General features: G+C 44.3%; 2 protein-coding genes across 3 annotated transcripts; both read left to right on the top strand.

The window, feature by feature from the left end:
- The first annotated feature begins 9,341 nt into the window (after positions 1-9,341).
- Positions 9,342-14,846, top strand: LOC120049868 (apoptosis facilitator Bcl-2-like protein 14). 2 transcript variants are annotated; one of them, XM_038996337.1, is made up of 7 exons: positions 9,342-9,541; positions 11,995-12,407; positions 12,548-12,643; positions 12,858-12,919; positions 13,173-13,319; positions 13,624-13,737; positions 13,879-14,846. In XM_038996337.1, exons 2-7 carry the CDS (start codon positions 11,999-12,001, stop codon positions 13,915-13,917), a joined length of 867 nt encoding a protein of 288 aa, XP_038852265.1. In that variant the 5' UTR covers positions 9,342-9,541; positions 11,995-11,998; the 3' UTR covers positions 13,918-14,846. The 2 variants fall into 2 exon arrangements, with proteins under 2 accessions (XP_038852265.1, XP_038852266.1); XM_038996338.1 differs by having other exon boundaries at positions 9,345-9,541; positions 11,995-12,386.
- Positions 14,847-37,300: 22,454 nt separating this feature from the next.
- On the top strand, positions 37,301-65,849 carry LOC120049867 (ras association domain-containing protein 3-like). The gene is made up of 6 exons (XM_038996336.1): positions 37,301-37,613; positions 58,752-58,859; positions 60,430-60,585; positions 60,746-60,833; positions 62,433-62,548; positions 62,636-65,849. The coding sequence occupies exons 1-6, from the start codon at positions 37,491-37,493 to the stop codon at positions 62,783-62,785; spliced, it is 741 nt and encodes a 246-aa protein (XP_038852264.1). The 5' UTR covers positions 37,301-37,490; the 3' UTR covers positions 62,786-65,849.
- The last annotated feature ends 6,240 nt before the right edge of the window (positions 65,850-72,089 follow it).

Raw genomic sequence — 72,089 nt, 5'->3', positions numbered from 1 at the left:
TTGAACTGTAATATGTTATACAAATAATTGTATTTAATACGGGCAACTAAATACATACAGTGTAACCTATATACTATTGTGAAGATGTTACTGTGCATACCCCGTACAGAACTTCAAAGATTTTCTGCATTCCCACCTTTTACAGCACCTCCATTTGACTTAAACAAGTCCAATAGTTTTGGTGTATATTCGTCCAGCTTCTGGATAAAGGTGGACTCAAGAGCAGCAGTTATAATTCTTCTGAACTCTTCCTTAATCTGAGAGGGCGAGAGAGAAGGGGGAGGAAACATCTTCTGAACAGATAAGGACAAAAGATGATCTGAGAGCCAGAATGCTATTGGGAAACCCCTCCCAAAGCATGTGCAGAGTGAGAATGTTCAGACTAATCTTTAATGCATATATAATTGTAGATTAGAATATTAGGTCAAGACAACACAAAATATTTAAATGAATATCTTTTTTTTTTACCTACATTGACTATTTTCTTTCAGCTGTATTTTGTACCCGAGTGGGCTCAAACAGGGCTGGCCATCTTTCTTTGAAGTCCTTCACAGGAAGGGCCCGAACGGCATCTTGTCTTCGATATGAGAAGGTCTTTGCCATTTTGGCACTTACAATGTTGTGGTTGTCACGTATTTGTACTTGAATGCAGCAAAACTGGAGATCTTACATTGCATGTGCCGCCTGATCCCTACAGAATTAAGATAAAATCAATTCATTTTTTGTGTATACATAAGCTTTAACATATTATTACTTGTGTATCCTTCTAGGCAAGTCAGTTAAGAATAAATTATTTTTACAATGACAGCCTATGGGGGAACAGTGGGTTAAATGCCTTTTTGCTTGTTGGCAGAACAACAGATTTTTACCTTGTCAGCTCGGGGATTCGATCCAGCAACCTTTTGGTTACTGGCCCAATGCTCTAACCACCTGCTGCCCCCATTTGCTGTCTTATTCTAAAATAAGGAAGACACACATTGTCAAAACCTGCCTGGGCAACAACGCATTGAGTAAGACACTAATAGGGCCCTATGAAATTATTGTTTTATTTTCTGGAATTCCGCGTTAACTTTTTGTTGCCTAACGTGTTAAATCAATTTGGTTGATTTAAAAATACAGTATATATCTAATACCTATTATTCACACGAATGTTGGGTTACTGTAATAAAAATATCCTGTGTATCCTGTCCAAGGGGTACCTGTATTCTGTTGAAATTTCTGGATTCCGTCTGAGTTTTCCGCATTGCGGAAATCATGAGGCCCTACAAGCCCTTATGTGAGTTACAATGAAAACATACAGACATACCTTGTCAATGTATTCTAGAAAATATCGTATGTCCAGTACTCAGGAACGTCTGAATACGTGAATACCTATAGCTAAAGAAGAGAAGTTGTATTAAAATCTATGACAATGTAAGGAAAATAACACTCAAATGGCTTCGGCTTTAGATAGCTAGCTAGCTAAAAAACGGAAATCCAAGCTGACTTGGAAGAGCTGCTTGTTATCTATCTTACTAGCCAGCTCAATTATTTCATTTAGCTAGTTTAGCTGTTAGATATTGACTAGATAACTACTGCACAAGGTCAACGTGTGCAGTGCTGCCTTGAACATGTGAATACGTGAACAACAAGAAGGTTTCTGCAAGGACAGGTGTAGTTAGAGGGCTAGGTGTAGTTCGTTAGTTACGTATTGTTCCTACCTGTCTCTTCCTGGGTAGCTTGCCTAGCAGGCAAACATTACCTTGCATGGGCACATGTGTTCAGTTCTACTGTAATGTTTGCTGACGATGCATTTTTTGCTAACCTAGGTAGCTAATATGTTACATAGCTATTACGGTTAATATAAAACTTACACAGAAATGACAAAAGTTATAAACAGAGCTGAGGCAAGTAAATGCACTGCTAACTTACTAACGTTAGCTACTAGCATGCCCACCACTAGCTAACTATACAGACATCATGGCCGTTAACTACCTAGCTTATCAAAATGCAAAATATAACTTACTCTGGCAACCTTTAGGTTGCTAAAGGCTTTTCATACTTGAAGAATATTATTTAACGAATACAGTGGTGGCAAAAAGTTTTGAGAATGACCCAAATATTAATTTTCACAAAGTCTGCTGCCTCAGTTTGTATGATGGCAATTTGCATATACTCCAGAATGTTATGAAGAGTGATCAGATGAATTGCAATTAATTGCAAAGTCCCTCTTTGCCATGCAAATGAACTGAATCCCCAAAAAACATTTCCACTGCATTTCAGCCCTGCCACAAAAGGACCAGCTGGCATGTCAGTGATTCTCTTGTTAACACAGGTGTGAGTGTTGACGAGGACAAGGCTGCAGATCACTCTGTCATGCTGATTGAGTTTGAATAACAGACTGGAAGCTTCAAAAGGAGGGTGGTGCTTGGAATCATTGTTCTTCCTCTGTCAATCATGGTTAACTGCAAGGAAACACGTGCCATCATCATTACTTTGCACACAGGCAAGGATATTGCTGCCAGTAAGATTGCACCTAAATCAACCATTTATCGGATCATCAAGAACTTCAAGGAGAGCGGTTCAATTGTTGTGAAGAAGGCTTCAGGGCGCCCAAGGAAGTCCAGCAAGTGCCAGGACCGTCTCCTAAAGTTGATTCAGCTGCGGGATCGGGGCACCACCAGTACAGAGCTTGCTCAGGAATAGCAGCAGGCAGGTGTGAGTGCATCTGCACGCACAGTGAGGCGAAGACTTTTGGAGGATGACCTGGTGTCAAGAAGGGTAGAAAATAAGCCACTTTTCTCCAGGAAAAACATCAGGGACAGACTGATATTCTGCAAAAGGTACAGGGATTTGACTGCTGAGGACTGGGGTAAAGTAATTTTCTCTGATGAATCCCCTTTCCGATTGTTTCGGGCATCCGGAAAAAAGCTTGTCCGGAGAAGACAAGGTGAGCGCTACCATCAGTCCTGTGTCATGCCAACAGTAAAGCATCCTGAGACCATTCATGTGTGGGGTTGCTTCTCAGCCAAGGGAGTGGGCTCACTCACAATTTTGCCTAAGAACACAGCCATGAATAAAGAATGGTACCAACACATCCTCCGAGAGCAACTTCTCCCAACCATCCAGGAACAGTTTGGTGACGAACAATGCCTTTTCCAGCATGATGGAGCACCTTGCCATGAGACCAAAGTGATAACTAAGTGGCTCGGGGAACAAAAGATCGATATTTTGGGTCCATGGCCAGGAAACTTCCCAGACCTTAATCCCATTGAGAACTTGTGGTCAATACCCAAGAGGCGGGTAGACAAACAAAAACCCACAAATTCTGACAAACTCCAAGCATTGATTATGCAAGAATGGGCTGCCATCAGTCAGGATGTGGCCCAGAAGTTAATTGACAGCATGCCAGGGCGGATTGCAGAGATCTTGAAAAAGAAGGGTCAACACTGCAAATATTGACTCTTTGCATCAACTTCATGTATTTGTCAATAAAAGCCTTTGACACTTATGAAATGCTTGTAATTATACTTCAGTATTCCATAGTAACATCTGACAAAAATATCAAAAGACATTGAAGCAGCAAACTTTGTGGAAATTAATATTTGTGTCATTCTCAAAACTTTTGACCACGACTGTATTTTTGACATTTCGTTGAAAATATGTGTAGAGAGATCCAAACTACATTCCAAGTTATAATTTGGTCCTTACCTGCCGCATGGCCATTCAAGAGGAGAAAGATCAAGAAGAAGTCCGTTGAAATGTTCCAAGCACAATTGACGTTCATAACTAGATCTAGCATGTCAGTCCAACACAATAATGATAATTTGAATATCATATTTGTAAGTTGTTGGTTGTTACTTAGAAATATTCGTTCAAATTTAGAAGCATATTACCTAGGATTTTTATTTGCAAATGCCAGTCTTTTTCAACACATATAAATGTAAGTAAACCAGAAGACTATTATTTTAAGTAAAAATCATAGATTTTCTTTTGCAATATTTACTAAGCCCGTGGGTCATTTTTTACAGTGTATAGCCCAATAATTTAACCTATTTCTTAAGTTATTTTGTGCATTTGATATTGCCTACAGGGTGCAAAATTGCTGGGACAATGGCTGGCAAGTGAGCTCCGGCACATAAAATAACATTTCGGGACCTCGGTTGGGTTTGCGACCAGTTCTTGCGGTTGGGTTTGGGAACAGTTCTTGCAGTAGCGGATGGGAGTCCAGCGCATACCTCTACTATGCACCATGTCAGTGAAGCCTGTAACATTAGAGCTGTTTATTACAGTGTCACTGTGAAAAGTAGGGAATTAGCAAGGAAAACTGACAGATCAATAACGTTACATTGCCATACTGATGAATAAAACTAACATTGCACTGAAAAAACGTCAGAATGTCAATCGTTTGGCCGATGGTTTCATCATTTGATTCAGGTCTAGTGTGATTGAGGCAAAAAGAATAGCTAACGTTAACCAACTTTGGGCCATCTCTCTCTCGAACGGTACATTAAATCAAATCACATTTTATTTGTCACATGCTCCGAATACAACAGGTGTAGACCTTACAGTGAAATGCTTACTTACAAGCCCTTAACCAACAATGCAGTTTTAAGAAAATACCTAATTTTAAAAAAGTAAGAGAGAAGAAGAACAAATAATTAAAGAGCAGCAGTAAATAACAATAGTGGGGCTAAATACAGGGGGTACCGGTACAGAGTTAATGTCAATGTGGGGGGGGCACCGGTGTCAAGGTAATTGAGGTAATATGTACATGTAGGTAGAGTTATTAAAATGACTATGCATAGATAATAACAGTGGAATGGAAATAGTCTGGGTAGCCATTTGATTAGCTGTTCAGGAGTCTTATGGCTTGGGGGTAGAAGCTGTTTAGGAGCCTCTTGGACCTAGACTTGGCGCTCCGGTACCGCTTGCCGTGTGGTAGCAGAGAGAACAGTCTAGGAGACTAGGGTGTCTATGACTAGGGTGTCTATGGAGTCTTTGACAATTTTTAGGGCCTTCTTCTGACACCGCCTGGTATAGAGGTCCTGGATGGCAGGAAGCTTGTCCTCGTGATGTACTGGGCTGTACGCACTACCCTCTGTAGTGCCTTGCGGTCGGAGGCCGAGCAGTTGCCATACCAGGCAGTTATGCAACCCATCAGAATGCTTTCGATGGAGCAGCTGTAAAACATTTTGAGGTTCTGAGAACCCATGCCAAATCTTTTCAGTCTTCTGAAGGGGAATAGGTTTTGTCGTGCCCTCTTCATGACTGTCTTGGTGTGCTTGGACGATGTTAGTTTGTTGGTGATGTGGACGCCAAGGAACTTGAAGCTCTCAATCTGCTCCACTAGTACCCCGTCGATGAGAATGGGGCTGTGCTCGGTCCTCCTTTTCCTGTAGTCCACAATCATCTCCTTTGTCTTGATCACATTGAGGGAGAGGTTGTTGTCCTTGCACCACACGGTCAGGTCTCTGACCTCCTCCCTATAGGCTCTCATCGTTGTCGGTGATCAGGCCTACCACTGTTGTGTCATCAGCAAACTTAATGATGATGTTGGAGTCGTGCTTGGCCACACAGTCGTGGGTCAACAGGGAGTACAGGAGGCGACTGAGCACACACCTGAGGGACCCCCGTGTTGTTGCCTACACTTACCACCTGGGGGCTGCCTGTCAGGAATGCTGAGCTGTAGTCAATGAATAGTATTCTTACATAGGTGGTCATTTTGTCCAGGTGTGAAAGGGCAGTGTGGAGTGCAATAGAGATTGCATCATCTGTGGATCTGTTGGTGCGGTATGCAAATTGGAGTGGGTCTAGGGTTTCTGGGATAATGGTGTTGATGTGAGCCATGACCAGCCTTTCAAAGCATTTCATGTCTACAGACGTGAGTGCTACAGGTCGGTAGTCATTTAGGCAGGTTACCTTAGTGTTCTTGGGCACAGGGACTATGCTTGAAACATGTTGGTATTACAGACTCAGACAGGGAGAGGTTGAAAATGTCAGTGAAGACACTTGCCAGTTGGTCAGCGCATGATCGTAGTACACGTCCTGGTAATCCGTCTTGCCCTGCGGCCTTGTGAATGTTGACCTGTTTGAAGGTCTTACTCACATCGGCTGCAGAGAGCGTGATCGCACAGTCTTCCGGAACAGCTGATGCTCTCATACATGTTTCAGTGTTACTTATGTTTCAGTGTTACAGTTATTTAGCCCGTCCGGTAGGCTCGTGTCACTGGGCAGCTCTCAGCTGTGGTTTCCTTTGTAGTCTGTAATAGTTTGCAAGCCCTGCCACATCCTACGAGCGTCGGAGCTGGTGTAGTACGATTCGATCTTAGTCCTGTATTGATGCTAGGTAAAACTGATTTAAGTTTACCTGCATTAAAGTCCCCGGCCACTAGGAGCGTCGCCTCTGGATGAGCGTTTTCCTGTTTGCTTATGGTGGTATACAGCTCATTGAGCGCGGTTTTAGTGCCAGCATCGGTCTGTGGTGTTATGTAGACAGCTACGAAAAATACAGATGAAAACTCTTTAGGTACATAGTGTGGTCTACAGCTTATCGTGAGATACTCTACCTCAGGCGAGCAAAACCTTGAGACTTCCTTAGATATCGTGCACCAGCTGTTGTTCACATGTATGCATAGGCCCCCGGCCCTTGTCTTACCAGATGCTGCTGTTCTGTCCTGCCGATGGAGTGTATAACCCGCCAACTGTATGTTATTAATGTCGTCGTTCAGCCACGACTTGGTGAAAAATAAGATATTACAGTTTTTAATGTCCCTTTGGTAGGATATACATGCTTTCAGCTTGTCCCATTTATTTTCCAGCGATTGAACATTAGTTAGCAGGACGGAAGGCAAGGGCAGATTAGCCACTCGTCGCCTGATCCTCGCAAGACACCCTGATCTTTTTCTACAAAATCTTTGTTTTCTTCTCCAGCGAATCATGGGGATCTGGGCCTGGTCAGGTGTCTGTAGTAGTATATCCCCTCCCGTTCGACTCATTGAAGAAGAACTCTTTGTCCAGTTTGAGGTGAGCAATCGCACTTCTGATGTCCAGAAGCTCTTTTCGGTCATAAGAGACGGTAGCAGCAACATTATGTACAAAACAAGTTACGATCAATGCGAAAAAACAAACAAAATAGAATGGTTGGTTAAGAGCCGATAGGACAGCATCCCTCCGGCGCCATTATTAACTGGCGAAAGCTAGCCAAGTACATTTACTTTTGAAATGGGACAAAACAAAGGCTACAAAACATTCCCGTACAAACAACAGCTGTTAGATAGCAGTATGAAGTAGCTATTATTACTATCTGACAGATAACTAGAGGCTAGAGCTGACCTGACTGTGGTAGCTACTGTACTAGCTAGCTAGCTCAGTCGAGAGGGGATGAAACATTAGCTAACGTTACATATCAGTTACAATACTAGTTCAGCACTGCGAATAAACACTAGTTTAGTTTTTTTTCTGTTAAGTTAAACAGCAGTTAGGGCCTCCCGAGTGACACAGTGGTCTAAGGCACTGCATCGCAGTGCTAGCTGTGCCACTAGAGACCCTGGTTAGAGTCCAGGCTCTGTCGCAACCGGCAGCAACCGGGAGACCCACGGGGCTGGCGCACAATTAGCCCAGCGTCGTCCGGGTTAGGGGAGGGTTTGGCCGGCAGGGATGTTCTTGTCCCCTCGCGCACTAGCGACTCCTGCAGCGGGCTGGGTACAGTGCACGCTGACACGGTTCCCTCCAACACATTGGTGCGGCTGGCTTCCGGGTTAAGTGGGCATTGTGTCAAGAAGCAGTGCGGCTTGGCTGGGTTGTGTTTCGGAGGGCGCGCGGCTCTTGACCTTCGCCTCTCCCGAGTCCGTAACTTCCAATTGGATACGACGAAATTGAGGAGAAAAAGGGGTAAAAAATGTAATAAAATAAAAGTTGAACAGCAGTTACATTGCCAGCTACATCAGTCAACTAAAGAGGAGCCAGTCTCTGCTCTGCTTGCTTTTACAACTTGGTGACTGGGCACAACACTTACACACTGAACAATGCTCAACTCTCCCGTGCTGATCCAGCCAGCCTTCCAGATGCTTTGCTTTCACAACTTACCCGACCGCTCGGAAAGGTCTGCATGATCCTAAACCACTCCGTTAGCACCTTTTTTTAAATCACATTGCTATGATAAAACTGGGGGGACAAAAATGCAATTTCAGAATGTGGGGGGGACATGACCCCCCATCCCCAGTGAAAGTTGCGCCCCTGCACTATAGTCAAACATGATCCAAATATATGCGTGCGTGTGTGCTTGTGCGTTCCTCCACCCTGCTGACGGCTTACCCGTTCATTTACTATTTCCCATAATATGCCCGTGCTTACCTGTATGGTAGCCTATCAATGATCAACAACATTTAATGTAGGTCTAAGTACCTGGAACTGATATAATAAAGTGTCGTCATTTTCCAGCACTACCTGTGGATGTCTCATGAGTCACAACAGTATGAGTCACAAGTTCACAACAAAACATGTTAAAATGTGTGTGTGTGTGTGTGTGGTAGGCTAACTGAGGGTATGTCACAGGGGAAGACTCCAGATAATGAGACATACTTCCAAGAGAAAATACTATTGCTTTGCCTCTGACATAATTTCCTGTGTTTTGAATGATTGTTTGTTGTTGAGATGGGGTGAAAGAGAAGTCACATTTACACAAGCCTGTGAATGACTCCCAGACTTCAGAGTGGGCTAGAGGGATTTGGGATTTTCCTTACGGAATAGAATATTATTGTTGTCCATTTTGAAGGTGGCTTTTATCAGTCATAGACTATGCCTGCAATATAGTCTCAACCTTTACCCATTACAGCCAGCAGGTTGATATGGCCTATACAGACAGGGAACAGACTGGCAAGCAGTTAAAGTATGTATTGTACCGACCCTGGGTTTATAAGCGCGGAAATCGACTCTACCGCACGAGCATGCTTTTGGTCGAGAGTTCGCGACCTGCTCCCTGCTGTTTCATTACATTGGTGTCAGAAGTGATCGGACCTTGCATTCACGACAGTGCGTGTGCTTGGCCGGTGAGCGCGTTCCTGTAAGACGTAGAGTCGCAAGCTAGTGCGAGGACGCGCTCTTTGAAAGGAGGGAGTAGTGTACACACCCTGGGTTTATAAGCGCGGAAATCGACTGCCGCACGAGCATTCATACAGTATTATTACATTTGATAGACATTAGGAATTGTATAATTGTGTCCTAATATATGAATAACTATCAATTTAGAAGAACAGATAAAATAGCAGTGTCATTGTTTTGTTTCTTTAAATAACCTGACACGGGGTTGACGTGTCACTATTTGGGGGTTCTCACATGTAGGTAAAACAATCGTCATGCCAACTTGGTTTCAATTTCGACCACATTCAAACGTCGCTCTGACGTTTACGGAAGACAGGTTATAAAGAAACACCAGGAGTCAGTCCGACAGGCAGCAGCTTGCAGGCAGAACGAGAGTTTTAAGAATCAGAAGAACGCTCATTCACCGGCGAATTTATAACTTAAAACGTTGGCAACTAGCGCAGACGTAGTACTGTTACACGTAAGTAGGCATGGCTTTTTATTTGATAAATAAGTAAGCGCCGATTTATTCACTTGAACTTTGTTAAAGTTTTACTGTCCCTAGTTGGTTTCTCAGTACGCGCCTGGTAGTAGACATTGATACAATTTCACAGAGATATGCTTGTTTTTGTGAGAAATCCTCCAGAACAAGAATTTCGCAATAATATGAAAAGCGTAACGTTATACTAAAATATGAAAATGCTACATGTAATGTCTCAAAGTCGATATATATCTTACCTCGATATTGTGCCGAAAATCTCCCCCCTGCCAGAATTCTTTATTTTTTCCCTCTGACCTCCATTGAATTATCCCCTCAATAACCTTTGAACGAATTATGTTGGCGACATGAGGTTTGAGCCATTGGCTTTCTTAGAGGAGTATCTACACAATTAACACATTTTATTTTACACATTGGTCAAAAGATGCCTTTTTGATTGTACACACTACTATTTAAGACATTCCGGATAATGTAAAATAAATATAATTTGGTGGGTACTTATATTTGTCCTATTTAACACATTTAAGCAGCTACAAGTGTGTTGTACATGTATGCGAATTGGAAATATATATTTTTTGCATGTCCCAACTCCAAGTGCTTTTTTTCACCTTGGCGATTCAAACTAGTAACTTTTAAGTTACTGGCCCAAAGTCCTAACCACTAGGCTACCTGTCACTTATTGATGTCATGTCAGACAGAGAACTCACAGGACAAAAGGGTGTGTCGTGGTATGTTGTGTCGTGTCTTTGACTATGCCAGATTAATTGCTATGACATGCTATTCTATAAAATAATTTCTCCGTAATTAATATTACCTGATTGAACTAATCATGTAAATATTAATTGACTAGAGAGGGACACCACGAAAGAATATTTATAGAGCTGTTATCTTCCGAATAAACTCTTAAAGATTTAGTAATATTTTACATCCATAGCAGTCACATAAATTGTCAGTTTATTCAGTCTCATCTGAAAGTTGTAAGTCCTTGGTTATCTGCAAGAATCCTGGCTAACAAGTTGAATCAGCAATACAAAATTGGGTTTAATTATTTATTTACTAAATACCTAACTAATCACAGAAACACACATACACAATTAAATCATAACTTGATTACAAAGTGCCGTCATACAGAAAAACGTCCCTAGCGGGCGGAATAGACATGACAGCTTGTTACACAAAGAAAAGGGGCGGGATTTTAGTGAAAGAGCGGGAGACTGGAACATAGGCGAAGCTGTGTTATCGTAAATACAGTATCTTATGCATTCTAAATTACCGCCCATTTGAAAAGGAAAATGCAATAAATATTTACTCTGAGCTGCGCTTCAGTAGGTTGGTGGTAGATGGACCGTGTCGCCAACCCGAGTCCTCTGTCCTTTGAAGAATGTCTCTGGTATTCACTGGATACGTTGGAGTAACGGTGTGTGTAGTAGATGGGATACTCGGACTGTCCTTCCTAACCTGCGTTTGTAGCAACTGTTGCTAACTCAACGGCTAGGAGATATCACTTCTGTAGTGAATACGAGTTCAAAGTTCATACCATTCACAATCAAAGTCCATGCTGCTGTTGGCTTAGTTCTGTAGTTATTATCTGAACCATTCTGACACCGGATCATCATCCTGGTGTGCCCGGAACAGGAAGTTATATTCTTGTCAATGGCTTTTATAGTGGAGGGAGAGGGGTGTGTCTGAAAAGTCTATTACCCATGTCTCTTCACAGGGGCGGGCCCCTAGTTGAGCAGAAGCCCAAACTTATGAAAACACATCTCTCATTTGGAAGCTAAAATTAAATTTCATCTCTTCACAAATAATTTCATATTCAAACATTTGAATTAAACAACAATTCCATGTGAATCCGATACCTCTGACATTTAGACTTTCCACAGTAGAGTTTGTCATTCTATCATTGATGCGAATGTGTCAGAGGGCAACCGAACTGACATAATATACCTTAAGTACCACCGCATATGTTCAGTTGGTCGGATTACCAGAATATAGTTCATTTCCTCCAACTTCTGATGTTACCCAGAATCTCTGTTAACCCATGGGTTTCCTTATGTCACATCAGTTATAGTAGGGAGAGAGAAAAAGGGGGAAAGAGGTATTTATGACTGTCATAAACCTACCCACAGGCCAACGTCATGACAGTTGTTTTCCCATTTGTTTGGCATCAGTTATGCCCTTTACCAACACATGACTGCTGCTGCTCTCTAGAGGCTTGTTTGAATGTTTTTTTCAGTGAAAATTCTCATTCTCTATTCCCAATGTACTCTTTGGGCTGACTGCATTGCACTCTTCCAGGAAAGTATACATTCATAAACTGTTTTTAAACCGCATTGGAGAACTTACAGATCAATATTGTTGGATTTGTGTAATGGAGGATGTTGCAGCGATACACTCACTTCCTGTTTCTGGTTTGTTTGTTTATTTTTGTTTAGGGAGATGGCAAACAGCAATGCTAATGGGAGTACCAACAGTAATGTGAATGGGAGTGCCAAAGCTGGGCTGCCAGGGGATATGGATGGAATGGAGGACAGTGTGGAGTTCAGGTTGATGATGGTGTACGCCCAGAGGAGGAGACCTAGGGAGGTGTTGTGCCCGCTACCTCAAGGCACAGACACCCAGCCGGGTGGCACACAGACACTAGAGGTCCATGCAGACACATTTAAGAAGAAGAAGAAGAAGAAGAAGGGGATGAGAATGAGGCTGCAGAGCTTGTTGAGCTGTATCCGACCCCACAGAGACAGTACAGCTGTAGCATCAGGACCACCAAGAACACCATCACCACCACCAACGGGCACCCAGATATCCTTCAGATCCTTTGGCAACTGTGAGTTTGTATCAGGGGAAGGTGAGACGGGAGGGTTGTTTGATTGCATGTGTTTGTGTAATACACTGTTCCTTACATTTTAAAGTATGTTTCTTCTTTAGGCAGATGGTTTGTTGTCATGCCAAGCATACTAAAGCTGTGTGTGTTTGTTTCATGTTTAGTGAGAGATGAGCTGGAGAAGGTAGCTGACCGGTTGACTCAGATTGCTGACGGAGTGAGCTTCAGTTCTGGGGACCTGGAGACTGACGGAGAGGAAGGTATAAGACCAACTCAGCCGTCATATCTGGGATGTATTCATTAGGCACCAAATGGAAAAGGGACTGAAAATGGGAGGGACTACCTGAACTTGTCAAATAAGAATCGCAAGTAAAAATGTATTTTTACGATGTGCCTTAATCAATACGACCCTGAACTCCTCTTTGTTTTTTACCTATGACCTCTAACCCTTACCCTCTTATCTCTCCCTTTCAGATGCTATAGAGAGGCTGGTGGGGCTTCTGCTGAGAGGAGCGGGAGACAAACTTAATGAGGAGGTAAAGTATGGCAGGAAATATCAGTTTCTGTAGGTAGAACCTGTGTGATTGTGTAGTTCTCTGCCCACTTGGTGTCACTTTACACACAGATAATATTAGTCTATCTGCAAGACTGGGTTCCCCTCACAAAGAGAAACAGGGAAAAAACAGTGGCGCATTTATCATTCATTTTTCATAACATGGACATTCACCCAGAAAATACTTGTTGGGATTGGGTTGTAAACTTTACTGTCCTCTATCCTGTCCCTGGCAGGTACTGAAGGACGCCTCTCTGTCCTCAGAGTTCTTTGGCTACAGCTTGTATGAGAGGACCATCTCCACCTTCCTCAGCAGACTTGGCCTGACCTCGGACCCCAGCACTCAGGGGTCACCCAAGGCCCAAATCGCCCTGACTTGTGAGGTAATCATGACAGGATTACATTTACATTTAAAAAAAAATAAATAATCCAATCCTTTTTCTATCTAATGGCCATTTTCCCAGACACATATTTGAACATACTCCTGGACTAAAAAGCATGCTCAAGAATCCCTATTGAACGTGTTTTTTTACTCCAGGAATATGCTTAATCTGGGTCTTAGAAACTGTCCCTGTAAATGCTTTACATTGTATGCGGCTAAATCATCCATTGGAGTACCACAAGCATGTATACCCATTGGTGCATGGCAGCCATTTTGTGTCAAGTCTCAACCCTCTGCTCCACCAGGTGACCAGTCGCCTGTCAGCGGTGGACAGCCTCCCTATGAGCCGGGTGCTGGGATTTGGAGCCAAATACCTGCAGGATCACTTCTCTTCCTGGGCCATACAGCAGGGTGGATATGTACGTACATACAGAGAGATATATCGCCTATAGTACTTGAGGTCCACCTTCTTGTTCCTATCAATGATCTACAGCTGACAAAAATATCAATGGTATTTTGTGAGATGTTGGTCAATACAGTTTTCATTTATCTCTCAACAGGAGGAAGCGTTTGTGAATGATGATGAGGAAGTCGACTGAGTCAGAGGGATTTTCCCCATCCTATACACCCATTGGTTCTTCCTGATTATCCACCCTTTTCCCAAAGTATGCTCTTGCGCACTTTCTTCCATGGATCAGCATTTCATTGGTGTAGTTATTGGCTAAAGTGAGTTTCCATCTTTGTTAAATACATGATGGGAAAGGGTGGAGAATTGGGATGTAGCCCCTCTCTAACCCCAACCCCTAGAGAAGTTTCAACTCAGGTTAATATATTGCATGCCCAATTAACATTGATTTTGCACACAGAAATATAGACCGTCATCCAGAGTCATAGTACATAAGAAACTTCATCTCAACCCCTATTCCTTTTTTTGAATTATACATTGATATGAAATAAGAATGTATATGAAAGTACAGTATTCAGGTGTTTTTGTTAACATTTTAATTTGGACTATAGGAATGTAAAAAAAAAAAAATAGAAACATCTGAATGAAATGTATATTTACTTGATTATTTTACTTCATATTTAGTTATTTACTTTATTTTTTATTGTAAGAATAATAATGATGACTGTCGACTATTGATGTATCCTATACTGTCTGATCCAAATAATGTTTACATAAATCAACATTGCCAAAGTTGTCAACATACCAGACCTCCAGGACTTATGTCCTCAGTTGATCCAGAGATTGAACCACTATATGGTTAAACCATGACTGGACCAAAGACTGGGGCAGCTACTGTAGCCTACATATACTGTATGGAAGTGTGTCTATTCTTACTGCTATATGGTCACTCTGTCATTCTGTGTGCTGAGTCTATGCATTGGAATGTCTGACTTGTTTAAGAATAATTAAACAAATTCCATGTTATGATTATAGTGTTCAATGTTAACACTGATTTAGACAGCTTTGACTGTTTGATTTGTTTCAATATTGAATAAAAATAGGTCTGCTGAATACTCCTGACATTGTGTAACATGATTTAGGACCAAGTGGTAAATTATATTGAAATGCAATCTCAAAATCATCACGCACAGCATACATGTACAGGAATGTCACTCATGTGCAGGTATTGTGTACAGGTACGTCACTCATGGAGGGAGGGGGGGATTTCTTGGGGTCTGTACTGAAATTAACCCAAACGGTTTCCTGCACCTGCTAAACCTGCTTACAGACAAGAACAGGTCAGAGAGAGGACGCAGTGTCATCTATTCACACAATGTGGATTTTTCGGCGTTCCGTAGATTTCAACGTGTAGGTAAAATGACATGTCGCCTACTAAACACCTTGTGCTGTATCTCTTCTGTGTTGCGCGCGAAGAAGACTCATCGTTGCTGTCGCCTGTGTGCCCGAAAGAGTGCGTGGTAATGTAAGATTATGCACCAGAGTAGGAAGTACTCACCGATGCGCTACATCGCGTGATCGGCGTATCACCGTTAGCTGTGGATATCCGTAATAAATCAGCACTGAGGACGAAGACGGCGGACTACGGTCGAGGGGAATTATTCAACCCGCCCAGGATGTACCATTCGAAAGTCAAGGTAGTCCGAGCCGCCCGGAGGCATACCTCTACTCCAAGCAGGAGTTTGGAGAACATCGAGGCGGTCTGGAGCAAGATCAGAGCGGACTCGTTACCAAACCTCGAAGAGAGAAGACCGGAGCCGGTGAAGGTGATGAACCCCGCGGAGAACGGCTGCCCTGGCCGCGGCAGTAGGAAAAGGGGGTTCAAGCCCCCGGATGTGAGGACCATATTCTCCCCCAGTGAGAGAGACTCCCGGATGAGGGGGGAGGAACACACCTTCTACCTAGGTCTTTCGGGCGCTTGGTGCGATGTTTGCTGCGTATACATCCTCCACTTCTCCCTGATGTGTTCACGTGAGTTCTACAACTGTATTATGTTTCAGTTGTGATAGCTTGACTGTCTTGACTCCAATATCATCTACTACAGCAGACAACATACTGGTTAACAGAGAGCCTCAAGGTATGAAGCTTATCAATTTAATGACTGATCAACTGGATACCTAAACTGCCTTATGAAACTAGACTTTCTTACAGGCTCCATATAATCTGGATATTAAGACATACAGTTCCTTCAGAAAGTATTCATACCTCTTGGCTTATTCCACATTTTTCTGTGTTAAAATTCAAAATTGATTTTGTCACCCATCTACACACAATACCCCATATATATGTATGAAAACATGTTTTTAGACATTTTTGCAAATGTATTAAGATTGAAATACAGAAATATCTCAAATACACAAGTATTCACACGCCTGAGTCAATACGTTGTAGAAGCACCTTTGGCAGCGCCGATTAAAGCAGTGAGTGTTTTCTGATTTAAGTCTCTAAGAGCTTCCCACACCTGGATTGTGCAACATCTTCCCATTATTCTTAAAAACAATTCTTCGATCTTTGTCAAATTGATTGTTGATAATTGCTAGACAACCATGGAAAAAGTCAAGGGGTGGGAATACTTTATGTAAGTTGTACATGTTCAGAAAGGCATGGCTACGTACAGTCTACCCCTACACTGGGCCTGGCTCTACACACACACACTCACACCATGCTGATAAACTGGTTTATAAACTGTACATTTGTACACTTGCTTTCCTCTCGGCTCAGCTCTCTCTACATACTTCCACTGATAGGCATTCACTTCCTCAATCTAATGTCCAAGGAACCTGTTTACTGATGATTGATACAGTATATTCTTGTTGTTACTCCTATCATTGCTGCATTGCTCCGACACTGGGCAAAAACAGGTTGAATCAACGTTGTTTCCACGTCATTTCAATCCCCCTAATCTATGTTAAGACGTTGAATCAATGTGGAAAACTGATTGGATTTGTAAAAAGTCATCAACTTAAGGGCATTTCTTTTAACCTAAATCCAATGACATGGTGAGATTTGTTGATTTCACATTAGTTGACAACTCAACCAAATGTAAATCAAAACTAGACCTTGAACTGACGTCTGTGCCCAGAGTGGACCATCAGTCATCACACGTGTAAAAGCATTGCTTGTATGTTGAGGGTTTTAAAGTGTAACAGTATAGCTACCGTCCCTCTCCTCGCCCCTACCCTGGGCACGAACCAGGGACCCTCTGCACACATCGACAACAGCCACCCTCGAAACTTTTCCCATGGTGCCCCAAATTCCTAATGAGTTAATTGTTACATGATTCATTTTAATCGAGTGACAATTACACGTAGTTAGTTGATCAAATAAATCACAGTCATCAGATTAATGATAGTCACGTCGCGACACAAGGCACACCTGTTAATTGAAATGCATTCCAGGTGACTACCTCATGAAGCTGGTTGAGAAAATGCCAAGAGTGCAAAGCTGTCATCAAGGCAAAGGGTGGCTACTTTGAAGAATCTCAAATCTCAAATATATTTTGATTTGTTTAACAATTTCTTGTTTATTACATGATTCCATTTGTGTTATTTCATAGTTTTGATGTCTTCACTATTATTCTACAATGTGGAAAATAGTACAAATAAAGAAAAACCCTTGAATGAGTAGGTGTGTCCAAACTTTTGACTGGTACTGTATATGATGATTCTATATGAGTGAGTGTGTGTAGACTCAGTATAATTGTATGTGCATAATACAGTCGAAGTCAGAAGTTTACATACACCTTAGCCAAATACATTTAAACTCAGTTTTTCACAATTCCTGACATTTAATCCTAGTAAAAATTCCCTGTTTTAGGTCAGTTAGGATCACCACTTTATTTTAAGAATGTGAAATGTCAGAATAATAGTAGAGAGTGATTTATTTAAGCTTTTATTTATTTCATCACATTCCCAGTGGGTCAGAAGTTTGAATAAACTCAATTAGTATTTAGTAGTATTGCCTTTAAATTGTTTAACTTGGGTCAAACGTTTTGGGTAGCCTTCCACAAGCCTTCCACAATAAGTTGGGTGAATTTTGTCCCATTCCTCCTGACAGAGCTGGTGTAACGGAGTCAGGTTTGCAGACCTCCTTGCTCGCACACGCTTTTTCAGTTCTGCCCACAAATGTTCTATAGGATTGAGGTCAGGGATTTGTGATGGCCACCCCAATACCTTGACTTTGTTGTCCTTAAGCCATTTTGCCACAACTTTGGAAGTATGCTTGGGGTCATTGTCAATTTGGAACACCCGTTTGCGACCAAGCTTTAACTTCCTGACTGATGTCTTGCGATGTTGCTTCAATATATCCACATAATTTTCCTATCTCATGATGCCATCTATTTTTTGAAGTGCACCAGTCCCTCCTGCAGCAAAGCACCCCCACAACATGATGCTGCCACCCCCGATGGTGTGGGATGGTGTTCTTCTGTTTGCAAGCCTCCCCCTTTTTCCTCCAAACATAACGATGGTCATTATGGCCAAACAGTTCTATTTTTGTTTCATCAGACCAGTGGGCATTTCTCCAAAAAGTACGATCTTTGTCCCCATGTGCAGTTGCAAACCTGGCTTTTTTTTATGGCGGTTTTGGAGCAGTGGCTTCTTCCATACTGAGCTCCCTTTCAGGTTATATTCAGTATAGGACTCGTTTTACTGTGGATATAGATACTTTTGTACCTGTTTCCTCCAGCATCTTCACAACGTTCTTTGCTGTTGTTCTGGGATTGATTTGCACTTTTTGCACCAAAGTTCGTTCATCTAGGAGACAGAACGTGTCTCCTTCCTGAGCGGTATGACGGCTGCATGGTGTTTATACTTGCGTTTGTACAGATGAACTTGGTACCTTCAGGTATTTGGAAATTGCTCCCAAGGATGAACCAGACTTGTGGAGGTCTACAATTTTTTTTCCTGAGGTCTTGGCTGATTTCTTTTGATTTTCCCATGATGTCAAGCAAAGAGGCCCTTAGGTTAAAGGTAGGCCTTGAAATACATCCACAGGTACACCTCCAATTGTCTCAAATGATGTCAATTAGCCTATCAGAAGCTTCTAAAGTCATGACATAATTTTCTGGAATTTTCCATGCTGTTTAAAGGCACAGTCAACTTAATGTGTGTAAACTTCTGACCCACTGGAATTGTGATACAGTGAATTATAAGTGAAATAATCTGTCTGTAAACAATTGTTGGAAAAATTACTTTTCATGCAGAAAAAATATGTTTTAAACGACTTGTCGAGTGGTTGAAAAACAAGTTTTATTGACTCCAACCTAAGTGTATGTAACAGTTTTTTATTTTTTATAAATTAGCAAAAATTTCTTAAACTGTGTTTGCTTTGTCATTATGGGGTATTGTTTGTAGATTGATGAGGGGGAAAAAACGATTTAATCAATTTTAGAATAAGGCTGTAATGTAACAAAATGTGGCAAAAGTCAAGGGGTCTGAATACTTTCCGAAGGCACTGTATGTGTGTATGTGATGGGAAATATGGACATTATGGACAGTATGTGGATAAAATATGTACTCTATCTGAAGAATACGTTGCATACAATAGTATATGTTCAGCAATAGTTGAAAAGGATGGACCGGATGAGAATACAGTATATTCATATGAAATGGGTAAAACAGTATGTGAACATTATTAAAGTGGCCAGTGTTCCATGTCTATGTACATAGGGCAGCAGACTCTAAGGTAACCATGTGGTAGCTAGTGACAGTGACTAAGTTCAGGGCAGGGTACTGGGTGGAGGCTGACTAGCGATGGCTATTTAACAGTCTGATGGCCTTGAGATAGAAGCTGTTTTTCGGTCCCAGCTTTGATGCACCTGTTCTGACCTTGCCTTCTGGGTGATTGTGGTGCTCGGGTGGCCTTGATGAAGTTCTTTGCCTTCCTGTGACACCGGGTGCTGTAGATGTCCTGGAGGGCCGGCAGCGTGCCCCCGGTGATGCGTTGGGCAGACCGCACCACCCTCTGGAGAGCCCCGCTGTAGCGGACGGTGAAGTTGCTGTACCAGGCGTTGATACAGACCGACAGGATGCTCTCAATCGTGCACCTGTAAAAGTCTGTGAGGTTCCTAGGTGCCAAGCCTAATTTCTACAGCCTCGTGAGGTTGAAGAGGCGCTTCTGCGCCTTCTTCACCACGCTTACTGTGTGGGTGGACCCTTTCAGATTTTCAGTGATGTGTATGCCGAGGAACTTGAAGCTTTTCACCTTCTCCACTGTGACTCTGTAGATGTGGATGGTGGCTTGCTCCCTCTGCTGTCTCCTGAAGCCCACAATCAGCTCCTTCGTTTTGTTGACGTTAAGGAAGAGGTTATTTTCCTGGCACCACTCCACCAGGACCCTTGCCTCATACCTGTAGGCCGTCGCGTCATTGTTGGTAGTCAGGCGTACCACTGTTGTGTCATCTGCAAACTTGATGATTGAGTTGGAGGTGTGCGTGGCCACGCATTCATGGGTGAACAGGGAGTACAGGAGGGAGCTGAGCACGCACCCTTGTGGGGCCCCTGTGTTGAGGATCAGCATAGTGGAGGTGTTGTTGGCTACCTTCACCACCTGGGGGCGGCCCATCACAAAGTCTAGGACCCAGTTGCACAGGGCCAGATTCAGACTCAGGGCCCCGAGCTTGAAGGGTACTATGGTGTTGAAGCCTGAGCTGTAGTTATTGAACAGCATTCTTACATAGGTGTTCCTCTTGTCCAGATGGATAGTGCAGTGTGCAGTGCGATGGCGATTGTATCACCCGTGGATACATTGGGGCGGTATTTATCCCTGTCATTCACACAGAACCATTGGCCTTATAGGCCTACATGGTCAGCTAGGCCTGTGTGCCTCGTCCAAATCCATTTACATGGAGAGGTGAGAAGTTTGTGAAATCAGATTAGACACAGAGGAGATGGTGGATTAACATGACCATTCATTCACCACAGGGAAGTGTTAGAGACCTGTTGTACTCCTGGATTGGAAATAACTTGTTGTAATTCCCCTTGACTAGATCAGCTTTCATTCTCCACTGAAGGCTGTGTGTGTGTGTGTGTGTGCCCGCCTGCCTGCCTGCCTGCCTGCGCGTGTGTGTGTGTTTGCCCTAGCGCCCAGCTGCTGTTTGTGCAGGTGCAGTGACAGTGTGGCTCCAGAAGACACTACCCTCTGTGACAGGTTAATGACCCATCACAATGACCACACACACTTTATATATTACTATCCTTGTGGGACCTAAAATGTATTTCAATTCATAATCCTATTTACCCTAAACCTGACCTTAACCCCTGACCCTAACCCTAACTCCTTCACCTAACATCTAACCCCTAACCCTAATTGTAACCATAACCCTTAACCTAACCCCTAAAATAGCCTTTGTCCTTGTGGGGTCCTGGGAAATGTCCCCACGAGGGAGAATTTTCCTTGTTTTATTATCCTTGTGGGGATTTCCGGTACTCATGAGGAGTGTAACTCTCACGCGCACACACACGCACGCACGGGGTGTATGGGGGGCGACAGTAAGGGGAGGGACTAGCACAGGCCAGACATGACACAGAAAAGCCAGACAGGGCAGGATAGAGAGAGAGAGAGAGAGGGAGAGAAAGAGAGGGGGAGAAAGAGGGTAGAGAGGGGCCAGAGTGAAAGACAGTCTGGGATTTGCAGGACCGGGGCAACCTTATGTTGGATATGCGCAGCGCTCTCTGCAAAATGGAGCCCAGTATGTATGAGTTGGAACCTGGGTGTGTGAGCGTATGAGTGTGTGTGAGCTCTGTGTGAGTGAATGAGCAATGGGGCTGGCTAAAGGATTTGGGAGGACTCTAAGGAGGTTATCTGGTTTCTTCTTCCGTGTTCCCAAACTGATCCGCCGCTCTGGACGCCTGGAACTAAGCCTGCTTTGGAGGAACTCTGGTGAGTGTGTGTGTGTGTGTGTATACGTTTGTTTATGTGAGTGTGTGTATGTGGGCCTGTGTTTAGCCAACCCCAGAGCAATGGTGGTAAGGCAGACAGATGGTTTGGTGTCACTAAGAGGCCATGAGCTGAGAGATAAAACAAGTATATAAACACATTGTTTAGGGACCTACAGTTCAGGTCCACAGATGCAGTGTTGAGTCCACAGACAGATCACTCAATGTCATCCCTGACCTGTCATGAAACACGCAAGACTCAGCACAAACACGTTGTGTGGAAGGCAGGCAAACAGACAGACTCTGCAGAGAGACCGAAAGACAGAGGAAGAGATACCGGTGAGAGGGAGAGTGGAAGAGAGATGGAAAGATATGCGCGTTCCATAATTAAGTGTGTGTGCATTTCAGTTAGGTGTTTGGCAGCCATGTGTGAAAAGGCTCATAAGTGCTGAGGGAATGGGTTTAGTCCCGTCGCTGGTATCTATGGGAAACTGATTAAAGGAGGAAAAACAACACTACCACAGTGGAATGACAACCCTTCCGTCTCCTCCACTGACAGCCAGCACCGCCTGAGACCACCTGCTGTCCTGGCAGTGTGTATTTGTGTTTTAGTGCGGTGTGTTTTGTTAGTGGGGGCCTGAGTGGAGCCGGATAGGAACGAGAGACGTGGAATTCAGAATTGAAGTCTCCGAATGTAGAATGTGGAACTAAGAGGGCTGTTGAGTGTGCGCAATGCTGCTTCAAAAAGGAGATCTATTTTCTATAGTCTAAAGAAAGCGCAGGAACGAATACAGCGCGCCACCTGTCTGGACGAGCCACACAAACACACAGCTCTCCAGCCCCAGACCATTCTACTCCGATTACAGTCCAGTACTAAACAGTGTTGTCCTTTTGTGTTGCTGCATCCAGAGCCTTAGTGTCATACCAACTGCTTTCGTAAGTTGATCACGTCGACCCCATAGCCCAGATACAGCTATTGTACCTAGTGAAACACAAGGCTTCACTCCAGCTTTGATTACAGGATAAGAAAACTGTATCTCTCTCTCTCTCACACAAACACACACACACTCCATCCCCGAACACGCACACAGGTCTACCTGGTCACAGCGGGACTCCAAGAAGAGTAGGCTTGAGTACTGCTATGTCTTCTGCAACCACACGGTGTCCTCTGGGTGAAGGTCTGGCCCTCTCTTACTTGCTTTTAAAATGAAGGCTATGGTCTTTACATGTTGGGAGTGGTACTGCAAGATGTGTGTGTTGTAGGGAGGGGGAGGCAGAGTTTGGCTGAATTGGCTCTTGGCACGTCGCTGAGAAGGTCGCCACAGGTTTCTCATCTCCTCCCAGCACACAGAGACATGGTTAGACAGCCAGCTCTAAATACTACACACAGCTGACACTGGCTAGGCTCAGGGGCGAGTGGTGTTGGTACGCATCTGTTTGTGGAGTGTGTTGTTGTTCTTTGGGGGAGTGTGGGAAGATGCTGACTTGCGCTCTGTGCTCCTCTCAGCTCCACTGATTAAGTCTGATCGATTGGTTTTGCCTGGCTGATTACAGGAAGGGCTATTATCAACGAGACAGCACAGCTATACTTCGCACACACACACACACACACACACACACACACACACACACACACACACACACACACACACACACACACACACACACACACACACACACACACACACACACACACACACACACACACACACACACACACACACACACACTCTCTCTCTCTCTCTCTCTCTCCCCACAGGCCCAGGAGACTCCCAGAGGAAAAGAAAGTGCTTAACTCATCAGACAGACAGTAAAAATCATCATCAGATGTCAGTCTTTTGCAGTTGTGTAAGGCATGGAAGCGTGTTTGATTTCTCCTCACTGGGGCGAGACAAATCTCCTCTAAGTTCATGCATCACAGGCATAGTGCCTTATGTCTGATGACATAGCCTGTGGTGGTGTTTGTTATTATGTCATGGCGTCGTGGACGGACAGTGTAACGTTTCCTCTCTGGTTCTGTCCCAGCGCCAGGGCCTAGCTGAGACAATGCCCAGGCTTTGCCTCATTGTATCGAGAGCTACAGAGAGTTAGCGAGTGTTAGGGCAGGAAGCCTAGCAGACAAGAGCTGACCACCCTCTTTGTGTGCTGGTGAGCTCAGAGAGGAGCATCCCTGGCCTACACACACACACGTACGCACACACTCTCTCTCGCACGCACGCACGCTCGGACACACGCACACTCTCTCTCTCTCTCTCCCCCTCCATCTCTCCCTCTCTCTTCTCTCCTACTGTCTGTGTGTCCATCACTGTGACCCACCGAGCCTCCATTTGACAGGCAAATCACCCACTCAGCACTACCATACAGAGAGAGAGTGGGAGGGGGAGACCGAGAGTGAGTGGGCGAGTGTGAGAGAGAAAGCGAGAGAGAGAGAGAGTGGTAGCAGCTAGGCAAATGAGTCTCTGTGTAGGTCTGGGCTGACGAGGGAGCTGGGGGGGTTCCCAGTCCATACAGGCTATTGTTCCTGATGCTTGTTGTGCCTGTGTGTAAGAGAGTGAGTGCGTCGAAGCTGGGCCTGTTGCTACTGGCCAGTGGTGGTACAGTGTAGGCAGTGGTCAAGGAGTATTGGTTGGCAGACAGAGCAGTGAGGGAGAGCTTCAGAGAGAAGAGTGTGTGAGGCAGGAGGGAAATGGTGTGCTGGTCGGGGATGGGAGCAGCCATCTGTAAACTGTCGGTGAAGCTCAGCCGGCAGGTGAAGAGGAGGTCCTCAGGTAAGAGAGGAGACACACACAAACACACACGCACAATCCACTCTGTTCCTGTACACCAGTGCTAACAGTGAGGACTTGCTGGATGTTCTGTACTCTGCAGAGGGAGTGTCACAGTGGTGTGTAATGTATTCTGTGTTATTAGCAGTCTCCCCCTGTCTCTCCTCCCAGACTGAGTTATTTCTAAGTGGGCTGCTGGATGCTGGCCAAGCCAGCGCAGAGATCGAGAGGAGAAAGAGAAAGAAAGAGAGTACATATTAGAGATTCCTTCAACCTTTTGTTCTGCCGTGGCGGAGTTACAGTATGCACGGGAGGAAGTTTGTGTGTCACTTGTAGACTTTTCCCAGCCTGTCAGGCAGATCTGATTGAATGTCAGCGGAACAGTTCCTCTTGTTCTTTGTCATTCCGGTGTATTATATAATGTTTAAATTTTTCCTGCACTTGGAAGAGTTGGAATCGTAACGTTTGTTTCACTTGACCGAGCTGAATGTTGAGAGCTCAGATGAAAGATGTTTGAACGGTGACTGCGAACAGGGGGTCAGTGTGAGTGTTTGCATACTGTGGACAACCTCATTTCCATCTCGTCCTCTCTCTCCAGACACAACACAACCTCACCTAGTTATTGCTGTTGCTGGAGACCCGAGCCTGGAGTCCCAGGGAATACTCCCGTAGCCGTTTGGGGTTGCGTTACAGATTAAATACGTTAGTGGCTGAGTTATACATTAGTTATTTGGTTATGGATTAAACTTGTTAGGGGTTGGCTGCGTATTTAACGTAGTACTTGTGACCTGAGTGAATCCACGGGTCTCTGTTAATGATCACGCTGCTATTGAGTCAAACACAGAGGGAAATACTTTAAATCCTCGTGGCAAGAGTCTTCAAGAGGTGGAAGAATAACTTGAAGTATGAAATGAGGGTATTTGGTGCAGTGTTAAACACTGCCCGCTCCGTTGACACACACCGACAGATAATGCAGGCTCTATGAGTCTGCAAGGTCAGGTCAGAGTGTGCTCTTTACAATTATTTAACAAGCTCCTCTCCTCCTGCTCCAGGGTGTAAGTATACGTGTCACCCAGAGTGTCGAGAGCGAGTGTCATTGGACTGTCACCCCGGTGGTCCTGTTGCCGTTGACACCCCCCTCAGCCAGGACCACCTTAACAACAACACACCGGCCATTGTGAGTACCCACCTTCTCTCTCACTCCCTCTGTGTGTCTGTGTTGTCTAATTAAAGGGTCAACACTTTGTTCCTTGAGATGAGTGCTGATGTTATTATATTCTGTGATGGTCACATTATGACTGTATTTCGTGTGTTTCACCACAAGGGGGCGTCAGAGTGCATAGAATGAGTATTCGCCCTGCCTGTGATTACAGTGAGGGACTGAGACGTAGTTCACCAATGTACCACCAGATGACGCTCTCTCTGTCTCTATACTGTATCTCTTGTCATAGAACTCTTGGCTGGAGTGAGTGACTGTTTGGGGGATGTGTTGCTCTCAGGGTTTTTTGGGGGGATAAATGGCTTGGCTCTGAGTACTCTGATGGTATCATACTGAAGGGTGCGTGTTTGGGATTAGCTATGTGGAGCCAATGTTTTGAGACCAGCTGTCCATGTCATTCTCTATATAATAGGAAAGGGAAATGGAAAGTGGGGGATACCTAGTCAGTTGTACAACTGAATGCCTTCAATTGAAATGTGTCTTCCGCATTTAACCCAACTCCTCTGAATCAGAGAGGTGCGGGCGGGCTGCCTTAATCGACATCCACGTCTTCGGGGCCCGGGGAACAGCGGGTTAACTGCCTTGCTTAAGGGCAGAATGACAGATTTTTACCTTGTCAGCTCGGGGATTCGATCCAGCAACCTTTCGGTTACTGGCCCAATGCTCTAACCACTAGGCTAATAACCCTGGAGTCATTGTGTGTTTGTGTGTGCGTGTGTGCGCGCATGTGTGCACATTCTAAACTACCTGGCCCTGTAGCACACCCAACAGCAACATGAGCCGGCTGCCACATATAGCAGGGGTTGTGTTGGGTGGCCTCACACACATTTCTGTCCTCTGTGGTCCCAGGGGAATCCAAGGGTGTGTGTGTGGGGGGGCCCTGTCCCTAAGTCCCTGAGCCTTGGTCAACCTCATGTACGCAAGCATGCACACACACACAACTCTCGTGTGGGATGGATGGATGGATGGAATGAGTGAGGGCATTACGCCATATAGACACACCTCTGTGGATCACATTCCATCATGACACAAGGCGAGACCCAGATGCAGACACAGGAGGCAGATGGTTGGAGTCTAACAATATTTATTAATCCAATAGGGTCAGGCAAAAGAATGGTCGTGGAAAGGCAAAAGGGTCAAAACCAGTTCAGAGTCCAAAAGGTACCGAAGGGCAGGCAGAATCAAGGTCAGAGCAGGCAGGATGATCAGGCAGGTGGGAAGGTAGTCCAGAGTCAGGCATGGGTCAAAACCGGGAAGACTATAAAAAAGAGAATAGCAAAAGGAGTACTGGAAAAACACGCTGGTTGACTTGACTAACCTACAAGACGAACTGGCACAGAGAGACAGGAAACACAGGGATAAATACACTGGGGAAATAAGCGACACCTGGAGGGGGTGGAGACAATCACAAGGACAGGTGAAACAGATCAGGGCGTGACATATTCAGCATGTCAGGGATCTTCAACTCTGTCAAAAACAGTCTGGCTTCAATACTGCAGTGAAACAGTTTAGTGGTGAGATGTTAGCTCAGCAGAAAAATGGGACCAGTGCTGAACTGTGCTGCTGAGACATGCAGATGTCTGTCATTGTTGTTGTTTCACAGTGTCCTGTTTCTGTGTTAATCTGTGGTTGGGTGTGTGTGTGTGTTGTCTGTGTCTATGTGTGCGTGTGTGCGTGCGTGCGGCCGGGTCAGACAGCGGGAGGCATTGTTGGGTTTTGATCAACTCTCCCATGTGACTGCCCAGAACCAGAACCAGATTCCTATATTTATATGATCCTTCATTATCCTTATATAAAGTACTCTGAACCTCCCAGTAGACCGTAGCTCTATCTCTGTCCAACTCTCTGTCTCTGCTCTGTGGTCTGTGGTTCCAACTCTCCTGAAATGGACAGATAATGATATGAACCCATGAGACAGGAAATGTCTCGGTGAAGGAAATGGAATCGGAGAGAGGCTGGATGGATGGATGGATCTTCTCAGCCTCTGTTATACCCAGAGGACACAGACACAGGAAGACAATGAGCTCCCTTATCCCAGTTTAGAAGAGTCTGTAATAAACTAGGAATAAAGAGGGCCTCTACAATATTACTCAGTAACTATCATGATTATAAATTAACACCTAGTGGTACTCTGTCTGTGTCACATGCAATCACATGCAATCTACATCTCTGTCAGCGCTAACTAAAGGTCTATACACAACAAGAGCTCACTAACTCAAAAATGAACACACTAATGCAAGAAATTACACACAAAGACACCCAAGTACATAATTTGTACTCGGTTAGTTAATGTGTGATTTAGTTAGTTCATGTATAGTAAGTTTAGCTGTAGAGATAGTTGTTCTGACTGAGGGGATGTGTTTTCTGACTGAGTGACTATGCACAGTGCTGAGAGTGACCTCTGAACTAATATGACAATGTCCCCTACTGCACTCTTATAGGCTGAGCCATGCCCTCTGATAGGCTAGCTAACCAGACAGGCGGTAAATAATAGGTCTATTTCCTGTTCCTGTACGATGGGAAAGTCAAACACAGGGACCTGGGGGAAAACAGTCGTTAGGAGGAGAAGAATGTTGATGTATTCCCTCTGGGCTTCTTTGCTGCTCGTTAACCCCAAATATTAGCTTAGGAACACCTGCATAAGATGTTGAACTTTAACCTTTGACCTTTGTGACACCTCTGTTAATATGTGCATTCTTCACAAACCTTCACAGCACTCTTTATCTGTGGCGGAATGATCAGGGACTCGACACCTCTCTGAGCTCTCAGACTAACGGGAGTCTCCCTTATTCCCTTCCCTCTTCTCCTCCTCATCGTGCGCGGGGTAATGTAGAACGTCCTATAGGGTTGCTTGCGTCATGCCATAGGTATGCTATCTTACCTGCTTCAGTCAGTTTTACTTCCTTATCTTAGCTGGGCTACCTTATCTTATCGCTCCTCTTAAAAACATCCACTCTGACCTGAAGACCGACTGATTACTAAGGTTAAGCTATGGGCCAAGATGAAAGGATACCGTAAGTATATACAAGAGGGCAGGAAAAGCTCTACATAGATCGAACAAAGCTTTAGACCTCACGCTGAATGAAGATTCCTCAACAGCACACTGTGCAGCCAACAGAAATAGCTAACCGTTTCCTTAGTGACCCCTAATGTTAAATACAATTCTGTGTGGCTCAGTTGGTATATCGTGGTGCTTGTAACGCCAAGGTTGTGGGTTCAATTCCCACGGGGGACCAGTATGAAAAAAGTATGAAAATGTATGCAATCACTCACTCTCTTTATAAGAGCGTCTGATAAATTACTAAAATTTACATTTTTTGTGGAAATACCCCCTGAACACTGTTACGACTCTGTTTTTCACTTTTGCTATGTGAATCACTAAAAGGCTGCTCGTGTCACACGGCTCTCGTTATAAGATATAGGCCTACACACCTCTGATAACAGAACCCAACCTCTCAGCAGAGTGCCTGGTCCTGGAACCATTCTCCAACCCAGAACCCAGAACTTAGAACTCGGATACAAAATCCACTAAATCATGTATTGCATAACAGCTCTGTTCTATATGATTAGTGGGCTGTAACTTCAGATAGTTTCCAAAATCACACCCGGTCCTGATTTACTGTAGATGTTGATGTTGGATTTTATTGTTACGTGGTTGTTGTGAGGGAGCGGGGTCAGAGTTCAGCCCAGATTGGTTCATCATGTTACTGTTTTACAGACAGGGTGTTCCAGCTATTTCAACGGTCCCTCTCTGTGTCAAACTGGACAGATAAAGATGTACGATAATATCTTCAACACACCAGACATTCCCCAGGCTTTCCCCATACCCCAGCTACCTCTGACAGACAGTGTTTCCTCTCAGCAGACATAGCAGACATGACGGTCTGGATCCAAGAATCTTCTGGGACTCTGCAGTGAACTCTATTGAACTAGAATGTCTATCGCTACTAGTCAATATTCATTTGGTCTGCGATACGTCAGTGGTCATCGCAGCCCCTTATAGTTCCAGCTTAGGTCCCCTATCATTCACAGCCCTAAGAAGTCATGTCTATAAAAGAAAACCTTATGTCCAACCACACGACAGAGTGGCTTCTGTGCCACAATCACAATCAAAATCCCATCACGATCACAGCCTGATGACTTCCAGGTCAGCCTGTAAATACATGATGTGTTATTGTTTCTTATCTGTACCTCCTCTCCCCTGTTTCCCATCGTCTCCTATCTTTCCTGCCAGTCTGTAGTGTAATCAGTGAGTCATTGTGTTGTTACCTGAGGAGGAGAGACGTCCATGTTGTTGACAGAGCCAACATCTAATCAGAGCCTGCGTCTAATCCAAGCGGGAAGAGGGATAATCTCACCTGATGTTTATGTTGCCTGTAGTGACTGTGTGTTTTAACTGTAGCGTCTCTGTGCTTCCCGCTCAGTGTCTATAGGTTGTGTTTGCGCTTCCCCCTCAATGTACAGACAGAGTGGGGACCTGATTATTCTAAGCCCTGTGTCCATCTAAGGGCCAGACAAAGGAGCCACAGTTAGTTACTGTATATGGGGCATAAGGCGGGGAGAGAGCAGGTCTATTGTGTCTAAGCGAGTCCTGACCTGCCTATAGTATTATACCTGTGAGCAGCAGCTGTTCCTGTGTTGTCTGCAGTTATGAGTAGGATAAAGTTGCCCCATATACATTTATAGATCTGTGCCTATGGGCTGATCGTAGGGTAGCCAATGGTGTGGTATGAATTGGGTCGGTGTGTGTTTATGTTTACAATGCTGCCTTGAACTCTGCCCACCGTATCTACCCGTAAAAATCGCTGCCTCCTCCTCCGCTCCTCTCCAATAAGCTTCCACTGTAAATGGCACACATTCATCATTGATAAAGGTATACAAACATGTACAAAATGAGTGTTGAAAGACTTGAGATTCAACTTGATTTGAGAAAAGCGAGAGCGTGTGAAGTGGATAGTGTTGATCTGGCTGTTTTGGCCACAAAGGGTGCAGAATTATGGGCAGCAGCTCAACTCCCCAAAGAGTAAGTATGTTACCCAGTATAATAGTCCCTTTGATCTCTCCAGGGTCAACGCTGGGTGCCAGGTTCTTTACTGTTTGAAGTGCAAAATGGAGGGTGGTTTGTGTAGCTCAGAAACCAGTTAAGTGAAATACAGTAGTCTGCACATAACTAAGAACTTTTTGTTGTTGTTGTGAACTTGGGAAAATTAGGTAACTACAGAAGCAAAGATGGAATATATTACAGTAGCATCGTGTCTGTATCCAAGCATTCCTATGGTGTTTGCTCATGAGTGAGTGGAGCTTCTTGGCTGTCAGAGAATGTTGTGAGTTACTGTGCCTCAGAGGAAGAGAGGCAGCAGATATATTGCAACATGCACACTCGCGCGCACACACACTCACTCCAATGCACTCAGTGCCTCAGAAGAAACACAGGAGAAGTCAAAGTTGAGTCACTCAGGCCTTATTTGGCTAAGTCAAAGGGGGTTGGGACAGGTATCCAGTACTATTGTGGTGTAATCTAACCACGTATATGGCCACAGGTGTTTAAAGTTGATCCACAGAGAAGGGGCCAGTGTGTGATCCATATACATTGCATTCAGAAAGTATTCAGACCCCTTGGCTTTTTCCAAAATGTTTACGTTACAGCCTTATTCTAAAATTGATTACAAAAAAAAAATCCTCATCAATCTACACACAAAACCCCATAACGACCATGCAAAAACAGGCTTTTAGAAATTTTTGCAAATGTATTAAAAATAAACAACTGAAATATGACATTTACATAAATATTCCGACTCTTTACTTTGCTTTGGGAAAAAAAATTGAAAAGGGTAACATATTGGTTTATTTCTATGTATTTTTGTAATATATATTTTTTTAACTGTTTGTGTCCTTTGACTGTTAAACTTGTGTTTGTAAGCGATTACAGCCTTGAGTCTTCTTGGGTATGACGCTACAAGCTTGGCACACCTATATTTGGAGAGTTTCTCCCATTCTTCTCTGCAGATCCTCTCAAGCTCTGTCAGGTTGGATGGGGAGCGTCGCTGCACAGCTATTTTCAGGTCTCTCCAAAGATGCTCAATCGGGTTCAAGGCTCTGACAGGGCCGCTCAAGGACATTCAGAGACCTGTCCCGAAGCCACTCCTGTGTTGTCTTGGCTGTGTGCTTCGCGTCGTTGTCCTGTTGGAAAGTGAACCTTCACCCCAGTCTGAGGTCCTGAGCGCTCTGCAGCAGGTTTTCATCGAGGATCTCTCTGTACTGTGCTCTGTTCATCTTTCCCTCGATCCTGACTAGTCTCCCAGTCCCTGCCACTGAAAAACATCCCCAAGCATGATGCTGCCAACACCATGCTTCACCGTAGGGATGGTGCCAGGTTTCCTCCAGACGTGATGCTTGGCATTCAGGCCAAAGAGTTCAATCTTGGTTTCATCAGTCAAGAGAATCTTGTTTCTCATGGTCTGAGAGTCCTTTAGGTGCCTTTTGACAAACTCCAAGTAGGCTGTCATGTGCCTTATACTAAGGAGTGTCTTCCGTCTGGCCACTCTACCATAAAGACCTGATTGTTGGAGTGCTGCAGAGATGGTTGTCCTTCTGGAAGGTTCTCCCATCTCCACAGAGGAACTCTGGAGCTCTGTCAGAGTGACCATCGAGTTCTTGTTCACCTCCCTGACCAAGGCCCTTCTCCCCCGATTGCTCAGCTCTAGGAAGAGTCTTGGTGGTTCCAAACTTCTTCCATTTAAGAATGATTTCACAGTATATGATTACACCTGTTGTATTCGGCACATGTGACAAATACAATTTGATATGATTTGATGGAGCCCACTGTGTTCTTGGGGACCTTCAAAGCTGCAGAATTTTTTTGATACCCTTCCCCAGATCTGTGCCTTAACACAATCCTGTCTTGGAGCTCTGCGAACAATTCCTTCAACCGCATGGCTTGGTTTTTGCTCTGACATGCACTGTCAACTGTGGGACCTTATATAGATAGGTGTTTGACTTTCCAAATCATGTCCAATCAATTGAATATACCACAGGTGGACTCCAATCAAGTTGTAGAAACATCACAAGGATGATCAATGGGAACAGGATGCACCTGAGCTCAACTTCGAGTCTTATAGCAAATGGTCTGAATGCTTATGTAAATAAGATATTTGTTTTTAATTTTTCATACATTTGCAAAAATTTCTAAAAACCTGTTTTTGCCTTGTCATTATGTGGTATTGTGTGTAGATTGACGAGGAAAAATGTATTTAATCCATTTTAGAATAAGGTTGTAATGTAACAAAATGTGGAAAAAGGGAAGGGGTCTGAATAATTTTCCGAATGCACTGTATACAGTATACTGAAACTAGCTATCCATCACTCTTATGAGTGAGCATTCCTCATCTGTGTTTTATCTCAAGCACATCATATATCATTGCTCACAGGAATATTTTTTGTACTTCCTGATAATAAAATAGGGTGAATTATTACAACAATGTCGTCATTCTAGATGATAAAGGTAGGGGAACTCGGACTCCCACACTCACTGATACACCTCCTTAGCCTGAAGTAGAGAGTGTCAGTTTTCTCACAACACTCTCTCCACAGACTAGCCTTTGTGGTGGAAGTCTCATTTATGGAGTCATTTATGGGACGTTCCTTACGCCTCCCCGACCTCACCCACTCACCTCCTTACGCACCTACCCCTTTTACCTCACCCTCACCCCTTCGCCTATAACTAACTAAACCTGCCGCTTGTAAACCTGCAGTGTGCTGAGAACCTTAACCCCCTGTCTGCAGAGGAATGTGGGTAATGTCTGCCAAAGGCTGTGGCTCTCAGCCAGACAGACTACAGGCCCAGTGACCGTTCACCTCTCTCTCTCTAGCCTGGCCTGCCTGACCGCTCTCTCTCTCTGTGGAGATCGGGAAGGGGGGGTGGGGTTCAAGCCAAGTGTCCATTGTTTTACACCAGGGAAGGGAGGGGGAGTGTGAGGGGGTTGGGACTGAGAATGAGTTTCCATGTGTCTGAGACATTCTCTGTGATTTTTTTTCACACGCTCCCATGCACATACAGGAGCCGATCTGTTGGTTCCAAAGTCAGCACAGTACTACAGAAATACAGGCCACGGAAGCCGTAACAACTAGTGCCCATCACTCCACCTGACCAGAAGCTGTTGGTTAGACAGGGTTCTAGTGGACAGTATAGTTTGTCCTTAACAGACACGTGGGCAGTTGGCTCTGTGACTGCAAGAGAACTGGACAGAGAGGCCAGCTGTATGAATCTTCTCTGGCCAGGCTGTGGTGTGGTTGGAGGGTTTGGCTGTTCCAGTGCTCCTGGGTTATTTTTAGGTCGCCTCTGCACTCTGGGTTTAAATGAGGCCTGTCCCTCCATAAAGCCCCAAGAAGCCTGCTACAGTATGTGTTGGGTGTGGTCAGGATAAGGGTTGTACGCCTTATTCACTACAGATGTTACATACGTTTGACCCAGTATCTGACATTGTAACAGCCTTTCTAGTGACTGGGTGGGCTAGTTAGTTGTATGATATTAGTGTGTAAAAGAACAAGCCACACAGGAGGAGCCATGTAGAAATGTACTAAGAAAAAAGCCTTAGGCAACTAAAATCCTAATAGAAATGAACTGCATGCACTTTTCATTGTGGCTGTTAAAGCATTATAGCTCTGCTCTCTGAGAATCGCAGTAATGGGTTCCATTTGTTGGCTGATGCAAGACGACTTTATCAGACACTAAAAACACCACCACTGAGTTAAAACATGAATCAAACCATATTACACATTTATAACCAAATAAACCCAGGAGCCAGCTAGCCTCCCCACAGTCAAACACCGAATGTGTTTTAAGAATGTTTATTAATACTTACACAACAGATGATCTGACACTGCATGGGGTGGTTGTCGTAACAACAGCATGAGAAGCTGCTGTTGAAATGATTACATTTTAATGACTCGCTGTGATCAACGCCAGTAGGAGAGAAAGCCAACCCACATCAGGGAATGAGAGTCAGTAGCAGAGAGGGGTTTATTCCTGGCTAGAACCCAACCCAATCTCATGTCTAACAGAGAACAAGGCTTTCATTTGGGTGTTTTTATTCAGCTTTTCTTCGTCCATGCCAAACGTTTACATAACTAATGTTGTCCTCATATGGTAGAGATGGACCAGAGATGGACCCCCAGGTCACTATAACCAATGCCTTGACCAGTTTGGATTGAAAGGTGAGAATGCAGTTGAACCGGAGTTCCTGCGTAGGGTTCTCGTGTCCCATTTCCTGGTTACTGATGATGTCATGTTACCCCTGGCTACAGAATCCCGTCCGAGCACATTGAGCTATGTTAGGGTGGCTCCCATAGGCCTATGCAGAGTTTAGAAAGGGGCAAGACATTTTGATTTTATATATAGGTTATATGTGGTTCTGGTAGATAGGCAGGGTTTTTTGACATGTACACACTTAGAGACACACAAACACACACTACCACTACTATCAAGGGTCACTGGAAATGTTAAAAGGTTGGTCTGACTGAACGCCTGATGTTCCACCCATTCATCTGGGCGTATGTCAGTCTAAAGTATTAAATGCCTTTGGTCTGCATTTTTAGTTTAGTTGGTCCTGGAGCTCGGATAAAGCAGCATGTTGCAGGGAAGGAAAATAAGAAAGCTAGCTTCGCTGTGCTGCATGTTCATTGAGGTAAGTGGCAAGCAGATGTTATGTTGTCTCTTTAGGATGTGTGTATTTATGGATTCATATGGATTATTTGATGATGAGTGGAAGTGCTGAGCATATAGACCTACAGTATAAAAAAAATAATGTAACCTTTATTTAACTAGGCAGTTAAGAACAAATTCGTATTTACAATGACAGCCTACCCTGGCCAAACCCGGACGATGCTGGGCCTATTGAGATGCAGTGCCTTAGACCGCTGCGCCACTCGGGAGTATGTCATCAGGTGCCACACTGACTAAGGAAAGAAAAGTATGAGGCAGGAGGAGATAAGCAAGCATGAAAGAAAGAATGAAATAACTATGGGTTTCACTTCATTGGTGTGAATGTAATGGTTTATATCTACTTATTCTGATGTATTCAACAAATCAAAGGTGGACCACGGAGAAGCCGGTTGAAAGTGTAGGTTGGGAAGAGGCGAAGGAGGTGCGATGACGCGAAAGCGCAAGAATGGCACTACTAAGATCAGAGGTTTGTCTCCTGTGTATAGACCTTCGTTTGAGGAGTACATATTGTACATACTTACGTCTCCTGATTACAAACCAAGTAATCTTACTTATAGGTCTTCATGTTCTCTTGAGAACCTTGAGGATCTTGAAATGGAGTCAGTCGGCAGTGGTGAGCACTCTGAAGTTGAGCCAGTCCAGGATGTAGTGGGCCTACCTGCGGCAGCAGGTGTGGTAGAGTCTTTCAACGTTTGCCCCGAGAATCCTACCAGAGATGATTTTGGACCGGTCAGAGTGAGATTTTAGAAAAGGGTTGATTCCTGCTTTTTGGGCAACCCTTACGTTGTGTCATGCTGGGTAAAGGATAAACTGGGAATGGTTACATCTGTGAAGTGGAATTGTTTGGATTTTTTATGTATCCGCCTCCCAGAGGAAGCAGGTGCTTTGAGTCACGCAGCTCGGGGTTCAACCTGTGGTGTGCTTTGCTCTCCGGAGCAGGGCACCGCTGAAAGGGGTGATCTGTGGGGAAGTGTTGAATGTAGAGGTGGATCAAATGAAAATGAAGATTCCTAGTGTTTGTGACTTCCGCCATTTGGTGAGATGTAGACCCGATGGCAAGACTGAAAATACCCTGTCTGTTTTGTTGAGCTTTGACCCAGAGTTTCTACCTGTTAAGGTTAGGTTATATTTGCTATTCTGTGAGGGCCTATGTTCCGAACCCGCTACGGTGCTTTACGTGCCAAGGTTTTGGACATGTTGCAGCAGTATGTAGAAGGGAAATCCCACGATGTGAGAATGTGCATGAGAGCATAGTCAGAGGGAGTGTACAGTTGGGATAGAGAAAGCACTGTGTGTCAACTGTGGGGGTGCCAATGCAGCTGGGGATACAAAGTGCCCTGTGAAAGAGAGACAGGTTGAGATTGCCAGAGTTTGAGTGGGGCAGAAAGTTTCCTATGCTAAGGCAGCGAAGAGAATAGAGGATAGCCCGAGGGTGAGTGAGTTGACTGGGAGCCCCCCAGTGAGCAGGCCTGAAGAGAGAGAGCCAGGTTGGATTTCTTGCGGTTATAGCCATGGTGATCAACTGCACTACACTGATGGAGCAGACACGACTGAAGATAGATGTGGTAGTTGCAGTAGCAGAGAAATATTTGGTTGTGAGAGATTTTAGTGCAGAAGATCTACAGGAAGTTTTGAGAGAAGGGGTTCCATCCATCGGGCAAAAATAGTGGGATGGGGTGGTTGGTTTTTGGGAATAGTGTATAGTTGCATGGTTAGATGGTGGTGCAATTTGAATTTGTTCCATTCCTCTTTTCCCTTTTTGGGGGTGACCAAAATGTGCAATCCGCTCTCCGACCTGTAAACGGCAGCAACACAGCGTCTAGTCTGCCGGAAAACCACACGAAGAAGAAGAAGAGGAAGAAAGTCAAAGGTGATTTCTATAGAGGATTTTCAATGAGTTCTAGTAGGCGTGTCTTCAGAGCGGCTGACAGACAGCGGCTCCATAGTTGCTAGAGTGTGAGGATTGATCAGTAGTTGGTTGAAGAGTGAACGGAGGATTCGAGCGTTGGAAAGTGTTCTGCTTTTTGCGGTTCACAAAAACAAGTTTGCGGAGGTGTAGCCAACTTTATTTTCAAGTTGTTGCTTTGCTGCAGCCAAATTTGAAGTGATTAGGTTTCTCCTCAAATGACGTGGACTAGCACCATGAGTAGTGGCTACAGTAGTTTAGAGGAGGACTCCGAAGAGTATTTTTTCACCGCCAGAACTTCGTTCTTCAAGAAGCCTTCAGGGAAACCAACCCAGTGCAAGGTATATGGACTTTAATTTGTGCCAACGTCTGACCTGGTAGCTACTGTGTTTTGTCATATAAAGTTAGCAACCTGTTGCTAACGCGTTAAGGAGTTACCAGTTTCGCGTGCAGTATTTCCAACGTAACCAATGGCAGGCAGGCTGGCTAGCCGTCTCATGAACTAACTTTAGTTATCAATTATTTGTTTAGGCTAAATCCATATTGGTTTGCCAGGCTTTATGATTTTAGATTTGAATGGAGCTAATCTGATGGTGGACAATTATAGCCGTAATCTGAGTGGCACGTGCAGCTAATATATTTCAGAACCACTTGGGATCATACTTTGATAGGCTATTGTCAACAATTAAATTGTATAGTTGTATTTTAAACAGTGGAAGAGTTGGTTAATTGGAAAAGTGCATGCCAGAGGAGACCTTTAGCCCCTGATTTGGTTTAAGCCCATGACATCCTGACTATGGGGTCTGGAACTCATAAATAGGTCAATTTGTGCTCATCAATACTGGTCTGTCTCCCAGACTCAAGACTCTGCATATAATGTAAGTTATTGTCCTGTCTCTCACACACAACTGCATTCACTATGTGTGTGTTGAGCTTGCAAACTCTTCTCAGCCTGACCTCTCATATTTCCATATGACCTTGACAGTCATATTCCATGCCAGGCTGCGGACAATGTGGCCCATGCAACACACACACTATGCCATGAAGGGACTTGTCCACTAAGCATAATGCTGTGTCTGCCCCCACAATTGTGTTATTGTGGGTGAAACGTCACTCAGAGGGTCTCTCATAGTAGCTCCTCTAGTTAACACTCCAGCAGCTCAAATCCTACTCTATTAGAGGTCGGCCGATTAATCGGAATGGCAGATTAATTAGGGCCGATTTCAAGTTCTCATAACAATCGGAAATCGGTAATTTTGAACGATTTTTAAAAAAATATTATTTTTTTACACCTTTATTTAATCTTTATTTAACTAGGCAAGTCAGTTAAGAACACATTCTTATTTTCAATGACGGCCTAGGAACGGTGGGTTAACTGCCTTGTTCAGGGGCAGAACGACAGATTTTTACCTTGTCAGCTCAGTGATTCAATCTTGCAACCTTACGGTTAACTAGTCCAACGCTCTAACCACCTGCCTCAAGAGGAGCCCGTCTGTTACGCGAATGCAGTAAGAAGCCAAGGTAAGTTGCTAGCTAGCATTAAACGTAATCAATCATAATCACTAGTTATAACTACACATGGTTGATGATATTACTAGTTTATCTAGCGTGTCCTGCGTTGCATATAATCGATGCAGTGAGCATTCGCGAAAAAGGACTGTCGTTGCTCCAACGTGTACCTAACCATAAACATCAATGCCTTTCTTAAAATCAATACACAGAAGTATATATTTTTAAACCTGCATATTTAGCTAAAAGAAATTCAGGTTAGCAGGCAATATTAACCAGGTGAAATTGTCACTTCTCTTGCGTTCATTGCACGCAGATTCAGGGTATATGCAACAGTTTGGGCCCCCTGGCTCATTGCGAACTAATTTGCCAGAATTTTACGTAATTATGACATAACATTGAAGGTTGTGCAATGTAACAGGAATATTTAGACTGATGGATGCCACCCGTTAGATAAAATACGGAACGGTTCCATATTTCACTGAAAGAATAAATGTTTTGTTTTCGAGATGATAGTTTCCGGATTCGACCATATTAATGACCTAAGGCTCGTATTTCTGTGTGTTATGTTATAACTAAGTCTATGATTTGATAGAGCAGTCTGACTTAGCGATGGTGGGCACCAACAGGCTCATAAGCATTCATTCAAACAGCACTTTTGTGCGTTTTGCCAGCAGCCCTTCGCAATGCTTTAAGCATTGCGCTGTTTATGACTTCAAGCCTATCAACTCCCGAGATTAAGCTCGTGTAATCGATGTGAAATGGCTAGCCAGTTAGCGGGGTGCGCGCTAATAGTGTTTCAAACGTCACTCGCTCTGAGACTTGGAGTAGTTGTTCCCTTGCTCTGCATGGGTAACGCTGCTTCGAGGGTGGCTGTTGTCGTTGTGTTCCTGGTTCGAGCCCAGGGAGGAGCGAGGAGAGGGACGGAAGCTATACTGTTACACTGGCAATACTAAAGTGCCTATAAGAACATCCAATAGTCAAAGGTATATGAAATACAAATGGTATAGAGAGAAATAGTCCTATAATAACTACAACCTAAAACTTCTTACCTGGGAATATTGAACTCTCATGTAAAAAAGGAACCACCAGCTTTCATATGTTCTCATGTTCTGAGCAAGGAACTGAAACGTTAGCTTTTTTACATGGCACATATTGCACTTTTACTTTCTTCTCCAACACTTTGTTTTTGCATTATTTAAACCAAATTGAACATGTTTCATTATTTATTTGAGGCTAAATTGATTTTATTGATGTATTATATTAAGTTAAAATAAGTGTTCATTCAGTATTGTTGTAATTGTCATTATTACAAATACATTTTAAAAATCGTCCAATTAATCGGTATCGGCTTTTTTTGTCCTCCAATAATCGGTATCGGCGTTGAAAAATCATAATCGGTCGACCTCTATACTCCTATGGGGTCTATTCATCCAGCACCATGTGGATGACTTAATGCCTTCTTTTAAATGTACTGTACTTCATGGTGCCATTGGTTATGCCAATGCTACTTGTTTCAAATAGGTTTCATGGGCTTAGATAAAACTCCTTCCTTTCCCCCCTGACAACACCACCACCAACAAACAACAAGTTAGGCTACCAGTTAATGATAAAGCTGAGGGGCTAGCTAGTTTCTTCCGTAGCAATGTCTCCTCTTGAGCAATGGTTTTTGTGACGATTTAGATTCTCTGTTGGCCTTGGCCCATGTTTAACCAAGAGTGCCTGTTCATTGTGGTGTGTCTTTACAAGTTGAAGTTTCAGCTTCAACATGCCTCTAGTCTTTCTGTTTACCCCTTAGCACCATGGACACTCAAAAGGCTCTGACCCTGCCTGGGCTGCTGGGAAACAGCTGCAATAGACACGCACACGGCGGCACAGCTTCTGAGTGACGGGGCCTCATAACCCTCTTCAGCTAGTCTCTGTCTCCAGAGTAGCTAGCTAATACTGTGGACTACTCAGTAACTCACAGCCCTCTTTCTATATACGGGAGGAGATGACCCTAATGGGTCTGTAGTGGCGCTATGTGATAGTTATATTGATGTATAGTACGTTAATCGTAATAGTAGGTGTTTGGTATAAGAGTGTGTGTAGTATTAGTTATAGTTATCGTATTAGCTCCTGAGTGGCACAGCGGTCTAAGGCATTGCATCCCAGTGCTAGAGGCGTCACTACAGACAGTGGTTTTGATTCCAGGCTGTATCACAACCGGCCGTGATTGAGAGTCACATGGGGCGGCGCACAATTGGCCTTGCGTCGTCCGGGTTAATGTTTGGTACGCCGTCATTGTAAATAAGAATTTGTTCTTAACTGACTTGCCTAGTTAAATAAATACTTAAAATAGTTGGTTTTTAGTAGAGCTGTGCAGGAGTGAGTCGGTCTGTTTCAATCTAACATGGCAGCCGTGTAGGAAGAGAGGGCTGCTGTTTGTTTCTCTACTCCAAAGTCAACAACGGCAGACGCTTACGTAAGATAATCACCATGCATTATCTCCTCTGGCAGTCTTCCTGTATACAACTCAAACTGTGGGCTGCCTCGGTCACAGAGAGGGCTGTTGGTTGGGTTGAGTGGAGGACAAGTGGTGGCTGTTTGTGTGTTTAGGGTGCTGTACAACAATAATGCATTTCAGTTTGTCTCCTTGAGTGCTCTCTGTTTCCAGATGGAGAGGGTGGGAGAGAGATCTGTCCAACAGAGGGAGGGAAAGAAACGGCTTAGTGTCGGTCTTCCTCAGACATCAGAAACACTGCTCTGTCCGGACCAGAGGATGCCCCAGATTACTAGAAGGGGATGGAATCACACCCATGGTTTCTGTGGTAGCTACAGATAAATAAGCTGCTTTAGCCTCCCTTCCAGTCTCTGCTGCTGCTTGGAACTCAGTCCCGCAGACTATATTCCCGTGAAAGTACAGGAGGGTTTTGATGGCAGTGGCAGTGCCCCCACACACGTTCAGGGAGGCTGGGTTTGACTTGTCTATGACATTACCTGACAGCATGGTGTGCAAACGCATGTCAGGACCTTGATCAACCACACAATCCATTAACACACCCTCCCTCACGCGTCTCCCCCTCTTCCACCCCTAGTTCCTAAGCTATTGTGTTGCAGTTCCTGATTGTTCTCAGTTTTGTATCTGGTTCTCTGTTTGCTGTCACTTTCAGTTCAAGTTGTGCAGCAACGTATTTTTTATTTTTTGTGCTATCCAATTGGTAGTAACAGTCTTGTCCCATCGCTGCAATTCCCGTACTGACTCGGGAAAGGTGAATGTCGAGAGCCGTGCCTCCTCCGAAACACGACCCCGCCAAGCCGCACTGCTTCTTGACACATTGCTCGCTTAAAGCGGAAGCCAGCCGCACCAATGTGTCGGAGGAAACACCGTACACCTGGCCACTGAGTCAGCGTGCATTGCGCCTGGCCCGCCACAGGAGTCGCTAGAGCGCGATGGGACAAGGACAACCCGGCCGGCCAGCCAAACCCTCCACTAACCCGTACGGCGCTGGGACAATTGTGCGCTGCCTCAAGGGTTTCCCGGTCGCGGCCGGCTGTGACACAGCGTGGGATCGAACCAGGATCTGTATTGATGCTGCTAGCACTGCGACAAGTTGTGCATTATTACTAGAGCTGGGACTAACTTCCTTGCCAGGTTAGTATTGTGGCAAGGAAACACAACATGAAGAGGATATATCTTTAATAAATCAGCCCTAATGTTGAAAACAAACATCATTATGTTGTCATCCAGAGTCACATTTATTTCCCAAGCAATACTTGGGAAATACAATACTCACAATACTTTACATACTGCAGGTTTTTGAAGGACCAAGGAGTTTGGTCTGCTTCGTGTTTTCATTTTTGCCATCCCAAAAATGTTGCGCTATTGGTATCGTCCTGGTCCTAATTATTACAGTATCGCATTTACCACAGTTCCTCCATTTTGTCCTGCTTATCATCTTGCTGTAGGAAATGTAAACAAACATGCAAGTTCAAAGTACATACAACAGAACTGTTCACCAGGCCTGCTCTTCCTCCTGGGCGGTACTGTGCTAGCGTTTACTTAGCACTAGCTTTCGGGGAGTGGAAAAGGTCTGAGTGAAAGAGAAGACCTCCAGGAGCCCCAGCCAATCTCAAACTCACACTAGAACCTTCAGTCTGCTGTGAGTTTACATAACGGCAGCCAGACCTCTCCAGACGCCTGTTCCAGAAGGAGAAGTGAGAACGCCTGAGAGCTTTGTCTCTGCTATTCAGGGACGGGGTGTCCGTTTTTCCAGCATACCGGTCTGTGTGTGTGAGAAGAGAGAGATGACTCCTCTGACTTGAGTCTTCAGATTTGGAGATGAAGAGAGTTTGGCAGTGGCACACCCAGCCTAGACAAAATGTAGGATCTGCTCCAGGGAGATCTTCAATAGATCTGTGTAATTAACAAGTTAAATATATATATATATATTTGATGTCCAAGCAGGGAGTGACTGGTGCCACTACAGTTGTACCTTCATCAACCTTACACAAAGCCTTTCTTGTCTCTTTGTGTGTGTTTCGATATGGCGTGTTAATGATAGGAGACAGAATAGCGTGACTAAGCAGTGGCAGAGGGCTCGGGGCACCACTTGAGGTACAGACTGTTTGAAGAAGAGTCCCTGAGGCTTTCATCTGTTTATGTTCACAACCTAGCCAGCCCTAAACACTGCTCAGCTCGACTCGGCTGTGTGTGCCTGCGCACCGTGTGTTTGTGTCAATGGGTGCCATGCAGGCCTGTTTCCTTCCTGCTGTTGTGAGTTTCCTTCTGCTGCAGAGAGGAGAGAATGTCAACTTTCTCTGTTTTCATACTTCAGAATAACAAAGCAAGACCCACACAGCATACTCCACCAATTCAGCCCTCGCAGCTACTGATAAAAAAAAAAAGGCTGATTTATGGAAACGTGCTTCTTAGTTTAGAAATGCAAAACGGGGCCTACGTCATTTAGCCTACATACCAAACAGAGCCATGTTGAAAAAAAGACTGTGCTCCAAAGGTGGGTTTTACTGCAGGGAGTTGGCATGGGAGTAGGCTGCTTCATGATTCGTGGCCAGTCTTGCTCTCTTATGTTGCTGTCGCATGACCTGCCTGCATGTTACATAAAGCCCTTTTTATAACTGCCTGTTGCTCTAAGTGTTCTGTTCCAGAGGAAACTCAATTTGATTGTTTTTGCAATGGCCCCGGTTGCTATCGCAGTCCCCCCCCCCCCCCCCCCCCTACACAGACACACACACACAGAGCAGGCTCCTTGATAATATGATTACCTTTCAGACTGCCTGCGTCATGGAGCAGATGAGGTGTTTGTTAAACACTGGACCCGTGTGTGTGCTCGACTACTCGTGCATGCACAGCCACATCGGTTATGGAACGGCAGCACTTGAGCAAGCTTCCAGACCTACTGAACTGTATCACCTATGGTCCTGTCCCATCGTAGCAAGACAACAGAACAGGTGGTCTATGAGAGACACACCCCTTCACTGTCTGTGAGAGAATCCCTTTTCTCTGGACAACAAACTATCATTATCCTGAATAATGCCCTGTAGAACTACTGAGGCCCAATAGGAGCTGGTTCTTACTCATAGGTCCCAGAAGTCACCTGGCCTACAGGTGTATATTACACACTAGGAAGGGTATCCAGGTGGTCATTTAACTGATGGGAGTCGGCCACCACCCTCTCATTTCCCCTGGCTAGGGTCAGAGGTCAACTGGTACAGAGCAGAGGGTTGTGGGTCACTATCCTTGAGGATCCCTGGCTACCATATGTTGGTTCTGGGAGCAGTTAGAGAAATTGGCTGTGGCTGTAATTACTGTACCACCATCACACACACTACGCATGGTATCTGCACACATCATTACATACTACGTACAAGCGCCACACACACCATTGCACACTACGTGAGAGGAGAGCGAGAAAGGGAGAACATGCCAACAGCATGGAGTGAATTGGATCTCGTAGCTACTTGCTAGCTATACCCATTGACATGTGTACATTTAAATACATACAGTGTATCGGCTGCTCAATCATGTCACTTGTAGGTCCATGTAAGAGGAAGTGTAACAGGATGTCTTGGAGAGATGCGATTGAAGTTGCTCGGGCCAGAGTGTTGTGGAAACCCATTCTTTACTGTGGGCCTAATGTGTTTATTGTGTTGTTGGTGGGTATCCCAGCACTCTCAATACACACTGGCATGGGTGTTCCAGCCCTCACAGCATACTGAACACCATTTGCCTAATTCAAATCAAATTTTATTTATCACGTGCCGAATACAATAGCGTGAAATGCTTACAAGTTCTTAACCAACAATGCAGTTTTAAGAAAATAAGTGTTAAGAAAATATTTACGCAAGTAACAATAATGAGGCTATATACAGGGGGTACTGGTATTGAGTCAATGTGTGGGGGTACAGGTTAGTCAAAGTAATATGTGGTAGTGGTGCCCTTGACTGTGGTGTTTGGACCATGATAGTTTGTTGGTGATGTAGACAAGGATCTTGAAGCTCCATCTGCTCTACTAAGCCTTGTCAATATGCCCCCCTTTTCCTGTTGTCCACGGTCAGCTCCTTTGTCTTATGTTGAGGGAGAGGTTGTTGTCCTGGCACCACACTGCCAGGTCTCTGACAACCTCCCTATAGGCTGTCTCATCGTTGTCGGTGATCAGGCCTACCACCGTTGTCGCCAGCAAGCGTAATGATGGTGTTGGAGTCGTGCTTGGCCACGCAGTCGTGGGTGAACCGGGAGTACAGGAGGGGACTAAGCACACACCGGAGGGACCCCCGTGTTGTTGCCTACCCTTACCACCTGAGGGCTGCCCGTCAGGAAGTCCAGGATCCAGTTGCAGAGGGAGGTGTTTAGTCCCAGGGTCCTTAGCTTATTGATGAGCTTCGTGGGCACTGTGGGGTTGAACGCTGAGCGGTTCAATGTATAGCATTCTCACGTAGGTGTTCCTTTTGTTCAGGTGGGAAAGGGCAGTGTGGAGTGCAATAGAGATTGCGTCATCTGTGGATCTGTTGGGGCGGTATGCGAATTGGAGTAGGTCTAGGGTTTCCGGGATGATGGTGTTGATGTGAGGCATGACCAGCCTTTCAAAGCACTTCATGGCTGCAGACGTGAAGTGCTACGGGGCGGTACTCATTTAGGCAGGTTACCTTTGCTTTCTTGGGCACAGGGACTAATTATGCCTATGGATTGTGACATTGTAAAACAACAGATAAAGGTGCAATTACTGGTGTCTTCACTGAGCCTTATTATTTTTCTCTTGGTTTTAGTCACCGCCCCGCTATGGCTGGCTGCTACAGTCACCGCCCCGCTATGGCTGGCTGCTACAGTCACCGCCCCGCTATGGCTGGCTGCTACAGTCACCGCCCCGCTATGGCTGGCTGCTACAGTCACCGCCCCGCTATGGCTGGCTGCTACAGTCACCGCCCCGCTATGGCTGGCTGCTACAGTCACCGCCCCGCTATGGCTGGCTGCTACAGTCACTGCACTGTGTGGCTATGGCTGCTGGTCTCCGCCCTGGCTAGTACTGTAGCTGTGTCTGTGATTTTAGTGAAGGATTTGTCTACGGCTCCTGTCGGCACAGTCCTCTGCATCAGCCAAACCATTCATATCACACTCCATTGTGCCAGAGATGGGTCTGTTCAGGTTTCTATTGGTGCTTAGAGGTGACTGAGCCTCGGGGGTCTGTGACCTGTCATGTCCAAGTTGTATGGGTTTATTCAGGGTAGGAAAAGCAACCACACACCCCCGTCCCATTCCCTCACAGAGAGCGTGGACAGGTTGGTAAGTGTGGCTTTGTAACCCTATAGAGCCTGTGTGCTGTGTTTCTGCACCTGGTTAGTGCCTGACTATGGTCTAAGCATGCATTAATGAGTTACACAACCCCGCTATCATGTGTTCTTATTTCTATTTTGAATGGGTTTAATTCAGCACTTATTCAGTTTTGAACATGCTCATGGTAAAACGCGACTACTGTGTTTCTCGGAACAGGGCCGCTATAGTTGTAGTAGGCTACTGGCGCTTATCTGTCTAATGTCTCTCACGCTCACACACACACAGACAGGCTGAGTTAATTATTGTCACAGGAGAGTAGCCTATAGTTAATGCTGGTTAGCTAGCTGCCTTTAGGCCAATATTATTAACAGACCTTCAGTTTCACTATGAGAGGCTTGTCAATGTCTCAACTCTCCATACTCCAGGTTGAGAGCCTTTCATCAACGTTGATTTAAAGTAGTGCAGTTTTGATCGTCAGAGTTTAGTCTACAGTTATAGTGTTAGCCTGTTTTGACTGGCTTGGAACTGTTAGTACAGTAGCTTCCCAGAGGTTGTGTTTGATGTGACCGTCTGTACCTTGCAGCCAAGGACCTTCAATTCATTTCCCACTGCAGGATCCCTGCAGCCATGCCGACTGAGTGGTCTAGCCTAGCGTGTTGGTGCTGTTGCTCTTGTTACGCTCTCTGCTGAATGGTTCCTGTCTGTCTTTGCTAAGTGCGGGTTACAGACATGATAGAGAGTGGGTCAATGCTACTCCCCATAGACTAGTTCTACAGGCTAGCTCCCTGCCGCTTCATACCTCCGTGCCAGTTTTTATGGTAGATACTGTATGAGTGTTAGTCAGACAAGTCTACTTCCTCCCCGAGTGAACCACATAGTATCACATCTGCTCAGTCTTCCCCATATTTCACATTCTGCTCTCTTGTGTGTTCTATTGTATTCCTGTCTCTTGCCACAGACACACCTGTTTTTCATCCCTCTTTGTTATCCTCATTGTGTTGGTCTATAGGAATGTTTTCCATGTTACTGTAATTAGACCTGTCTGAAGCCAAGCCTGTTTTGTCTCTGAGATGGAGATCCACTCTAGAGTGAGAAGTGGATCAGGAAGACAGAGGAACAGTGCTGGGCCTAGTGCTATTTGTTACACTGTATTCCCTATGTGTCTCCTATTGCGCAATGCCATGTCATAGGCCTAGGCTACATACTATAGCGAGTGTGTATTGTGTGGGCCTCTCTCACATTAGGTTAACAACAAGCTGACCCAGCACAGTGGTTTGAGACATGATGAATCCTCCCCAGGCAGTTAATGTGAACTGTCAATCATCCCTGTCTCCCTAGGTAACAGGCCTGTGTGTGTCTTGGGTCTGTAGTGCAGAGTCCAGGTTTCAGAGCCAGCTAATAAAACTCAACAGTGGAAGTCTGGGTTATTGTTGACCTGGGTTCTCAAAGGACTGGTGTCTTTCAGTGCTGTGAAATGTACTATTGCCTCACACTCTAACATAGCTACTGAAGAACAGGGAAGTCTGCCTTTCATAATGTCACATCTCACCACCGCATGCTTACTCCCCATTGTTGAAAAATACACAGAGTTGAGTAACAGTGGCTGATCAGATGAAGAGATTGGGCAGGGTGAGGTGTGGTGAAAAGCCTGAGGAGCTGAGAGGCGTGACGAAGTAGAACAGTCTTGTTATTGGACCACAGTGATGTAATGTCTTTATTACAGGCCTAGGCTACGTGCTGCAGTAATGAAACCTGTCTGCCCAGGCAGTCGTACTCCGCACACTGATATTAAGCCTAGATTTTAGGAGTCTTAGAAAACCAATAACTATGCTGGAACATCCTGGCAAGAAGCCACTTGGGGTTGAGGGGTGAAGAGTTGCACTGTCTTGTGTGGTGAAGCTATACAGCCGTGTTGACGGAGGGCTGACCCCCTTTAGTCGACTGGTCGATTTAAAAATATATATTTTTTTAAGGGCAATAAGCTTTTGGTCGGCCACTGTTACAACAACTAAAACGTCTTGATTGACGCCTGTCTGTGGACTAATCCATTGCGGAGGCCGCGCCAATGGCTCACCAGTAGTACATTACAGTTAATTCCCATTTCATATCTACAAGGTTTGTTTGGTTACCGTCATTTTTGTTAATGCGTTCAATATATATTATTAGTCTTGTACAGTTTTCATTGTCGGGGTGGACACGTTGTTTGCAGAGCGAACAACCTAGGCTACACTTGTGAGAAACAAGTTTTGGTTTGTTTCATTCCGTTTACGAGTTATCAATATATTCATTGTTTTGTTTGGAGCGCTCCTGTCAATGTTGAGTAAGGACGCGCATCTGATTACGTGTAGAAGTAGGCCTCGGCTACCTGGCCTGCGTGCAAATGTAGGGGATCTGATCGTATTTCTGATTTGTCTTAAGCTCCACGGCTCATTAGTGGTGGTGAGTTATCAAATGAATTGTTTTTTCACCTCATACGGCAAGTAAACAAAGTCTGTTTTTACATCCATTGAGAAAGGCTGCATTGAGGAACTATTGTCAGTTTGAAAAATCTTTCCATCTCTCTCCCTCAGCTTGGGGGGGAAATAAAACAAAATCATGCTCTTATCCAGTGGAAACGTCATAAAATAGGCCTACCTGATTACTTCTTATCCCTTGCGTAAATAGGCTACAGATGTGTCTGTCTGGTGCTCACTGGTGTGGGATAACTGAGGGCCCAGAATATTTTACACGATGCTGCAAGTTTGTTAGCACCAGCTTCCTGCATTTTTATCGGGATATTTTCTACCTGCAGGCTGCAATATTTAGAATTTTTGGGCTTTATGTAGTCTATTTTTACAAAGTTGGCAATATAAGTTACTTTTAGATTCATATAGATACAAAGACTTTATTATAAAATAAGTTACTGTAATCAAAAAAAGAATCGTGGTCGACCAAGAGTCGTCCTGTTCTTTCGACCAATCGATTGGTCAATGTTTAAATGTATTGTTCCATATATAGACACACTCTGTTTGAATAAAACCAACTGCAAGTGCATTGAGCTTGTCTGTTTGATTAAATAATAAAGAACCACAAATGACTCCGAGCCCGATGGTCAAACTGTGTTAAAAAAAAGACAGCGAGTGCCTGTGACTGGTGCATGTTGTCTCGCTCTCCTCCCTACTGCAGTGAAAAGGCACCACAGCACAGCAAGTGTTTATTCCGCTGTTCTGTTACCAAAATCCCCAATTTGTTTAGAAAAAGCGTTCCATTAACCCGTGCTCTCTTTATGTAAAACATGTAAGCATTGCATGCATGTGACCAATAGGGCCTGACCTATAGCCTATCAAAAGATTCTGTGAAATTGCTTCAACATTTTGCACTTGCATGAGGCTTGGCGCTCACGGAATCAGTAGGCTAATAAACAAACACTCAAACAGGCAACAGAAGCAGGATCTGTCTTATTTCTGTAGATGTACAGTACCAGTCAAAAGTTTGGACCCCTTATCAAAACTTTCATCAAGGCAAAGGGTGGCTACTTTGAAGAATCTAATATAAAAACAAATCTAATTTTATAACACTCTTTTGGTTACTACATGATTCCATGTGTTCTCATAGTTTTGATGTTTTCACTATTATTCTACAGAAAATATTATTCTGTAGAAAATAGTAAAAAATAAAAACCCTTGAATGAGTAGGGCTTTTTACTGGTACTGTATATGTGGATGACTTATAAAGATAGGCACATTTAACAGTTACACTGTTGATTATAGACTTTATTAAGTTGTTTTGCGCTCTCAATTTTCTTAGACAATTAGGCTAAGCCGCATTCACACGGGACTAGTATTACCAGAGAATGCTGGTTATGTAATTATTAACCGAAAATGTCTGTTATTCCACAGGATGATTCTGACTGGAATCGTTTTTTCCAAACTGCCCCCTCATATTCTTTGTTTTTTCCAATGTACATTTTTTTTCCTCTTTTTTTCTAGGGGCAAAGATATTCAACAAGTCCAGGCGATAACAGGACTACACTGATAACTCGAGCTTGGTTCCCAAGTCTCTAAACCATACCAAACCATCATTTGTACAGTGTCGCCATAATATTTGAATTGAGGAAGTGCGATCATAATCGTTAGGATATTTTAGCAATTCGCAGTAGACGTCCTAAATGCCCCCCAGCCTTCAGATGTGCGCTAAACAGTGCATTTGCACTTGAGATGCGTTTTAAGGCTATGGATACAAATGTGAACTTTATCATTTCCAAACGTTTAGGTCAGTTATATGCTGCTTTGCGGTCTATTAACAGCAAGGGTTACATTAAATAGCCGTAATATTTCTTTACTGATGCATTTGGCAATATTCAAATAATACAACGTATGAACAAAAACATTCACTGTGAAAGTTGATACACGTAGACCCTTCATATATAGGCTATGCTTCGTTCAATTGATCAAATCAATTCATGTTTTCTTGCTCAAACGGCGAGCAACAGCTGTCAAACTCGGACATTTCTCTCAAAACACAGGGATGTTTATTCGCGCGGGACTAGTATTCTCAGAGGACCTTGGAGTTTGACAAAATACAGTAGGGTATTCCTGCAGGAATTGTTACACTCCTGCCATGTACAAATTACTGACATGGCAGATTCAGATGGGACCAAAATTACTGATGTGGTTTGTGCATGTGCACATAATTACATTACCCGACCACCCCCAGTAAAACTAATCCTATCCGAATAGGGCTTAAGGCAAGGGCTGTTTTTTCATCTCTTCTGCCTCCGTTGCATTGTTCTCAATCCCAATATGCTGGTAAAATTTGATATTATGCACATAGCAACATAGGGAAAGGTGCCAATTCTGCAGCGCACTAAAGATTGTTTCAGAACAGCGGACAGCAACCGTATCCAACGCGGGATAAAGCACGTGTTATAAAATATTATATAAATGTTGCACCATTATATTTCCATAATATAACCGTATACAATTTCCGTATCACAAGTCTTAGTGATGGACTCTGCCTTCCCGTGGCCTCCCCAATGGATTAGTCCACTGAGACAGGTGCGAATCAGACACGTGTCTTGTGCACCACGACATTTGTTTTTTTGCGACTGCTCGACTAAAGAAATCTTGGTCGACCGAACAATTGACCAGTCAACTAAATGGGGTCAGCCCTAGTGTGGGAAAAAAAATACCACTTTTTAAAAATTTCGACCAGTCGATTGGTTGAAATAACAGACGACTCCTGGTCGACCAAGATTTTTGTTGTCTGGAACAGCCCTAGACGTGGGACCAGAGGACATGGTAATACTCATCAGTTTGACAGGGAGGACCTGACTGATGTGTGGAGCACATGGATGCATGCAGACTAGAGAGAAACCGTGAGAGGGAGATCATCAAGAAATGGCCCACAAAAAAGCACAAGCCTAGGGTCTGTCCCTCAGTCATCCTCAATTCCTTGTCCTCTGACTAGGGCTTGGAATTGCCACGTACCTCACGATATGATATCACGATGCTTAAGTGGTGATACGATATGTATTCCGATTCAATAGTGTGATTTTTATTTTCTTGCGCTTCACTGTTTCTAAAATATTGCTCAACGTATGTCTGTGACAGAGGGACAAGCGAAAGCCGTGATGAGTTTTGATCATCCATGGAAATAAAACTACTTAAAGCTAATTGGCTCCCTATTTTTTTTAAAGACGGAGAACAATTAAAGAAGAACAAATACTGGATTCTGCATGTACAGCCAACTAGCCCAAAAATATTGTAATCTCGTCAAAACAATATATCGTCCCCAAAAAATCCTGATATGTAACTCTCACTTTTTTCTTAGCCCCCCCCCCTTCACTACCTCAGACCCCTCTCTCTCATATGTTTGACTTGGTGTGGAGCAGTAGACTAGTGCAGTAGACTACACAGGAAGCGCAGGCTAGGAGAAACCGGCACATCCCAAGTTTCATATTTTACAATCTTCAGTGTTTTCATACCTCAGCTAGATAGGGGGTCTGTGGAGATTTCTATCAGCAGTGTGCTTTCCAGGCCAGCAGCCCAGGGGTCTGTGGGAAGAGTCAGCAGTTCTGCCGGGATGGTTTCCATTCCTCGTTTCTTTTTGTTCAGCCCAGAGTTTGTGTTCAGCTCAGTATTTTTTTGTTTTGTGTGTTCAGCAGAGTGTTTCAGCCCTGACCTCCTCCTTACTCCTAAGTAAAGCCACTTTCAGTTATGCGAGTCCATCGACACCACAGGAGGCAGGATGGACTTGCTCACTCTGTCACCCTCTCACTCTGAGCAGGAATTCATTTCTGTTCTACCCTGTGGGACACTAAGGGATGGATCAAACTCTCCTGCTGCAGTCATTGGAGTGGTTTAGTCTTTCCTATGCTATTCTGTGTGTTTGCATGCAGTACTGGGTCAGACTCAAGTACAGTAAATAACTGCTGGAATCCCTCCAGGTTAAAATGAATACTGTGTTTGTAGTGTGGTGTCAGGGAATTGGCTGTGGTTTAGTGGTAGTATAGGAGCTCTCCAAGTGGGCTTGTACTGAATGAGGTGTATGCAGTGCTTGGTTTAAGTCTACAGAACCTGCATTAGTTGAGGAATAGCGATGCCTGTTATGCGGAGGAAAGGTGTGGCTGCTGTGGACTTCCCCTCTAAGCTGAAGAGGAAGTCTCACACGGAGGGGGGGGGGGGGGGGGGGGGGGGGTAGTTGCTACAGCGCAATGGCACTGATTGAGACGGTCATCACAAAATACCATAACACATGGTCAAACTGCTCTTCCCATACCGAATCTTTATCTAGAACAAAATCCACACCCATCCAGATGTAGATTAAGTTAAGTCTGGGGTGTTTAGTCTATTTCTAGCTTTTCCTATATTTTTTGTATATTCTTTGCTTGAGAAGCATGGCTGTCTGGATCTGTCCGTCTGTAAACGGATAACATCAGCTATGTAGGTAATCTGAATTAGTCAGTCAAACCTGTTCCTCGCCTGACTGAGAGAAGCACTGGAGAAACCAGTCTGACAACACAAAGCATAGCCTAATCTCTATTCTTAGAACACGCCACACACATTACTTCACACATTAAGCTACACCACCTCTACTTAACCCAGCACTGAACTCATTGTAACTCTACTTACTAAGGCTTACGCTAAGCAGTCAATCCCAGAGCATCTTTACCGAACACTATCCCACGTTGCTCGGCCTACTGACTCTTCAACCTAAACTACTCCTCCTCTTTATCAGTCCTGCTCTGATACCGCTGCCACCCCAGCTAACCCTGCCTGCCTCGGGAAAAGTTGCTTAACTGCTTACTTCAATCCGAGTACAGAGGGAGAGTTTAGGCTTGTCGTTCATTTAACGGAGTCTAATCCGACTGGCATTCCTTAACCTTGATGCTGCAGTAACTACAGTGAAGGGAGTGTAGGGGTGTGTGAGTGTAGGGTGAAGATGTAAAGAGCAACAGGTTTAACTCTCAGGGAGAGTCTGTTCTGCGGTCTTTCTGCTCTCCCCCTTACCGGCTGCAGTGTAGTGGCCCGTGGCTATAACAAACACTGTGTGGGAGTGAGAAGGCTGTTTTTTTTGGGGCCGTTACCTCATTGGGACGTTTGTTTGTTTTGCCTTTTGCCTGTCACGCTCCGTCTCACTGGTGCTCCTCTTAACCCGCTCCTGTCTGCCCCATCCTCATCTGTCTGTATGGACTCAAATACACTCTCTTTTACATACTCTGCCTCGTAACCCAAAGTAATGATATGATACCGATGTTAGTTTGTTCAAGACCGCGGGCATGAACTGGCTCGGTGCGGAGTCATCTGATGTAGTTGATCGTGACCTCTGCGAGGTTCTGTTTGAAACCGAGGTAATCCTATAGAGCTGGTTGGAGAGGGTGAGAAGACAATTTTTTTAGCACAGTAACCAACCCAAATCTGTTCTCTCTCTGTCACACAAAACCCCAGAGTGGTCATGGCCCATGCAATAGCGGCTAGCAAGTGTTGTCATAACCATCACCAACCTCTTTCTCTGTGGCTACCCATAATCCCCTGGGTCTTACTGTGAGCCACCTGAATCAGCTGTGACCTGTAGAACCAGGTAAAGTACTTCAGGGATGACTAGCTCTATCTGCCGTGGCTACTGTGTGTGTGTGTGTGTGTGTGTAGATAAATCGTAGTCTGTCCACCATGTAGCCATCTTATGCAACGATTTTACCATCCCTGACAATTGCAAAGTCGTAGGTCGTAACCAATTGTCGGTCGTCTTGGCGTGTTCAGTGCAACAGGGTCTACATCTGACGATTTTAAGTACAGCTACAGACGGTCGAAGGCTCAAACCAAAATTTTGCCAGTATCAGAATTCTTTTGCCTTTATCGTACAGTGCGCCTCGTAACCCCAGCCAGTCTTGGTGACTGACCAATAGGAACACAACCAGCACTGATTATGCACACAATAATACCATTATTGGGAGTAGTCAGAATAATATAAAAGTTTGATTTAAAGGTTTGCATGCTGTGCAAGAAGGATTTTCCTAATAATCCTGTTTACATGACACATCTGAAATCAGGCTACCTGATGGTAAATGCACAAAATTGGCAATCAAAATAAATGTTCTACCACAAGGACAATGTTATTTTGGGGTTTTGACTTCAGACATATGACGTTTGTGAAGACTGCATGCTTTCAGTAAAAGACAGTACGTCAGATTGTCAGCAAAGGCCTTGCGTTATCAGTGCAGAGCCACTTTCTCCTATCCATATCAAGGCTTCTGTTCGCGTTGAAGTAAGCTGTCTTGTCTGTGTAGTGCTAACCGTGCGGTTGACCTAGTAATCCTGTAGTGAGTCACTGGGCTCGACCAAGCAGCAGGTCAATGTCACCTGTTTGGGCTCATAAACTGCAACCCATAGTCTCACGAACGTACTGGGTCACACCATGGGCTAGGTGGACTGGACCAACAGTTCTCACTGGCCCATCCTACTACAGCTCCACCCAGCCCAGTTCCCAGTCTGTGAAAGACAGCTGGCTGCGGCAGGAGTCTAAACCACGGCATTAGACCACATCCATTGCCAACCGTAATAGTAAGGAGCTCTGTTCTGTTACTTTATGACCCTGTTGTCCTCTGTGGTAGGCAGTAAAAACAAGTCAATCAGAAGCACCTCCAGAAGAGCATACATAGCATGCCTTTTACTGCCTTGATGTTGACATTAAAGAGAACACTAGTAGGTCAGGAATATGCTCCCAGTCAGCCCGGTCTCCCTGAGGTAAATGCTAGGCTATTAGAACCATACCACTCCACTATCAATGTTATTGCCTAAAGTGGACTCTTCTGTGTGTGTACAAGTTGCCACCCTGGTCTCTCGTGCAGTGTGGCCTTATAAGGTGTCCAGTGCCTGCTTGGTCTTGTCAGGATACTGAGTGGGGTTTAGGTTTGTTTTTAGTAGCAAGGAGCCTTAGAGCAGAGAAGCACTATGCCCATGTAAGAACACACAGTGCTGTCTGGACTTTAGCCCTTCAGGCACACACGGAGGATGACGTGTGTCTGCTATGACTGCATGATCCAGGGTGATATGGAGAGGAAGCTGCAGTCATGTCCATTAATAAATAATACTAACATTCAGTTATTGTTATCAACAAACTCTGAAGTCAGATCCTTCTGCTTTCTTTGAGTTTAAACTGTGTGTGTGACAGTCACAGCCTTCAGCAGAATGACTCTCTCTGGATCTGGGGAGAACATTCATCACATAACTATGACCTCCTCTCTCCCTGGGTTGGGCCTGACGCACTTCTGTCCTATGGAGGAGTCTGTGCTGTGGTGGACCCTTGCCTTGAGGGGGAGACCCAATAAGATAAAGGGTGTGTGAGATGCATGACGGTTGTATGCGTGTGATTCCAGTGTTTCCCCTAGATTATTTTCCAAAATCAACTTCTAGGGCAGGGCTATTCAACTACTAAACAAAAATATAACTGCAACATGCATCAATTTCAATGATTTTACTGAGTTACTGTTCATATAAGGAAATCAGTCAATTGAAATGCATTCATTAGACCCTAATTTATGGATTTCACATGACTGGGCAGGGGTGCAGCCAATCAGAATGAGTTTTTCCCCTCAAAAGGGCTTTATTCCAGACAGAAATAATCCTCATCAGCTCTCCGGGTGGCTGGTCTCAGATGATCCCGCAGGAGAAGAATGTATTTTTTTTATTTTTTTTTGTATTTCCTTTTTAACTAGGCAAGTCAGTTAAGAACAAATTCTTACTTACAATGAGGCCCAAACCCGGACGACGCTGGGCCAATTCTGCAGTGCCCTACGGGACTCCCAATCACGGCCGGATGTGATATACAGCCTGAATTCGAACCAGGGACTGTAGTGAATCCTCTTGCACTGAGATGCAGTTAGACCGCTGTGCCACTCGGGAGCCCAAAGAAGCCGGATGTGGAGGTCCTGGGCTGGCATGTTTACACTTGGTCTGCGGTTGTAAAAGCCGGTTTGACTTACTGCCAAATTCTCTAAAACAATGTTGGATGCGGCTTATGGTAGAGAAATTAACATTAAAATCTCTAACAGCTCTGGTGGACATTCCTGCAGTCAGCATGCCAATTGCACACTCCCTTAAAATGGAGACATCTGTGATATTGTTGTGACAATGCACGTTTTAGTGGCCTTTATTGTCCCCAGCACAAGGTGCACCTGTGTAATCATGCTGTTTTAATCCGCTTCTTGATATGCCAAAAAAGAAAACGCACAACCACAAATGAAGCACTTTTCTTAAATTGAAGTGTTGCCAAAAGTAATTAGGGAAGAAGTGGTGGGTGCTCAACCAACGTGAGCCAAGGTGCAACACACATTGCTCACTTTTTGTTTCATTTAAACAAATATTACAAGGTTCTAAAAGTAAATAGGTCGTTTTAAAATCATCTGAAAACTAAGCATCTCAATAAATAACAAAGATGCAGTGTGTCATTAGGTAATGCAAAATTCCAGTCTGAAGGAAGTATGCTTTGAATTAATTTCCCTCAGTCATTAGGCATGTTTTTTTGTTGTCACACTCCCTTTTAATGAGTCCTTGTGTGTATGAGCGAAATAGAAGGCACGTATGTGGTCATAATATTTTGTAACTTAATCCGCTAGACTTCATATGAAGAATCAACATGCCACATAGGCGCTAGAAACCACACTATAGACAACCACCATAGCGCTAGAAACCACACTATAGACAACCACCATAGCGCTAGAAACCACACTATAGACAACCACCATAGCGCTAGAAACCACACTATAGACAACCACCATAGCGCTAGAAACCACACTATAGACAACCACCATAGCGCTAGAAACCACACTATAGACAACCACCATAGCGCTAGAAACCACACTATAGACAACCACCATAGCGCTAGAAACCACACTATAGACAACCACCATAGCGCTAGAAACCACACTATAGACAACCACCATAGGCGCTAGAAACCACACTATAGACAACCACCATAGGCGCTAGAAACCATACTATAGACAACCACCATAGCGCTAGAAACCACACTATAGACAACCACCATAGCGCTAGAAACCACACTATAGACAACCACCATAGCGCTAGAAACCACACTATAGACAACCACCATAGGCGCTAGAAACCACACTATAGACAACCACCATAGCGCTAGAAACCACACTATAGACAACCACCATAGGCGCTAGAAACCATACTATAGACAACCACCATAGCGCTAGAAACCACACTATAGACAACCACCATAGCGCTAGAAACCACACTATAGACAACCACCATAGCGCTAGAAACCACACTATAGACAACCACCATAGGCGCTAGAAACCACACTATAGACAACCACCATAGCGCTAGAAACCACACTATAGACAACCACCATAGCGCTAGAAACCACACTATAGACAACCACCATAGCGCTAGAAACCACACTATAGACAACCACCATAGCGCTAGAAACCACACTATAGACAACCACCATAGCGCTTGTCGTTTTGGAACTGAACGTCCGATATTGGCATCTATTTGGCCTTGGTCCCGCCAGTTGAATATCCCTGATCTAGGGCCTCCAAATGAAGGTCAGGACAACACTGTAGCAGGCCCAGGGCTGGAGGCCTGTCAGTGTGTATGCTCTTTGTTGATCTGTATCAGCTGATCTTACCAATCTCTTTAGTCCATAACATATGTAATAACACCACTTAACGCTCTCTGTTTCTGTCTATCAGGATGTGGAGCAGGAAAGGGAGTTACGGACTCATCTCAGCAGAGAGGAGATCAGACAGAAGGTCGAGCTGTACAACTCCTCCTCCAAGGACCACCTCAAAATGACCCTGGTAAGTGACCTCTAACCCTTAACCCAACTCCTCCATCAGACATTAGGCTACCTTAGTTTATTGTCCCTTCTGACCTAGCTTCCCACTTTTGACCCCTCATCCCTAAACGAACTTGTATGACCGTCAGGCTCTGATGGTTATCTCTGCCACGAGTGTGTGCGTGGGTCTGCCAGCCCTCAGAGCTGATCTGTAAAGGCTCATTCAGCGCTCACGTGTTGTGTGTTATCTATCCCCTCCTGATCCACAAGAGACGTGACACACACGTTTGCTTGCTGCATGCTTCCACCACATCTCTCCTTCCTTCCTCTGTTTACTAGGGCATGATGGTGGCACACAACACATGTTCACCAGACTAGCTGTCTGGAACAGGCCTGTCTGAGAGAGATGTATCAGATGAATAACTGTAGCATGCTTATTTCCTTCTGGGGATGGGTCAAAGTTCGAAACCACTGTTCTTTTGATTCACATTGATGCCCATCTAGTCCATGCGCTCAGACCTGTCAGTCATCTAAAAACATGCAGTCAGGCTGGCATAATGACTCTACTGCGATCTTGTCTTCTTTAGAATGTCTTTGTTTTCTCGCCTCTTTGTGTCCCTGATCTGTCCATCTATCGCAACCACAAGTCACTCTTTGTTCTTTCTCTGTAGAACCATAACGCCGTGATGGTGCATTTTAGTAGTGGCAGTCAGCTGATTTGATGCGTTTCATCTCTTCTCCTTTAATGACCTTCTCTCTTCTCTCTCACCCTTAACACCAGTGGTGGAAAAAGTACCCAATTTGTCATACTTGAGTAAAAGTAAAGAAACCTTAATAGAAAATGAATCACATAAAAGTGAGTCACCCAGTAAAATACTACTTTAGTAAAAGTCTAAAATTATTTGCTTTTAAATATACTTAAGTATCAAAATTAAAAGTATGAATCATTTCTAATTCCTTATATTATGCAAACCAGACGGCACCATATTTTGTATAAAAAAAAAAAAAAAAAAGTAAGATAGCCAGAGGCACACTCCAACACTCAGACATTTACAAACAAAACATGTTTAGTGAGTCCGTCAGATCAGAGGCAGTAGGGATGACCAGGGATTTTCTCTTTAGATGTGCGTGAATTGGACCCTTTTCCTGTCCTGCTAAGCATTCAAATGTAACGAGTACTTTTGGGCGTAAGGTAAAATGTATGGAGTAAAAAGTACATTATTTTCTTTAAGAATGTAGTGAAGTAAAAGTTGTCAAATATAAATAGTAAAGTAACCCCAAAAAACGACTTAAGTAAAAATACTTTAAAGCACTACTTAAGTAACTTTACACCACTGCTAAACACTCTCTCACACACACAGTGCTGTCCCGTCCGCCGGGGGATGGCATGTGAAGTAATGGGCTTAAAGATGGGCCCACAAATCTGGGCTCCATCTGGTAACTAATGTTAAGCTCCCACCCACCCCATCATCTGGTCATCTCTCACACAGACATGACAGAGCTTACTGTGTGTGGTGTGCGAACATGAGTGCTTGTGTACCTGTTCTGTGTTGCCCTGCAGTATCCTAACCGGTCTCTCTCCCTCCCTGTAGAACCCCAGTGGTGTGTATACGGGGTTCATCAAGGTGCAGTTGGAGTTGAGGAGACCCGTCACAGTACGAGGAGGTGGGGGAGGAGAGGAGGCCTTCTACCTCCCCCAGGGGGCGAATAACACTCTTCACATCAGCTCCAACAACACCGTACGACAGGTGAGTCTCTCACACACACACACACACACACACACACACACACACACACACACACACACACACACACAGAGTTACGTACAACCTGTGTGCAGTGATTTGTAGAAAATGGCTATGATTATATATGAACACCGATGCTAATCTTTAACGTTGTTTCTATCAGGTGATTCAGGCCCTGTTGACCAAGTTCACCGTAGCTGACAACCCTGCTAAATATGCCCTGTACAAACGCTGCCGCAGGGATGAGCATGGTAGGTGTGTGTGTGTGTGTGTGTGTGTGGTGTCTGTTTTTCTGGCTATAGGAGACATTGTAGTTGGTTTTTCATGCCATAGATGCCAGTCTGTGTTAGTTGGCTGGATAGCATGCATGCCAGAACTGGGCTGGTGTCTGAACATAGTGTGTGTGGGTATCTGTAGGGTTTAGGGTGTGTATTTTTAGACGCCTCGCCCTCATGTTGCTGAATGTCACAGGGCTGTCCCCACACACACACCGTGTACAGCAGCAGCTGTTCTCAACCAGCCAGCCTGTGGAGAGAAGTCCACAACAGGTTTCAGTACAGTTTACAGTAGCAGCCGGTGTCTTGTTCTTCTGTCGCCCCCCCCCCCCCCCCCCCCCCCACTACTGTTTTAGTTCGTCCTGTTTTAAGGCTCTGCTAGATAAGATTGAGAGGGCAACTCGCTGGTGAGGTTCAGTGTGGACCTTCACCCGGCTCAGTGTCCGAGACCCCCAGCAGACAAGCAAAGCTGGATCAGTCCCTATACCACAGAGCAGGATATAAGCCCATCTTACTGAAGACTGGGTGGGGGTGGGGTTAGGGGTAGAGTAGTCGGGAATAGGAGTGCAGGTAGCGAATAGGTCAGACTTCCAGCCGAGTTGCAGTGCCGACCGTGCAGTCGGTCACGGTCTGTCTAATCTCACACTGTTGTAATCCGACAGCTCTTCATTATGTCAAGGGAAATGCGCACACCCGCTATCCACGACTTCTGGGACAGCGTGACTCGAATGCTAGCTCTGACGTGTGTGGTGTTTTCCCTTCGTTAAATGAAGAGGGGAGGTCTAGACAGTATACTGTGGTCCAATTAAAAACACGGGGGGGCTTGTGTGTGCTGGGCTGTGTGGGGCACGGACTCAGTTTGTAATGGTTAGGATATGTAGCGTCATAAGTCTGACCCTAGATCTGTGGTTTCTGCGTGATCTATGAGGAAGGAGACATGCATACATTTACATGTAACTTATGACCCATTGCGATGGTGGCGTAAACTTAAAGCCCCTGCCTGCAGCTAGAAATGCCACGGTGATGTCTGAATCCAGCATGGAATGCGGGTCTCTCCCAGTCCTGCTGAGATGGACGGCTAAAGTACTGTACCACCATGGCACCATCTGGTACATAGCTGTGTAGAGCTATTCCCCTTCACCAGCTGTGTTTTTAACTGGGGAGCCTGAAGGCTAGGCCTAGCAGGCAGGCGGGAGCCTCTACTGTAGAGGGACAGGCTGAGAGCATGTGGTGGTGTCTCTGGATATGGAGCATGCAGGAGGGTTTAGCGCTGCCTGGTGACTTGACTCGCATGAAAGACTTCGGTCTCTGATCTGACAGGGCCAGTGTGGTTTACCCGTATTCTATTTACCCGTATGCGTGTGTATTTCTGTGTGTGCTCAATCAATGGTTGTTTTCCTTGCGCACACACCACTTTGGCCTATCCCCAGTTTCCCAAGCTCTCATTAGTGTTTTTACAGCACCCCCCCCCCCCCCCCCCCCCTGACTTGACATTGAACCCTTTTGTAGAATGAACCCTAATAATCATGCATTATAACCACTGAATATTATTATTGTGTGTGTTTCCTCCTGTAGAGTACATGTGTAGGCTGTCGGAGGGAGAGCATCCGTTGTTCCTGCGTCTGCTAGCAGGTCCCAACACCGACACGCTGGGCTTTGTCCTGAGAGAACAGCAGACTGGCGAGGTCATGGTAAGACACACACTGAACTCCCACACACACACACACTAAATACACACTCGCGCTCCCTGTATTAACCATATCTCTCTCCTCTTCCAGTGGGAAGCGTTCTCCATCCCAGAGTTGGGTAACTTCCTAAGGATGCTGGAGAAGGAGGAGACTGAGCGGGTGTGTTCCGTGACGCGTCGCTACGACAACTACAGACTCAAACTGCAGGAGGCCATGAGAGCAGCTGGGGGGCCGGGGTAAATACTGCCCCTGGAGGAGAGAGGGCTGGGAACCAGAATCCAGTCTGAGGGACACTGAGGGGGAAACTGGTCCAACCTGATTCAGAAACTGGAGAGAGACAGACAGCTGGAATAAACTCCAGATTATACCTGTGGACCCTATGTGCAATACACTAGATGGACACTAGAGGGCATCTGTGGTTCCACTGCATTCAGCCTGGACTTTGCATTAAGCACTCAAGACTCAAGAGACTACCTCCATGTCTTTACTGAGTAGACCTACACCCCCGTGTGCCATATCCACGCTTCTGTTCACTCTCTTTTGATCCTTCTGGTTATTGCAATTTTTTTATTCTTTTAGAATGACCTTTTTGAACACGTGAATGATTCAAACCCCCAAATATTTGAATCAATTTATTTTGCATTTTTATTTAATTGGTGGATGCAAGGGTTTGTACATTGTCGTTTTTAATTTATGTGGGTGAAGCTTTGTTCTGTTTCTTTGCTTAAATAGTTTTATTGTGTTCTATGAAGGCGTGGCAGCAATCCGACCCCCATAGGGACCGACTCGTGTGCTCACTGATTTCTCTCACAGGGGTTAATGCACAGAAAACATATCGGCAACATAAAGGCTAGACTGGTTTATCATGGAAAGGACACAGTATTAGATGGACAAGATGAAATAGAAACTAGAAAAGGCAAATGATACAAACCAGAATAAGAGTGGTGTATTTAAACGGAAGGTTGTGATGGTCTTGAAAGGCGAAGCATATTTGGTGCCGTTTGTAGAGTCTGACAGTCACAAGCTGTTTGGGGTTTAGAGGTCAGGATGGAAGTGTGACAGCTTGTGACCAGAACGACAGTGGAGTTTGAGCTGACCGCTCACCTTTTGACCTCTGGACAGAGACTAGTCGTATCAGAGGAGAAGAGGTTAGTGCTGTGAGAATGGAAAGATTTTAGGAAGTTGACTAATGGTTTTAGAGGAAGTAGATAAGTAACTAAAGACTGTGTAAAAAAACAAACAAATGAAATGGATGTGACAAACAAGAGTTTTTGGAGTTCCGTGTTAAGAGATTGTCTATGCCGAGAAAGTTCAGGGCCTCTGTTGGAGCCAGCGTCAGGCCGGTGGCCACAGATAACATGGTCAGGAATAGCAGCAAAGGACAACGGCTATGTTCCTGTTCCTCTGGTAGTCATTGAACATGGCTACATCTGTCCTAATCTGCTTCAGGGCTGGTAGGATAAATGCTTTTAATCAGTCTTACCAGTGTGTGAACCCTGAAGCAAAGCTGCATGACACATCAGGAAATGGATGTGCTAACAGACCAAAGAGACTAGTCCGTTTTATTGTAGAGGTGACGTCACATGGCCATGTGTTCAGTCTCCTAGACTAGGAGAAAGCGGCTAGAACCTGTTGCTTTGAAGTTCTCGCATTTTGCCTCCCTGTCCATCGCTCTCTCTCTACTGTATTTACATCTCTACCAGGGTTGTATCCATCTTCTGGTAGTTACAGGGGAGGTCATTTGAACAGAGACTGTACTTTGGAATAGATGGACAATCAATTGAATGGACAGAGCAACTAGTGAGCGCATTTTGGGCCATCAACCCTCGGCACAGTTTCAAAACACTCTGACCAAATGCAAGAATATATGTTGATTTGGCGTGTTTAAAAGCCTTGTTGTTTATCTGCCAGTACTATATGATGTTCTTTCTGATGGTACTGCGTTAGTTGCCATGTTTATCTCTATAGAAAGAGTAGTGGTGTGGTTATATAGCCCCACCTTATGGATAAATGCTTTAACTGTCCTCTCGGGCTGCCTGTTGGTGATACGATGTTTATGTTTTCCTGTTCTATAACCGAAGCTATTATAACATGTTTGGATTTATTTTAGGTTTTGCCTGGTGCTCCTAGAGGCCTCTCAAATTAAGGGAACATTTTCTAGCTAGAGTTTATTATAAGGGGTTACAAACCCAGAACTTAATTTACGTTTAAACACTGGGTTAATGGAATTAGATATGGTAAAATAATCTGTAACATTTTATATCCTAAAGCCATTATTTTCTTTGCAAGCCTTGCTAAATGGTGTTGCAAAGCACAGTGTTACATTGACAGATACCACTGGCCCTGTGTTAGCTAGTTAGAGGTCTGCACATCTCAGCGTCAGGGCTTTGAATCAGACAAGTTAATATCTATCTACAGAGCTTCTATCGGACCAGTTTACGATCTACTGAAGCTTCTGGGCACTTTACCTTTTAATTCAGGGATTTTTCTTTGCCTTCTCTATTTACCAGATGCCAAGCTTCCACTATAATTCTACACAATGTTTCATAATTAGGCCTTATTGAAATGAGTAGCTTTTATGAAAGATGTAAAGGTGTTTCTAAAACGTGATGTTTATACAAGCTCCTGTATGATTTGTTAGACTGTGAAAGTTGGTTTATCTTCAATTGTATCATGTTATGGGCAGTGCTATCTGGTTAGCTTTGTTAAGTCTGGGATGTAGGAGGATGACTGCTAAAGTAACTCATATAAATATACTATAAAGCATGCATTATCTACACCTAATGCATATAGGCCTACTATGTGGATCTTAGGAACCAGTACTGTTGAACTTGGAAATGTATGAAAGTTTTTATAGATAAACATAAACTAGTTCGATGCATAACTGTTATTTGCCAAAGATTGCTAGCCCCCCTGTCTCTTCAGCTATGCTCTTGTAATGTTCTACGCTGCAGTGCTACATGCAGAGACTGTAAGATCTTAACCTGGAATGATTCTGCTGACGCTGTTAGTGATGGTTCAGTACCAGGATGTGGATGAACACAGCAGCTGTGGGCTCAGCTTGGAGGAGACGGGATGGAACTGACATGTTATAATGAAAAAAAAAGTTGCTATATTCTATTTATATTGTTGATGATGCAGATTTATTTTTGTAGGTTACTTTTTTTTCTTTTTGGGGGGATTGTTACCAAATGTGGCCTTCTATAAAGGACTGAATTCATCTATTAAAGTTTTAAATTGTACAAAAAAGGGAACATTGGTGAATCCAATGATCTGGCCACTGAAATAAAAAATGCAGAACTAATAATGAGACCTGACTGCACTCCTATAGGCAGCTCCTAAAGGGGCAAACAGCAGTTGCTACGTAAGATGACGTCCTCGTCGATGATCTCCACCTCCTCTCCAGTACACACAGCCATACTGGGGGTAGCTCATTTAAGGTGTTGCAGTAGTACAAGGGCTGTGCAGCATAGCAGGGGCATCTGCATCAATAGGTGGGCAAGTCAGCGGTTGCCCAGGTGTATGTCACCTGCGCATAGATCTCCGGTTTCTACACCGGAATGTCTGCCTGTGTGCCAGGGGTCTCTGGAGTGAGCTTCTTCCTGTGGACTTTGGGGGCTGTGTCAAGCAGCCTCTTCATCATCCCGCGTATCTCTGAGGTCAGGTCTTTCGTGTAGGTGGCTGTGAACTCAACTTACGGTCCTGCTCTCTTCTTCCTCTGAGCCTGAATAGCATCTCGTTGATGTTATTGGGTGGGCTCTCTAGGGGCCAATCTTTCCCCTATTGGATACATTTAATCACTTTCAAATTAATTTACAGAGCTATAGACGTTAAGACACCATCCATGATATCAAAATTCTAGTTTTAACCATGTTTTGAGGTTATACACTGTTTTGTTTACATCGACCTTGTTTACAAACACTGGAGTAAAGCAAGCTTATATTTGGGGTTCTTACAGGACAGTTAAAGGGCAACGCCAGCACTTTTCAACTTAATTTTCATTATTTACAGCACAATACCAGGGTTAACATATGTGAAACGGCGCATTTCTACGTTTTGTTGGGTGGGGGGAAATAATACGGGATTTTCAAGTAGTGACATTTGCAGTGACAAGGGGAGCACAAAAATACACTCCCTTGGGCTAGAAACTTGTTGCGGGTTTTGAAAATATTAATTTTTTTACTTTTTTTAACTTTTAATCCTACCCTGTGTCACAAAAAAGCATTTTTTATTTTTTAGGACCTTTTTAAACACATAATAGAAGCATGCTGTTTACACATACAGTATGTAGACAGGTTTGGTGCTGCAGATGACTGAGGTTGAAAAGTTGCGGAATTGCCCTATAAACTAAGCTCAGGAAGCATTTATAGGTGTATATTCTTCAAGAATCAATGGGTACATATTAATTCAAAAGTCCAAAAATGGATGTAGACTTGAACAAAAACATTTACGCAAAATGCAACTATTTCAAAGATTTTACTGACTTACAGTTCATATAAGGAAATCATTCAATTGAAAATAATTCATTAGGCCCTAATCTATGGATTTCACATAACTGGGAATACAGATCTGCATCTGTTGGTCACAGATACCTTCAAAAAAAATGGTAGGGGCGTGGATCAGAAACCAGTCAGTATCTGGTGTGACCACCATTTGCCTCATGCAGCGTGACACATCTTCACATAGAGTTAATCAGGCTGTTGATTGTTGATTGTGGCCTGTGGATTGTTTTCTCACTCCACTTCAATGGCTGTGTGAAGTTGCTGGATCTTGGCGGGAACTGGAACACACTGTCGTACACGTCGATCCAGAGCATCTCAAACATGCTCAATGGGTGGCATGTCTGGTGAGTATGCAGGCCATGGAAGAACTGGGACATTTTTAGCTTCCAGGAATTGTGTACAGATCCTTGCGCCTCAGGATCTCGTCAAGGAATCAGTGCATTCAAATTACCATTGATAAAATGCAATTGTATTCATTGTCCGTAGCTTATGCCTGGCCATACCATAACCCCACCGCAACCATGGGGCACTCCGTTTTCAGCATTGACATCAGCAAGTTGCTAACCCACACAACGCAATACAGGTGGTCTGCGGTTGTGAGGCCGGTTGGACGTATTGCCAAATTCTCTAAAATTACTTATGATAGAGAAATGAACATTAAATTCTGGCAACAGCTCTGGTGGACATGTCTGCAGTGAGCATGCCAATTGCGCGCTCCCTCAACTTGAGACATCTGTGGCATTGTGTTGTGTGACAAAACTGCACATTTTAGAGTGGCCTTTTATGGTCCCCAGCACAAGGTGCACCAGTGTAATGATCATGCTGTTTAATCAGCTTCTTGATATGCCACACCTGTCAGATGGATGGATTATCTTGGCAAAAGAGAAATGCTCACTAACAGGAATGCAAAAAAATGTGTGGGCCTGCGTCTAGCTGATCTTGGGTGTAATCATTAGACCAACAGTTGCAAACGAGAGTTTCTATTGGACAAATTCCCCGTTTTCCCTTTGCTTCCGTTTAAGATAGTTGGGTTTTTTTTTCAACAGAATCGGCGGAATGAATACATCCCTGATCACGAGTAAACACTGTTCACTTTCATAGCAGCCAAGTTGCATTCCTTCTCGCATCTCTTCTCACCTCTTCCCTTCGCGTGTGGACTTCAATGCACAATACATCAGCTGTATGTGACCAGGCGAAAAAACCTTTCCAAGCCAAACTGTTACACACAGCCTACATCACTGTCACCATATTAGCTAAAGTAACGTCAAAGTCAGCATAGCTAATAGAACTAAAGTGTTAGTAAACCCGCTACAATCATGCAGTAACGTTACAGTGTACAGTAAGCAGTTACACCGGCGGGCCTCGGTGGCAATAAATTAGTAATACTAAAAGCTTACCTTGACTTGGAAGAGTTCGTGTTGTGTTGGAAAGTCATAGCCAGCAAGCTAACATAGCATCCCTCTGTTTGAGGAGGGTGTTTCAGTATGCTAAACTAGCTAGCTGCATTTGCTAGCTAAGTAAGTGAAACTGGAAAAAAATTACAATCTCTCTCTCTCTCGCTATTTCTCTCTTGCATCTCCTTCATTTTGGAAGAAATGGATTTGTTCAAAACTGTTCAACTATTGTATTTTTCTTAATTTGAGTCAACTACTCACCACATTTTATACACTGCAATGCTAGCTAGCTGAAGTTTATGCTTTCAGTACTAGATGAATTCTGTTATGCTTTGATTGGGTGGACAACATGTCAGTTCATGCTGCAAGATCTCTGATAGGCTGGAGGACATCCTCCGGCTACATCATTGTGCAACCCTACAGTGTGCTGTTGGGGCTACTGTAGACCTGTTTCAATCAATTATTTGGTGATGGGATTTATATTTAGTATAGTTATACCTAATAATGATAACTTTTTTTATGTTTTACAATTCATGAAATTCACTGAGGAGGATGGTCCTCCCCTTCCTCCTCTGAGGAGCCTCCACTGATACAAAAGTATGTGGACACCCCTTCAAATTAGTGGATTCGGCTATTTCAGCCACACCCGTTGCTGACAGGTGTATTAAATCGAGCACACAGCTGTGCAATCTCCATAGACAAACATTGGTAGTAGAAAGGCCTTACTGAAGAGCTCAATGACTTTCAACGTGGCACCGTCATATGATACCATCTTTCCAACAAGTCAGTTCGTCAAATTTCTGCCCTGCTAGAGCTGTATCGGTCAACTATAAGTGCTGTTATTGTAGAAACGTCTAGGAGTAACAACGGCTTAGCCGCGAAGTGGAAGACCACACAAGCTCACAGAACGGAACAGCCGAGTGCTGAAGCGCGTAGAACATAAAAAATCGTCTGTCCTCGGTTGCAACACTCACTACTGAGTTCCAAACTGCCTCATTGGGAGCTTCATGAAATGGGTTTCCATGGCCAAGCAGCCGCACACAAGCCTAAGATCACTGTGCGTAATGCCAAGCGTCGGCTGGAGTGGTGTAAAGCTCGCCACCATTGGACTCTGGAGCAGTGGAAATGTGTTCTCTGGAGTGATGACTCACGCTTCACCATCTGGCAGTCTGACGAACGAATCTGGGTTTGGTGGATGCCAGGAGAAATGTTATTTTCCCCAATTCATAGTGCCAACTGTAAAGTTTTGTGGAGGAGGAATAATGGTCTGGGGCAGTCTTTCATGGTTTGGGCTAGGCCCCTTAGTTCCAGTGAAGGGAAATTTTAAAGCTACAGCATACAATGACATTCTAGTTTGGCGAAGGCTCTTTCCTGTTTCAGCATAACAATGCCCCCATGCACAAAGCGAGGTCCATAAAGAAATGGTTTGTTGAGATTGGTGTGGAAGAACTTGACTGGCCTGCACAAAACCCTGACCTCAACCCCATCAAACACCTTTGTGATGAATTGGAACGCAGACTGCGTGCCAGGCCTAATCGGCCAACATCAGTGCCCGACCTCACTAATGCTCTTGTGGCTGAATGGAAGCAAGTCCCTGCAGTAATGTTCAAACATCTAGTGGAAAGCCTTCCCAGAAGAGTGGAGGCTGTTATAGCAGCAAAGGGGGGACCAACTTCATATCAATTCCCGTGATTTTGGAATGAGACGTTCGATGAGCAGGCGTCCACATACTTTTGGTCATGTAGTGTGTATATATGTGAATTAATCATTCAATTTGATGTTAATACTATGTAAAGCATCTAATCATGTTGCAATATGATTATGAAATAATAGCCTAATATAGGCCTATTCAACCACAGTTGAGGGAAAAGTCAGTGGTTGTATTCGCTAAAAGTTTTAATAAAAATTGTGAATTTCAGTACCCCTCTGAAGGATTGCAGTTGGACAAACATAGATAGGCCTACAGGTAAACATTTTCAGAATAGACGAATCAATGTTGTTGCTAGCAAATCACGCGACTAGTTATCAAAACTCAAGTTGAGCATTCCTCAGCTAGGCCTACATAACCTGTTTCAAGCATTCATGACATTACCCTGAAGAAGCTACAGTGATGATGAAATATTGGTGTTTTACCCAATACATTCTTGAGAGCTTACATATAGTGTGCGACTCTCTTTATTTTGCTTTTGATAGCCTTATTTAAAGAATTTCCCATCAAACTAGCTACTTTACACCATTTGTATCTTTATCCTCCCTCCCCCGCTTCTCTGTACCCATACGAGCGTGCACACTGCACTCTTCCAGCAGTCAGAAGTTATTTTGAGTGATTGTTAGTAGGTCTGAGAGTAGAGTAGTACTTACTTATTGAGTCCAACTTGGTAAATTGTTTTATCACTCATTACCATGGTGAAAAAAACACAGAGGCAGATGTCAGAATCAGAATAAACTCCAATCACAGGTAAAGACTGGTTAGAGTTTAGGCATTAACTCCTAAATCTTAAGGTTAGGCATAACTCAGAAGGGTTAAGGTTTGGGATAGGCTTAAAACAAAAATCTCTTAAACAACTTCTATGGCTGGATTGAAAGATGTTTACGCCCATGCCATGCCAGTCCACAATGCCCTAGCAAAACCAAAACCTATTTGAAGATAACATCGCTCACTGTTGCCCCTAGTGGCTGGTTTCCAAGTCATTTCCTGACGTAGTCAGACATGGATGGATGTTGAATACTGACTTGTATCATGGGTGACCTGGCTAAATTAGCTATAAATGTAAGAAATTTAAGTCAAGTTAATTTGTATTTTTTTTGCTATGATCAGATGATAGCCCACCCCCCTTTGCCCTCTCTTTGAGCAGTAGGCTATAAGCTTGCTTTCAGTGGGGTGAGTGTATTTTGCAAAAAATAAAGGCTAATAATATACAGTGCACTCTTGGCATTCTCTCAACCAGCTTCACCTAGAATGCTTTTCCAACAGTCTTGAAGGAGTAACCATATATACTTAGGACTTGTTGGCTGCTTTTCCTTCACTCTGCGGTCCAACTCATCCCACACCATCTCAATTGGGTTGTGGTCGAGTGATTGTGGAGGCTAGGTCATCTGATGCAGCACTCCATTACTCTCCTTCTTGGTCAAATAGCCCTTATACAGCCTGGATGTGTGTTGGGTCACTGTCCTGTTGAAAAACCACTAAGCGCAAACCAGATGGGATGGCGTATTGCGGCAGAATGCTGTGGTAGCCATGCTGGTTAAGTGTGCCTTGAATTCGAAATAAATCACTGACAGTCACCAGAAAAGCACCCCCACACCTCTTCTTCCATGCTTCACGGTGGGAACCACACATGGGGAGATCATCCTTTCACCTACTCTGCATCTCACAAAGACACAGCGGTTGGAACCAAAAATCTCAAATTTGGACTCATCAGATCAAAGGACAAATTTCCACCTGGCTGTTACTTGAACTCTGTGAAGCATTTATTTGGGCTGCAATTTTTGAGGCTGGTAATTCTAATGAACTTATCCTCTGCAGCAGAGGTAACTCTGGGTCTTCCTTTCCTGTGGTGGTCCTCATGAGAGCCAGTTTCATCATAGCGCTTGATGGTTTTTGCGACAGCACATGAAGAAACTTAAAGTTCTTGAAATTTTCCGAAT

Source organism: Salvelinus namaycush, chromosome 6 (assembly GCF_016432855.1).
Source record: "Salvelinus namaycush isolate Seneca chromosome 6, SaNama_1.0, whole genome shotgun sequence".
Classification (NCBI taxonomy): domain Eukaryota; kingdom Metazoa; phylum Chordata; class Actinopteri; order Salmoniformes; family Salmonidae; genus Salvelinus; species Salvelinus namaycush.
This window is presented reverse-complemented; position numbering and strand designations above follow the sequence as displayed.

Excerpts from the sequence above, each read along its gene's own strand:
- LOC120049867 (XM_038996336.1), top strand. The coding sequence starts at position 37,491 with ATGACGTGGACTAGCACCATGAGTAGTGGCTACAGTAGTTTAGAGGAG. Across the intron at positions 37,614-58,751 it reads GGAAACCAACCCAGTGCAAG|GATGTGGAGCAGGAAAGGGA; the intron begins GTATATGGACTT and ends TCTGTCTATCAG. Across the intron at positions 58,860-60,429 it reads ACCACCTCAAAATGACCCTG|AACCCCAGTGGTGTGTATAC; the intron begins GTAAGTGACCTC and ends CCCTCCCTGTAG.
- LOC120049868 (XM_038996337.1), top strand. The coding sequence starts at position 11,999 with ATGGCAAACAGCAATGCTAATGGGAGTACCAACAGTAATGTGAATGGG. Across the intron at positions 12,408-12,547 it reads TGAGTTTGTATCAGGGGAAG|TGAGAGATGAGCTGGAGAAG; the intron begins GTGAGACGGGAG and ends TTTCATGTTTAG. Across the intron at positions 13,320-13,623 it reads AAATCGCCCTGACTTGTGAG|GTGACCAGTCGCCTGTCAGC; the intron begins GTAATCATGACA and ends CTGCTCCACCAG.